This window comes from Eublepharis macularius, chromosome 16 (genome assembly GCF_028583425.1).
Source record: "Eublepharis macularius isolate TG4126 chromosome 16, MPM_Emac_v1.0, whole genome shotgun sequence".
NCBI classification, from domain to species: Eukaryota; Metazoa; Chordata; class Lepidosauria; order Squamata; family Eublepharidae; genus Eublepharis; species Eublepharis macularius.
This window is the reverse complement of record NC_072805.1, coordinates 33,838,012-33,910,100: the sequence shown is the minus strand read 5'-3', so window position 1 is coordinate 33,910,100 and position 72,089 is coordinate 33,838,012. Positions and strand designations below refer to the sequence as shown.

The 72,089-nt window shown below is 43.5% G+C and overlaps 1 protein-coding gene across 1 annotated transcript; it reads left to right on the top strand.

Moving 5' to 3' along the window:
• The first annotated feature begins 28,030 nt into the window (after positions 1-28,030).
• LOC129343884 (uncharacterized) lies at positions 28,031-33,014 on the top strand. Its single transcript, XM_055000267.1, has 2 exons — positions 28,031-28,448; positions 31,990-33,014. Exons 1-2 carry the CDS (start codon positions 28,031-28,033, stop codon positions 32,568-32,570), a joined length of 999 nt encoding a protein of 332 aa, XP_054856242.1. The 3' UTR covers positions 32,571-33,014.
• The last annotated feature ends 39,075 nt before the right edge of the window (positions 33,015-72,089 follow it).

Sequence of the window (72,089 nt, the reverse complement as noted above, 5' to 3'; positions counted from 1 at the left end):
TAATTGTAAATACATCTTTTATATTTGGATCTCTTGCAGTACTTCTTTGGGGTTTTTACCATGCATCTATATCGATATCAATAGAGCCAGTTTGGTGTAGTGGTTAAGAGCAGTGGGACTCTAATCTGGAGAGCCGGGTTTGATTCCCCACTCCTCCACTTGAAGCCAGCTGGGTGACCTTGGGCTAGTCATGGCTCTCTCAGAGCTCTCTCAGCCCCACTCACCTCACAGAGTGATTGCTGTGGGGATAAATAATAACACACTTTGTTAACCACTCTGAGTGGACATTAAGTTGTCCTGAAGGGTGGTATATAAATCAACTGTTGTTGTTGTTGTTAGTAGCAGGGCTCATTTCGAGGGGGAATGCACAGGAATGCAGTTCCGGCAGTTCCCCAAAGATGTCACATGTCAGGTGGCCCCGCCTACCTGACTCTCAGCCATTTTGGGCCCGTTTCAGCCTGGATTGGGGCCGAAACAGCCCGGATCGGGCTTCTGATGGGTGGTGGATCACTCTCCCACTCAGCAGTGGCCTGATCCTGACCATTTTGGGCCCCTTTGGGGCCATTTTCAGCCCCCTTTTGCCATTTTGGGCCCAATTTCGGCCCTGAATGGCTAGGATTGGGTCCAAAGCAGCCAAGATAGGTGATGCCAGGGGGCGTGGCATATGCAAATCAGTTACGCTAATAACACATTTCTGGTGATGGCAAGGGGCGTGGCATATACTAATGGGTTATGCTAATGAGTTATGCTGATGAGTTCCTCCAGCTCTTTTTCTACAAAATGTCCCCTGATTAGTAGTAGTAGTATATATTGAACAGAGAAAATGCTTACAGACATAAAAGGATTGGCCTAGAGTAGTTTCCCTTTTTCTCACCAGGTGGCTAATTTTGGACTGCTTTTATGATCTGAGAGTGCATTGGAGGACTCGGAATACAACGCAAGACATCTTGAAAGACACATTTTCATACCAGCAACTGCATGGTTTACACCAGGACTAAATCCAACACTCAGAATCAGTATGCAAAATATGAGGAATGAGATACGAAGACGGCTGCATCCAGGAAAGTGGAGCTTCCTTGTTCCCCATCCCTCCATAATGCAAACACACAGGCACATATGCATGTAGGCTGAAGCCATGCACATATCTCCTATATACGCATATAACGTCCTACCATGAAAGTTGTTCATGCTAGTATGCCCTGTCGAACTGCGTTGAGTGGGGGCGCTTTACTACCTACCCTTGACTGGATAAAAGTATTCACTGATCAAAACGCACAGCAGTAGAATTTGATTGCCAAATGTGGCAACACACACACATACACACACATATTAATTTGAAATGTGGTGCTTGAGGAGAGTTCTGCGGATACCATGGACAGCCAAAGAGACAAACAAGTGGGTTCTAGATCAAATCAAGCCTGAATTCTCCCTGGAAGCTAAAATGGCAAAACTGAGGCTGTTGTACTTCAGTCACATCATAAGAAGACAAGACTCTCTTGGAAAAGTCAATAAGGCTAGGAAAAGTGAAAGGCAGTAGGAAAAGAGGAAGACCCAAAATGAGATGGCTGGACTCAATAAAAGAAGCCACGTCCTCCAGTTTGCAGGATCTGAGCAAGTCTGTTAATGATAGGACGTTTTGGAGGTCTTTCATACATAGAGTTGCCTACATATGAGCCAGGGCTTGAAAAGCAGTATTTTATCATCGCCATCTGAAGAGCAGCTGTATTGTATAAAGTTGTTTTAATGTTTTTTGTATATCTGTTTTTAACTGTATTTATGCAATTTGAAATGTTTTACTCTGCCCTGAGCCCGCCTGGCAGGGAGGGCGGACTAAAAATCTAATATAATAAATAAATAAATAAATAAATAAATAAATAAATAAATAAATCGGTTGGAGGCGACTTGACAGCACATAACACACACACACACACACACACACACACACAAACAAACCCCATACACATACATACATACATACATACATACATACATACATACATACATACATACATACATGTGCACACACACACACTTTAAAATATTTAAAACAAATAAATACAGAGGCACAGAGTATAGCCCTATGAAGAATTACTCCAGTCTAAACCCATTGACTTAGACTGAAATAACTCTGCATAAGATTGCACTGATAGACACACAGACAGGGAAGATGGCCAATAAAAGATTTTAAATGCTAAATTTATTTTTCTTTGTCCTTTACATTTTTACGCTGGATTTAACTATTCTATTGATTGTTAAGGATGTATTGTCATTGTAATGGTGTCTGACCGCAAATAAATTCCTTCATTCATAAGAGTTAGTGAGTGCCAAACAAAACAAAAAAGTCTTCACCCAGTTGAAGAAGACAGCAATACAGGGGGACAGAAGATTATCCCTGGGAAGGAAGTTGCAAAGTTTTGATGCTATAACCATGGAGGCCCTTTCTCAATTGGCCATTCATTTGCTGATTCCGCACACGTTGGATAATGCACTTCCAATCCTCTTTAGAGAACATTTGGAACTGAATTTTTCGTGTGTGAAACAAAAAATCCACTTCCAAATGATTGCTAAAGTGCATTGAAAGTGCATTATGTAACGTGTGCAGAATCCATCATATAGTCTCAGATGGTTAAAGCACCACAGGACCTCTAAAGATGACCAAAGTGATTGGTTGGTTCATGTGGGAGTAGGTGGTTCTTTGAGCTACACCTTTTTAAACATTAAAGAATGGATTTAGAAGGGTAAAAGTCTGCTTGGGATGGCACTGTAATTTTGTGATTAGCTTCGTTCACTGGTTTTATGGTTTGGGATGAAACTGCAGTTGCCTGTTGTTTCCAAGCATATGAACAAAATTGAATATTGCTGGTAAAACTGACACCTGTTTTTCTATCTGTTGAGTATAAAATGCTGTCTAATGTAAGAATAGCATAAAGAAACAAAAATGGGATGTTTGGCCAAAAAAAAAAATAATGTGGACATTTGTATATTCCTATTCCACACACATTTGTTATCCATTCATTATTATTCAAATCATTTGTATCTTGTACATATCCATATCAATTGTTAATATGATTAAAAACAGAATAAAATAAACATGCAAACATACAAATACCCTAAACAGGAAGTGATGTCCAGGCATCTGTTGACACAGTTTCTTCCCCATTCCCTCCCATCAAGTGAGGGCAGGGGACAAGGATAATCTCTGTGAGGTCCAGTGCCAGAACCAGCTAAGGGGCACCTGTAGCAACAGGTTCAGGACAGATAAAAGGAAATACTTTGTTCAACAAATAATTAAATTGTGGAATCCACAGCTAATGGTTATAGTGATAGCCACAAGCATAGACGGCTGTCAGAGGAATTAGACAGATTCACGGAGGAGAGATCCACCAATGGCTACTAGCCATGGTGAGTATAGGGAACTGCCATATATAAAGGCACCAACCCTATGAATACCGGTGCTAGGAGGAACTACCAAGGGAAAACATTGGACTCTATGCCCTGTTTGTTGACCTTCCAAGGTAACTGGTTGGCCGTTGGATGCAATAGGATGGGTCATTGATCTGATCCAGCAGGGCTCTTCTCATGTTCTTATGTCCATACTGAGAGGTTATAAAAATTTAAATGGCCAGATACAGGTCCAGTAGCACCTTTGTAGATACCATGAACAGCCAAGAAGACTAGGTGGGTACTAGATCAAATCAAGCCTGAATTCTCCCTAGAAACTAAAATGACAAGACTAAGGCTATCGTACTTTGGTCACATCACGAGAAGACAAAATTCTCTGGCAAAGTCAATAATGCTAGGAAAAGTGGAAAACAGTAGGAGAAGAGGAAGACCCAAAATGAGATGGCTTGACTCAATAAAAGAAGACATGTCCTTTAGTCTGCAGGATCTGAGCAAGTCTGTTAATGATTAAGGACATTTTGGAGGTCTTTCATTCATAGGGTCTCCATAGGTTGTAGGCGACTTGATGGCACATGACATACAACTCAGCACTTTAAAGACTGGACCAAAATCTTGTTCTTTCGCAACAGACCTGCACAGGTACCCACCTGAAATTATGGGCTTGCTGCAGTTATTATGAGATATTAAAACCTAAATTGAACATAACAGTGCCTTTAATTCTGGCAATTTAACTTTGAATAGATCTAAGAGTACCCTCTCCTCTCCCCAGTTAGGATAGCCAATTATATTTGGGGACAGAGTCCCGGGTTTGGAGCTCATTCTCATGGTTGCAGATAGCAGGTTTCAATCTCAAGTTCAGCAGAATCCACTTAATGGATTCTTCAGCTTATGGTAACTCCGGCACTTTTAAATTGGAGATGGGAGGCAATAACTGGCACTAACACCTCAACTACATTCCACTATTAGGACATAATTACTTTCCTTGGTTATTTCAAAAATCATGTGTGATGAACACTCCATATCTTTCTAGACATATGATTGTGATTCACAGATGCCATGTAATATAGTTGCTAGTAAAATTAGAAATACAGGCAAGTAGCATTGCTATGGATGTGACATCACAAAGTCCCACTCTATGACATCACACACGCATGCCCATGTCTCTCAAGGTTTGGAATGCCTATGAGATCATTTCCAACCGCCTCTCAGAAACAAGGCCATTTTTCCCCCAGTCCCAAGCAATATATAGTTATCTATTTGGGAATGTTTGACTAAGAGTTAGCAGTCTGGCCCCTATATTAAGCAAACATAGTCATTTTACATTATGTTAAAAATAAATTTCTCTCCTCGTAACTGTCTCAGTAATATTTCATAGCAGAAGTCCTCTGATAGCATCGGGAAATGCTACCAGATTTTTAAAAAGCAGAAATAAAACAGTGTCCATATATTTAGAAATAAAACAAATATAAATTATGCATTTTCCAATTTAATTTAAAATGCATTATGCACAGCTATGTTCTCTGGAATTAGTATTATTAGGGAGACAGACCTGTATGGATTAATTTTGAGTCATTTTATTCACTCTTTTGTAATTCAGTGGCAGGGAAAATGTCCCCAGGTGTCAAATTAATTTTTTAAAAAACTGTAAAAACCACACAATATGGACCTATTTGTAGTGGATTATTTCCATCCACTGTTTGTTTACAAATTATACTCTTGGCCTCTCAGAAAGTAAACAAAAACATTGTCAAAGTTTTCCAAGTTGTCTAAAGAAGGTCCTTTCCCTAAGCATTGCCTAAGTAAACTGGAACCTATTTCTTCAGGTTCTTATGTGGCATTTAATATTGCATCATGTAGTCTCACATCCCAATTCTTAGAATCTACTCACACTTTTCTTCCTAATATTTTGGATATATTTAAGAGTCCTTTGCTTTGAGAGCAAGGGAAAAAAACGCATATTTAATAATCATTTAAACTTCCTGTTTTAGGGAAATCATTCTTTGGAACGTAGCAGTTTTAAATCTTTCTCCCCTGCCTTATACTGGGTGAGAAAATAGAGTCTGCATTCTTAATTAGTCTTCCTTAAACAAAATATCCTTTCATATGCGCTAATAAAGACAGAGGATCATTTCTCTCTGGTTTAAATAACTGCTAGCTGTTGTATAAAATTGTAAGAGACATGATGCAGATCAAGATGCCGGCTTGAAGTGGGGAAGAGGAACAAGCAGTGCCATAATAAGCAGATTTTAATGATTTACTATAAATCAGCATTTTTGCCCTGTCAGGGAGATTGAAGAGGCAGACAGCTCTTCACATGTCTGCCGAGCAAATGCCTTCCTGATGAATCATGTGCTTTGAATCACTGATCACAACATTCAAACAGCACATCCAAATAATGAGGAAAACATTTCTGCAGCATCCGTGCGGCTGGCCTCAAATGCCAGGAATATGTGTTTTTAGTGGCACGGTCGTTAAACTCTTGCACGGATTCCATGTCTCTTTGAAGGAGGGTAATAATAGGTACATCCTTTCCAAGTGAACGCCAAAGAACAATCCTGCATCTCCCCCCCCCCCTGATTATTCTGGAGCTCTCTTGTTGACTACAATGAGACTAGTTTGTAGGAAAGATATTGCAGCTATTTAAGTGATTAAATAGCCACAGTAGTCTATGCTCTGGTAAGATCCAGGCTTGATGGCTGTAATGTGCTGTATGTGTGTCTATCTCAGAAGACGTCAGAATATGGCAACCAGACTATTATTTATTGGAGACGTATTTCCATGTATTAAAACATATTAAAAAGATCTTCATTTTGTTTCTGGACACAATTCAAAAAGTCGATATGGATCCATAAAGCGCTAAACAGAGATATCTTAAAGGATACTTGTTCTTACGTGAACTTGTACATTAATTAAAATCCTGATCAAAGTCCCTGAGATCCTCCTCGGTCTTCCAAAATCATGGGCAAGTCACCAGAAAGTCTTCTCTGTAACAGCTATCCAGCTTTGGAATTTCTTCTGTAGTCAATTTCATCAAACATTTAGGCACTGTACAAAAACACTGAAAACTAAATACTTCCTGTACACTTAGGAGTTTCAGTTATATTTGGGGCAATTGCTATGTTGCTCTCAGTTGCCTGAATCCAGTTAGCAAAGCCAGTGGTGGTTGGTGAATCTTCTCAATTAATGTATTTCCAGTTTTACAAGGAATCTTTAGACTGAAACCATGAAGTGCAGGGTTTGAACCTGTGCATGTGGTTATAGGAATTGACTAGGCTCATGTTAGTTACAGAATCTTAGCTTCTTTCCCCCCTAGCTGTCAGTGCCCTGGCTCTCTAAATATAGCTGTTATTATTCTCACCTTTAGCACAAAAGGATTCTACTCTATTCCCTGATTATCCCTGTAAATCCCATTTTTAGGGATTCAATACTTAATCTTGGTCAATGGACTAGAAATCTTCTGATAAGTTAAAAAGGTGTCTCAAACAGCAGATTCCCCCCTCCCCTGGCTGCCAAATTATCTTTAATGTTATTTAGGTGGCAGATGTCTTCTTAGAAGAGTCATTCCTCCTTCTCTTTCACACCATTTTCTGGGAGGGTACCTGCTGTTATATATGCATGCATCATCTGAAAACACAGAAAGAATGTTTCGTTCTTTGGAACTTCGGCTGAAAATAGGAAACATTTACTCACCCCTAGATTATTCAAATTGCCAGTGGGAAGAAATATGTGCATTTGTATATATATATAGATAGATAGATACATATACTAGCTTGATACCCGTGCTTCGCTATGGTATTTAACTACTTTAAATCCAGTTATAATACTTATGGGTATGTAACATTTTTTAGTTTGTGTGTGTGTGGGGGGGGGGGGTGAGTTGGTTTTGTAGTATAATAGCAAAGTACCTAGCTTCACAAAGGTGTTTGTATAAAGTGAAGTGTGTTTATGCTGAAAACCAATGAAGTGAATTTCGAAATGTAACATTTATTGAAGAGATTTTAAGAGGAAAAGATTGTAGTTCAATAAGAAAAGTAAAAAATACGTACAACCAGGGTTTCTTTCTACTGAAGGACCTCTTTGTAGACCACATTGGTGGTTTTCCCCTCAGGTGCTGGGATCACCAGCCCGCTGGGCGAGCTCACTCTGCAGCAGGCCACATAGAACTGCCCAGGTGAGAAGCAGTCCTCCCTCAAGTCAATTCCTGCCACCTTCAGTGTCTGACCCTGAGACTTGTTGATTGTCATAGCAAAGCAGACCTTGAGGGGGAATTGCAGTCTCTTGAACTCAAAGAGGTTCTCTGATGGTATAAGTGGTATGTGTGGTATGAACATCGACTCCTCCAAGCACTACTGGTGGTGAACAATGTGGCCTTGATGACATTCCTGTGAAGGGCTTTCACTCGCAGTCTGGTGCCATTGAAGAGTTTGGGTGGGTTGAGATTTTGGAGCAGCATCACTGGAGCCCCAACTTTGAGGAGAAGCTTGTGGGCTGGGAAGCCAGGATGGTTGAGCGTGTTGAAGAATTCCAGGGGTTAGTGGACTGCGTCATCCATTTGCTCCACTGAGTCCACAGATCTGTGCTCCATTTCTTCCCCTTCAAGGGAATTAAGTTGTGTTTCAAAAATGATGGCAGCCTTGTCATTCTTGGGGGTCAGAATGGCATGCTTGCACAGCCAGTCCATTGACTTCTCCGTGATAGTGGCAATATCAGGGTATATTGTGGCTGTTAGGTCTGCTAGGGTTGTCACTACTGTGTCCAGGCCTGCAGGGATGGTCACCTTTCCCTTGGACTCAGGATACTCTTAGTATTTAGTAGGAGTTCAGAGAATTCCCCAGCAGACCCCTCGCTTCTCAAGTGGGCCCTCGTGTTCTTTCTTAGTGAGAGTTTCCTGATGAGGGGCCACAGATATGATGCCTTGACACACATGGTAACCTCATCAGCTCAAGTTCCCCTTGGGACTACTGGCAGAGTCTGCCGGAAGTCTCCAGCCAGCAGCACAGTGACTCCCCCCCATCTCTCTCTCATTGCCCCTGACATCTTTTAAGGTTATGCTCAGTGCCTCAAAACACCCCTTGTGGGCCATGGTGCTCTCATTACAAACAATGAGCTTTCAGTTCTGCAGCGCTTGGGCCATGTTGCTTTGTTTTGAGATGCTGAACAGGGACGTTTCTGCATGGATGAGGATAAGAGGCAGCTTGAAGGTAGCAAAGGATCATAGGCCATGCCTGAATGAGCCTTGACCTTCCATGGAAGTAAGCACCTCTCTACTCTGCCACTCTGTGCACCTCGGGGTGATCTTGCTGGTACTTGGCCACTGCTGCTCAGTGCACCATAGGAGTATGATGTGCATATTTCTTTGCTGCATCTCTAAGTTGCTTCCTCCTTTTAGCATCGGTGTATCTTGCTTGAAGTCTGTCAGGAGGCTTCTTGGGAGCAGTAAGAAGTGATAGCTGTGAGAGGTGTGAGGTGGAGTTGGACTGAGGGAGGGGTGGACTGGTGGGCACTTTGGCAGGTTCGTGTGAGAGGTTCACATTGAAATGACCCCTAGAAAGGTCATACACCGTCTCCCCATGAACTTTTAAAAACTCAGTTGCCATACTGACTTTTATATAAAATCCCTATTCAGGAGTCTTGTACTGTCTTTCTTCATCTGTCTGCAGTTTCCTTGACCTGATTTTTACCTCAGAACACAGAATTCTACAGCTGACCAATCAGAGAGAGGGCAGGCCTTACAGTTGCCTGGACCAGGTTGGGAAATTCCTAGAGATTTGGGGAGTGGAGCTTGGATAGAGTGGGGTTTGGGGAGAGGAGGGGCCTCAGAATGGTATAATACCATAGAGTCCACTCTCCAAAGCAGCCATTTTCTCCAGGGGAACTGATCTCTGTCACCTGGAGATCAGTTGTAATTCCGGGAGATCTCCAGGCCCCACCTGGAGGCTGGCAATCCTACACCACAGGGAGATTGGCAACCCTAGTGAACTTTTAGGGGAAGATTTGGAGGTGCATTTTACCTAAGGACACATTCCATGACTCTCTTAGCAACTGCATACTGTTTAGAATGTTAGGCTGAGGCCCAATCAGGCCACATTTGCAAATGACCTTGAAAGCTAGCCCAATCAGGGAAGAGCGGCCAAGTTGGCAGTTTGGGGCAGGGGGAGCAGGCAACTGGCTGCCAGCCACACAGGGAAGCTATATCCCTATGGGAAAACACATTTTACCACTTTTTACCCCCTTAGGAGCCGAATTTCTTAAAATCCCTTCTTAGTGAGCCTCTACATCACAAAAGGAACATTCTCCCCAAATTTCACATTTCTAGGTCCAGGGGTTTGGGCTGGGCATTGACGAGTCAATCAGGACACGTCTTTATATATATAGATTTATGAAAGCTATCTAAGATTAACAAAACTGTTCGTAACCAGTTTGTTACCTGTAACAGGTAACTAGATTACCTGTTTGCAAGGTAACAATCTCTTCATCATGCATCTGACTAAAAGAACTGTGGTTCTCGAAAGATTATGCTACAGTAAAGTTGGTTAGTCTTAAAGGTGCTACTGGACTCTTTACTAGTTTCAACAATAACATCCTAACAGATTAAACATTAAAAAAAATCAAAACGATCATCCAAAACATATTTGCTATATGTAACAACAACAAACAACAATAACAACTTTTGATTTATATACCACCTTTCAGGACAACTTAACACCCACTCAGAGCAGCTTACAAAGCGTGTTATTGTTATTATCCTCACGACAATCACTCTGTGAGATGGGGGAGGCTGAGGGAGCTCTGAGAGAGCTGTGACTAACCCAAGATCACCCAGCTGGCTTCAAGCAAAGAAGTGGGTAATCAAACCTGGTTCTCCAGATTAGAGTCCTGCCGCTCTTAACCACTACACCAAACTGGCTTTATATGTGGACACTATATGTATACACTTGGGGTTTTTTGCAATAAATTAATTATGTGGGTCGTTTGTTATTCCATTCATTATTTGTTTCTTAACTTAGTAAACAAGTATGTCTTTTATTTTCTGTAATTGGTTGATCCCTCACAGTGTGTTCGCCTCATGACCAGTTGCTACAATCTTATATTTAATAGTAGTACTGTACCTTGGACATAATTTGAAAGATGAGAAGCACAAAAGCTGCAAGTGGTGAATTTCTTCTTCTGTACAAGGGAAACTCTCAGGATCTTGACATGGAAAGCTTAAAAGGCAGATAGAACCAAGAGGCAGCCAGCAGGAGACAAACATTTCACCTAATGATATGAACCAACTAGCACAATCCATTATGGAGGCAGGAACTCAAGGCAAATCTTTGGCCAGGTTGGCCCTTACCAACCTTGCTGCTGGGCTGGACTGGTGTGAACGGTTCCATTTCACTTTACTTCTTGCTCCTTCTAGCTTCAACATTTTTAACCTTTTAAAAGCTTAGCAACACTGCAGAGGGAGGCTACCAAAGAGAAGAGAATCATGGTCAGCCTAGGCCTCAATCCTTCCCCCCCCCCCCAATCTGGGAACTTTGACCTCTAATGCATGCAATCACATGTGATGAGGTCTGCTGTGAGTTCTGGGTTTGGTTGGCCTGTAGCTAACCCATCTGAATGACATTTCACAGGCTTTCTTACACAGATATTAAAGTAACAACTGGAATTAGGGTTGCCAACACTGGGTTGGGGAATTCTTGGAGATTGTGGGGGTGGAGCCTGGGGAGGGGAGGGAGCTCAGCAGGATATAATACCATACAGTCCACCCTCCAGGGCAGCCATTTTTTCCAGGGTAACTGATCTCTGTCATCTGCAGATTATTCCTCCACCTGGAGCCCTAAACTGATTGGGACCAGCATACCTGAGGGACCTCCCTGTATGTGCCCTAGAGAGCATTGATATCGGCAAATAAGAATCTACTGGTGGTCCCTGGCCCCAAGGAGGGCCAGCTGGCCTGGACCAGGGTCAGGACCTTTTCAGTTCTGTCCCCAAGTTGGTGGGACTCTCTGTCGGAGGACACCTGGGCCCACCATGATCTTATATTCTTTTGGTGGGTCTGTAAGACAGAGATGTTCAGCCAGGCATATGGTTGAGGCAAGTCTTAGTTTGCTTGGAAGCCTTCCTACTGGTTACCCACCAGAGGGGCTGTAAAACCACCTGGCCCCCCATACATGCAAAGTCACAGAAATGATATTAACCATGCCCCCCTTTGTTTATATTGTGGCTGGGCAGAAAGGAGGGGGCTGCCATCTTGAGACTCTGACTGTATATGCACTGTTGTTTTGTTTTTAAATATTTTTAAATGTTTTAATCTTTGTATTAATTACATTATTGTAACCTGCCCTGAGCCTACTTGCAGGGAGGGCAGGCTAAAAATTGAATAAATAAATAAATAAATAAATAGGCTAGCAACCTTAACTGGAATACTGGATACATTCAAAGAAAGCATGATGAAAAGTTGACACTGAGGCATAAATTAAACCTGCTGCTAGTCCTATCCCTCTCAAACTGCTATCCCCAGAAGGCCAAGATGACTAGGGACGTGTCTAACAATGTGCAAGTCAATACAATGTAGTGATTAGAGTGTCAGACCAGGTTCAAATCCATGCTCAGCTAGAACACTTACTGGGGGTCAATTTTTCAGCCTAACATACCTCAGGAGGTTGTTAAAACAGAGGGATAACACAGAGGGATTGGACATGTATGCTACCATGCTCTCCTTGGAGGAAAAGTCAGATTTTTTTTTGAGGTTCAAAATATAATTGAAGGTTTATTTACAAAAGGTTAAAATCAAAAGGCAGGTAGGCAGGTGTTTGAACTCAAGAAAGAAAAGTTTTTGTACAGGAACTTCACTGGTGTGAGGCAGAAAACACTAGGTTTAACACTAGGTTGCTGGCTTCTTTCAGAGGTTGACACTGCTTCACAGATGTTACACTTTATATACTCAAACACAAACACAACACGACTTTCCCTCCTCTCCAGACTTTAAGGGTGCTCCACTGAGACAAACCCTTCCTAGATACTGGGCAGGCATTGTAGTTATGAGCTATAACCCTGTTCCTGGCACTGAAGGGGAAACTCCTCTCTACCCACTTCCTTGGCCCTCTATAATTCCCAGATCTCTTGAGTCTAAGCAGGAGTTAGTGCTGGTTTTCCCCTCTTTAGTCCTAGGACTAAAAGTGTTTCACAAACATTATTTCCTCACACAGAGGATTCTCTGGCTGACACTCTCTGGTCTAAAGCCAGGCTCCAGCTCCCTTTCACTCTCTTGTTTTCTCTCCCACTCCCGCTGACAGCTTCCCCAACATTCCACCCCCAACTGCCATTTCAGGCTAGCCCCATGTGGGGGAGGGGGCATGTCAACCATAGCTCACTGACTGGAAAGTCAGATTTTAAAAAAAAATCCCCCCAAGAAAGGTCACTAATCCTTGCCAATGTTAAACCTAAGTGGAGTCTTCCAAGTTTACCCTGACTCGAATCAAAATTTGATGGCAGCAGCTAGTAATTTATTTATTTTTATGATTATCATTTATTTAAAGTACTTTTATGTTGCCTTTCCACTCGCTTAGGGCTCCCAAGTTGGCAAACAATCAAGAACATTAACTGAACAAAACTCATAAACAGGAATGAGGGTCAGTGAGGAAACTGAAAAGTCTTTCACCCGTTGAACAATACGGGGGGGCAGACAAATCTCCCCGTGGAGGGAATTTCATCACCTTTCTCTTCAAGTTGTTGTTATTCTCGTTCTCATTATTACTATTATTATTATTTGAGAATCTTACATAAATTTTTTTACCTTTCCCTGAAACTATTTCTCTAGACAATTCTGCTGGGGCACTGCTAATTCACCTTGAGGGTTTTTTTTTGCGGGGGGGGGGGGCATGTAAGATAGCTATTTTATGGCAACTTCATGATTTCAGGCAAGTTGTGGGGAAACACAGGAGTTTTCCCCATTCAGCCATGCTCAAAAAACAAGATGCATCTGTTTTCCTCAAAGAAAACCTTCTGGAAGGATTCAGAAGAAGTGACCACCTCCAGGTCATCATCAGCCTTCTGTCTATTGCCTCAGAACAGATTCATTTGCATGCCAGTAGCACCTAATAGAATTACACTGGGCAGTTTATGTTGGTTGGAGCTGGGTTTAAGGCAAAGGCAGATTCCAGGTCAAGGGCTAAGGCCGTTTGCAGACCAGGGCTAGAGGAACTCATTTTGCAATAAGAGGGACTTAGGCATTTAGAGACAAAATGGGGAGTTTATCTTCCAGGACTCTTTGTCCTTTAACCTTTGATTAGCTCTAGCATTCATTCAGAAAATAAACTGCCGTGTGCATTAGCAAGCATCCTATTTTTTCAGGGGTTATTGCATGTGGAGGCAGTGATAGAAAGTGATGATAGAAAGACGGTTGCTTGCAGTTTCCAGTTTTTGCATTTGCCGCTAATTTTTCTGGCTTGCTAGACAACCAGCAGTGCATATATTTTGCTTTGAATTAGTCCGTGTCGTCCAATTTATGGGTATGAAGGAAAAGGAGTTCATGAAGAAACAGAGTAGAGAGCTCTGGATTTGGCAGGGATGTCCACCCACAAAGACGGAGCTGTCTTTGCTTCAGCAAGATACTGGCAGACGTAATGGGAGGAAATCTGATACAGTATAATTAATCAGGGTGTTTTTCTCACCCGAGAGCAAAACACACCCACCCACCCACCCACACACACACACACACAATGGTATACTAATCCACTCCCCCCGCCCCAGCAATGGCAATATTTTTCAAACAGAGTCCAATCCAAAAATAAATTTTCCAAAGCAGATCCATTTATTTTATTTTAATAAGAAAATAATTTCATGGTCATCTGGTTAAAGCTGTTATATTTTATTAATGTGTTACTGAGTCAACAGCAGTGGTCAGTTTACCAAAATATAACCTAGTGCCTTGAAAGAAAGAAAGAAAGAAAGAAAGGAAAACCGTCACCAAACACAAATTGAAGGGTGGAAGAGAAGGGGGGGGGGAACCTGTGCTGTTCTTGACTTCACAAGGATAAAGCTCATCTTTGTGTTTATGTTTTTTCCCTTCGATATTTTTTTTTTAACCTTTGCTGATTTCTGAAGGGAAAAAACTGAAAATGAACTGTTCTATTAGCAAGGATGTACAAAAGTCTTTAGAATCTCTTTCTCTTCAAAAGCATAATTAGGTATTTATTTCAGACATACTAACATCTTTGCAGTAGCTAATAAGATGCAGCCCATTTGAATATTAATATAATAAATGATTAAATTAAACAGCAAGATTCAGACTCAGAAATAGCCTTTATGGGTCCCAGGGGGTCAGTAAAACTGTATTCCATTTCTTCCTACAGTTAACATAGTGCAAGGGACATGAATGCGTAAAGCAATATTTATCTTATGAAACATGGAGTTTTATATTGCGCTATTCAGTTTTATGACTCCACAGTTTGAATCGGAGGCCTGGGATGGTGTCACCATGCTGGGACCCTACAGCGGTGCTTCCTTTTCCAGTGGGTTTTTGGCATCTAAGTGATCCATTGCTGCTTTGGCAAAGATGCGGATCTGTGGCAGGGAATGCCGAAATAGGTTAACAATGTTGGCACATGATAAACTAATAACAGAGGAAGTTGCCGTAAAGTAAACGGCCTCGGAATTTGTCGTCTGGATATTACAATGTATTTATTATTAATAATATGTACCAAATGATGTGCAGAATTAATATCTACAGCACAATCGGTTGGACTTATTTTCTTTTCTCTCGCCCCCGCCCTCTCCGTGCCAGATGAAAGAAAAATAGACAAAGCCGGCAATTATAATTGGCTATTATTCCAACAAAGGTGTTTCCGTTCTCAAATCAGTCCATGAGAACTGCACACAAACCAAATCCCCTGAACCTAAGAGGTGTTAATAAACATCTGGTTGTGGACTTTTTGCTGAGTGCTTAATTAGCATTATTTCATTTGGACCAAATTGGTTGATTTAAAGCACAACACACATGTGCAGGCACGGGCGCACGCGCGCGCACACACACAAAGTTATGAGGGCTTTTGTCCTTTTTATGGGTTTTTTGTTTCTTTTTCAGAGGGAGAGCAATCCTGTATGCAGTTAGCTCAAGAGTGAGATTGAAATTAATAGGATTTGAACCACCTAAGTGAATTCAGGATTGCTACCAGAAAGAGAGAATTATATACATTTTACCATTAGAGCCCAAGCGTGTTTGTTGAAACAATTTTAGTTTTCTGATCTATCTTTTGTCAACAGAACAACATTTGAGGAAAAAAACAAATCTATTTCTATTGCTGGTTTCTAGCAAGCAGATATCATGTCGCTTCCAAGGTGAATTGGAAACTCTGTCTGCTTTAATTGACAATGTCCCAAACAACAGAAATTGCATAAGGCCCATACAAAAAGCTTTAGTCTCCTACAGGTCACCAGGAAAAAAAAAATCTTTTGAATGTCCATAGACTATTTTATTATTCCTAGCAACCAAAATCTTGCACTCCAATCTCTCTAAGGAACAATGTTGGCAGGAAGGTAATGGATAAACATGCAACCGGGTTTGCAAGACTATACTGTCTAAATTCGATAAAAGAAAAGTAAGGCGAAAACTCAAAGATAAGTGGTACAAAGTAAATCAAAACAAATCATCTTACCAAACTTTATTCACATCTGATACCATTTTTAGAAATTAAGGTCAGTTTTGTGGAACTAATAGGGAGTTATACCTATATATCTTGGACACCATGACAATGCTAGAGAGGAAGATTTATACACCATGGTTGCAGATGCAGACGAAAGATACGAGAGATCAAATGGAAGTCCATGATAACAAATGAAATATGGTCCCAGCAGCCCATAAATTAATTGAGAAAAGAAGGTTGTCATTATTTGAACATGCTTTAAAATAAGGTATGGGGTCCAGATGGCAGAGAATAGATAGGCCAACAAAGTTTGAGTAATTGATGACTTAAAAATAAAACAAGATCTTAAAGAAATGAATCACGTTGGGAGAAATGAATCACGTTGGGAGAGTTAGAGAAGGAATATTAGATAGAGGGAGGAAAAAAGGATCTCCCCCCCCCAACAACAACTTTACAGCACAATCAAAGTAGAGGGAAGTGAACACTTCCCCCTCCCCCAAACACCCTTATAGTATCTAAATAAATATCAGCTATAAAATATCCCAGCTGGCAATTTTCTCTCCATTAGGGCCGTGTTTCAATTGTAATTTCATTAACCTCTTCAGTGTTGACTTTACAGTTTTTGGCAGTCGAAAGGATTGTAAAGAACGTACTCTGAGAAATTAGCAAAGAGCTCCACCATAAAAATCACAATTAGTGCTTTGTTAACCTTTCAGGCCATTCCAAAAGGCTGTAATCTGGGAGTCATCTGTAAAACCTCCATGTTTTATTGTTGGAGGGAATGGTGTCATATTTATTCCAGGAAAGCATCTTATTGTCTTACTGCTAAAGTCCTTCCTTCACTATGTTTACCACCTAGAAGGCAGGGGACCAGGGGGAGGGCTACTGCAGAAAAGACAAAAATGGGTTGCTTCCTCTAGGAAGGGGACAAATTGGCCCCAAATAAGAAATGATCCAAGGTAGTATCCAGCAAACCTCAGACATACTGTACTCTCTTTGTGTATGTATGTGCTGTCAAGTTGTAATTGACTTATGCCAACCCATAAAGCGGTTTTTAAGGTAAGTGAGAAGCAGAGGGGATTGGCCTTCCTCTGCAGAGTCTTCCTTGGTGGTTGCCCATCCAAGTACCAACCCTGCTTAGCTTTTGAGATCTGACAAGATTGGGCCATACCATGTTGCCTTTCCTCCCATGTCCCCATTTAGGACATGGGAAAATAACCAATTGAGAAAGTTCACTGGGCAGGAGCAACCAGTTTTTCCACTGATGAAAGAAGGAAGAAACACAGTTTCATCCAGTTCACCTCCTCTCTGTGGCCCTTATCCTGCTAGCATTTGACCAATGTGGGAGCCCAAGCATTCTCTTTTGGGGGTTCCATCCTCCGTCTTGCACCAATGGAAAAGCTGGTGGGACCCCACTCATCTGTCTTAATCATGCCCTTGCACCAACCTTCGACATTCAAGGTCACTTGATTTAGATTCAAGGCCTTACCCAGTGAGTAGAGTTGAATGGATTTTCTCTTCTCCGTTCCTTTGCTGCAGAATTTCTTCCTATGCAGCCAAAATAAATAATAATTTTGTGGGCACTTGAAAGACTAATAATGTTTTATTTTAGCAGAAGTTTTCATGGATGAGGGGCCACTTCATCAGATGCACTGAGTGGATCCTTGATTTGATGGCCTTTTATGTAGTATGAAATAAAAACCCATCAGGGTCAAGAATTGCTGGAAGTACAGGGTGATGTAATTATGTATTTATTTTACCCTACCTTTCTCCCCAGTAAGGATCCAGAGCATCTTACGCCATTCTCTCCTCCTCCATTTTATCCTCACAACAACTCCATTGGGTAGGTTAAGGTGAGAGAGTATGAGTAGCCTGAGGTCATTCAGTGAGCTTCTATGGCACAGTAAGCATTTGAACCTGGGTCTACCGGATCCTAGTCCAGCAGTCTAGCCACTACATCAGTGTGAACACTGACTCTATGTACTTATATAAAACTGAAACCGAATCAAGAAAAAATATAGAGACTATCCACCAGTTAAGCTGATCTTGTTAACACCAGTAAAGGGCAAAGTATCCCAGGTTTTACTAAGTTGGCCAATACCTATAGTGAAATAAAAGGCCCAATGCAACCCACCCTAACCTGGATATCCCAAGCAAGCCTGATCTTGACAGATCTTGGAAGCTAAGCAGAGTTGGCCTTGGTTAGTAATTGGATGGGAGACCTCCAAAGAAGACCAGGGTTGCAGAGGTAGGCAATGGCAAACTTCCTCTGTTAGTTCCCTGCTATGAAAACCCCATGGGGGGGGGGCTCATCATAAGTCAGTTATAACTTGATGGCACTTTCCACCACCACCAGTTCAACCCACATGGGGAGGAGGTGACAACATAGTGAGGATATCTTTGTTGATTCAGAAGTAAGATCAGGATCACCAATGCTTTTGCTGGCACTCAATTTTATTAAAGGTGCCAGAAGCTATACCCCCCGCCCCCCAGTCCATTGAAAAATCTGATGACATCTGAAGTTACCAATGCAAAAACACAGGAAAAATCAATGTACCATGTATAGGCCTAGAGAGAGAAAAAAATGCCTTCTGACTGTAGGAAGCTTCAGAAGTATGCTCAATCATGCCACTTAAATATTCGCTCAATTAGAGGGAATTTTTCACTTTATTTTCCTCAAAGCCACTTACTCTGCTGATCCACTCTTGGAGCATAATATGAATATTCAGACAGAAAACAGAGCACTGTGTAATGATGGCATGCACAGAAGGAGCCTTGAAATGCATTCAGCTTTTTATTTACATTGTTACAGGAGATGTCACGTTATCAAAGAATAGCAACTATCTCTCACACTAGGCTTCTCAGAAACTTATTGCTGCTGACTAACTTAAAAAAAATCATATAATGAGAGAGGATGCAAAGGCTCAGTGGAATTTCTGAGGCACTCTGTTTAAGCTCTTGAGGAAATGCATAAGCATCGCAGGAAGAACCTCCACTGAAAAAACAACCAAATCATTGCAATGGATAGAAAAGCAGCAACAGGAAAAATACTACAACAATAAAAAGCAGGACAACAAAAAGCAAGATAATAAAAAGCAGGACTAAAAAAGGGGAGGACCGTTCTCAATATACTATATGAAAGAGGAAAATGTAAGAACTAGTATATGCTTCAGCGATCAAAAGCAGTCAATCATATCATCAATCTAAGTAAGGAAATAATAATCATTACATTCGATTTATATACCGCCCTTCAGGATGACTTAACACCCACTAAGAGCAGTTTACTAAGCTTGTTTTTATTATCCCACAACAACAATCACCCTGTGAGGTAGTTGGGGCTGAGAGAGCTCCTAGAAGCTGTGACTGACCCAAGGTCACCCAGCTGGCTTCAAGTGAAGAAGTAGGGAATCAAACCCGGTTCTCCAGATTACAGTCTTGCGGTCTTAACCACTACACCAAACTGGGAATGGGAAACATCCTGGGAGTGGAGGAAACCCACATTTTATGGGGTAACCTTGGCAAGACCATGGGCTAGTCTCCTCAGCTGCTATATACAAACTGTGGAACTCCCTTACAGGAGAGGTATAATTAGAGCCAATGCTTGCTCATTCTAAAAATAAAACTGCGGACTAGTACCCGGATAAACCCACAGTATATGTGGGGTCTAAATCTCACGTTCAGCTGTGCATGTGTAGAATGTAACCTGAGAATTCCGCAAAATGTATTTTAAAAATTAAGTTTATATCTGTTCATGGATAGTATGTTTGTGCATACAGGTCATAAAGAGACAACTGACTTAAGGTGACCCCTGCAAGTTATGTAGCACTGTTCACAACTTTTGGTTGCATGTGCATGTGTACTCATATTTGTAAGGAAGAGTCAACACGGATTCACTTTACAAATGAAACCAGGGACTACTTCCTGAATAGATGTGCAGTTTAAATCATACATTCTGCTGTACATGTGTTGAGTTAAGATGAAAGTTACTTTATGCATGTATGAAGAAAAATCAAGTGTGCACTATTCACAGATTTTACAAGTGTTCACTGTAACTTGTGAACAGGGAAAATAATGGCTTTCCCCATCATAGTGTACACCATTATCATTCACTTATAGAAATTTGAAGAAGATTAAGTGCAGGAGAACTGAATGGTGACTCAGAGCTTAACTATGAGCAGAACCACAAGTGACAAAAGGCACAGATTGGACACTTGTCTGCTTCCCTCAAGTTTTGATGGGAAATGTAGGCATCCTGGTCTCGCAGCTTCGCTCTCTGACTGCTGTCCAATGGACTTTTCAACTGTCACTTGTCCAACATTCCGCCAAGCTGCCTACATTTCCCATCAAAACTTGAGGGAAGCTGACAAGTGTCCAATCTGTGCCTTTTGTCACTTGTGGTTCTGCTCTACAAGAGACGAATTACACGAGGATGTTCACGTGAAGGGAGTCACAATGTTCACCAGGAAGCTGAGTTTTAAAAGAGATCGGAAGACTGTCAATTTCTCCTCTCTACAGAGCCAGCAAAGATCGCTCCTCAGAGAGTTTGCTGATTTCCTCTTCACCTCCTAGAAGGGGAGGTGAAATTGACAGAGCCTTCCAGAGGCAAAAAAGAAATTAGCAAACACTCTGAGGCGTGATCTTTAATGGTTCTGTAGAGAGGGGAAATTGACAGAGCCTTCTGATCTCTTTTAAAATTCAGCTTCCTGGCGAACATTGCAAATCCCTTCACGTGCGCATCCTCGTGTAATTTGTCTCTTGTAGCTTGGCTCTCATACAAGAAAAACAATGTCCTGGAGCAGTGTTTCCCAGCCTTTTCAGTATGGTGACCCACAAATTCAAATTTATTTTGTCTGGTGAGTGACCCATCCAAGGCTGGCCCAAGAGATTGAGAAGGCATAGGGTGGGGGGACTGTGTTGAAGGGATGAGAGAAGATGCCAGAAGTTGGCAAAGAGGTGGGTGGCAAGTACCTTAGTGAAGTTCATCTCCTCCAACAAGTAGAAGGCAGTGAGGCACTTCAGGGGGCTAGTCAAGAGGTTGAGCTGCTGAAGGAGCACCACCAAGATAGAGCCGAACACACACATACACCTTTTTCTCATATCCTCTTGCTTTTTCATGCGTTGAACAGCTCCCATCCAGCCGCCCACTTTTAGAGGCTTCACAACTCACTTCCGGGTTACAAGTTGAGAAACATTGTCCAAGAGAACAAAATATTCAGGCAACAAACATTTCAAGAGAACTATAGTTGTCTTCAGGATTTATCTGATTACTCAGATTAGAGATTTTTTTAAAAAAATCATGCTTCTGGTAAAAAAAAAAATGAACAGGGAATTTCCCCTCCTCGACCAGATGGTGGAAAAGATGGGCTAAGAATCTGGTTCCCTGGCTAGCAATGGCTGCCCTTTCAGAAATACTACATATGAAGACAGGATATTAGATGGACAAAATCAAACACTTTATAAGGAGATTTTTTAAAAAAAAATAGTTAAGCCATCCTTTGCATATGTGTAGCCGGAAAGAGCAATTCTGTTAAGAGCAAGGGGTCTGCCAAGATTGCTTTAAGCAGTTCCTTCTCTTCTCAAATTCCAACCAATTCAAATGAAAGGCTTGGTTTTTGTTTTGAGCTAAAAATGACACTTCTCAATTTCTGCAGTACGCACTGCGAACCAGTGACAAACGTGAACTCTGTATCCCATCACCTGCATCCCGTTACATAGGGCTAAAATTGGGGAAGATCCTATAAATTTGGTCCCTTACACATGACCCAGACCATTCCCTCCCATCATTAAGAACACTTTACATTATTTATTCAGAGTAGGGTCCACTTCTAGCTGCAGTTCAGTCTATTTGTTATTTAACATGTGTTTAATGTTTTCTGTCCCGCTGTGCACAGCTGCAAGCTGCTATTTTTTGGCAGTTTTTGTGACAACGGGCTGATTTGTGCCTTTGCATGTCACCTTTCTATTCTATGGCCTGCTGTTTTGATTCTCTCTCCCTACCACAAATTTAAAATATACACATATATATGTTTCGCTTCCTGATGATGACCTTTATTTCATTTTGTTGAAGGAAACATGGAGACTGAAAGAGCCAGGGCGCTCATAGTTAAAGGACCGCTACGGAGACTCACACACATGCCTCTGATTTAAGTTGCCAAATGTGGAGGCATCATTCAAATAAGTTTGTTTTCTTCCTATGTAGAATGGAACAAAAAAATTGACAATGGAAATGCCACAAATGCTGGGGTGGGGGGTGGAGTGGGGTTGTCCAGATCACCAGCAAATGTGTCATTTGTTGATTACCACCACAAATTTGACACTTCCATGCATTGTCTCTGTATACTATCAGATGCCTGAGGGCAGCAGTAGGAAATAGCCTTCATGTCCTACTTGTGGACATTTCAGGAGTATTTGGGTGTCTGCTGTGCAAAACAGGATGCTCAACACTCTGTGTGAGTGTGGTGTGGGGGCATAGCCAACTTATGGCGACCCCTGGTGAGGTTTTCATGGCAAGAGACTAACAGAGGTAGTTTTCCATTGCCTGCCTCTGCAACCCTGGTCTTCATTAGAAGAATCCCATCCAATTACTAACCAAGGCTGACCCTGCTTAGCTTCTGAGGTCTGATGAGATCAGGCTCACCTGGGCCACCCGGGTCAGGGTGCTCAACACCCTAAGCGTGGCCAATCTTAATGCTAAGCAGGGTTGGACTTGGTTAGAATTGGGATGACAGACTACCCATGAACAGTGGGTATTTTAGTCTTTAAAAGATGCCAACCCTTTCAGATACTCTGAAGCTATGCTTCTAATTTCTGTTGTAAGATGAATTTTCCAGGCAAACAATAGTGAGTGAGTACGGGTGAGAGAAGGTCTAGGGCAATCAGAGGAGCTTTACCATCATGATTTTGTTCTTTGTGAGCTTTGATCGTAAGAGTGGCTGCGTGTTGGCTGGACGTCACAGGAGTTATTTACTGACTGCCTCTGACTATGGTAACATGCTTTATTATTTGGTGTAGTGGTTAAGAGTGTGAGACTCTAATCTGGAGAACCAAGTTTGATTCCCCACTGCTCCACTTGAAGCCAGCTGGGTCCGTCACAGCTCTCTCAGAGCTCTCTCAGCTCCACCAACTTCACAAGGTGATTATTGTCATAGGGAAAATAATAACATACTTTGTAAACCACTCTGAGTGGGCATTAAGTTGTCCTGAAAGGTGGTATATAAATCGAATGTTATTATGATTATTATGATTCCAGAGAGCTGCCATTATACTCTTAAACACTCTCTTGGAGTATGTTTAGCTTGTCTCATTTCAATCCAGTTTCGAACCCAGGTTTGGTCATTCCAATGGACAACTTACTGCAGGAGAAAGACAGAGGGAATGTGTCTTCTAGATTCTAGATTCTCTTGTCTCTCAGCAGCCTTCAATATCATTGACTATGGCAGGGATAGGCAATCTTCTTTGGCCAAAGTGCTGAAAAAATGCAACTGTGAAGATGTTGATGTGCCAGCAAACAACTGGGGTGGCATCAAGAGTTATACTTGGTCAGACACATGGAGCAAATTAAGCCCCAGAGGTACTATCAGCATTTCAGAGATTCACCGTGGATTTGGCTGGTGGCTATGCATGTTGGGAGGTGATGAAATGCATAATTCATGCCAGTTGCCTCTTCTCACATGGCTGGCCCCAGCAGTGCTGCCAGTACCTGAGCTGCTTGACAAGAGATCAGTTCTGGAGTAGAGATGGGCATGAATTGGAATATGAACCAAAGTTCATGATGAACCAGGCCAGTTTGTGGTTCACGAACTGGTGGTTCATCAGCGCCCATTTCTGACAAACCACCACAAACTTTATGCTGGTTTGTTTGGTTCATTTTTTGGTTCATGACTGCAGACAGCCTGGTGCCAATCAATCAGTTTCCTAGGCAACAGGGGATGGACTTCCTGCAGACCTTCTGCTGACCCAGAAATGGCCTTCTGCTGACACAAAAGTGACAATTTGCTGACCTGGATGTGACATTTTCAGTAACCAAACGAACCGGTTTGCAAACTGGGGCAGGTTCGTGAAAGTTCGTGGTTCGTGAAATGCGATGAACCATGAACCCCATGGTTTGTGTTTTTTATAGTTTGTGCCCATCTCTAGTCTGGAGGGCTGCTGTCGACACACATGCCAGGGGGTTAGCAATCCCTAGACTGTGGTATTTTTCTAGGCAGTCTGCATGGACGTGGGGATCAGAGAATGCTGCTCCACTGGCTGCTCTCCTATACATCATAATGATACAATAAGGTTGTGCAGGCAGGGGACTATCTGAACAAGGCACCTCACCTCCCAATTCCGGGCACTTATCATGGCCAGTCTGGCAATCAGGCAGGTGGGACACGTTCCCTTTTGTTTTGCGAGACTGAAAGCTCTTCCATTCCCAAAGGCCAGGCTTTCCAATCTAAGTTTCATTTCTGGGGTGTACCCATGCTCAAATCATGAATTCCAGACACAGCTTAAATAAAAGATAAGTTTTTTTTAATTAATGAGTTTGCAAAACATGAAGCATTCTTACATAGGGTCTCTCTGCACAAGACATCTTACACAGGGACGTTCAAGTGACTTACTTTCTGTGTGGTCTTATATTCAAGTGTAGTCTGTCACCCCAGCGGTGCATGTGTATCCGCAATGGGAGAACAAGTGTAAGATCTTTCATTTGATCCTACTCATGTAAGATGTCTTGTGTAGAGAGACTCACAGGCAACAAGCATTAAAATAGGAAAACCTTACTGTTGCTAGATAATAAAACTGTATTCACTGTTGCATATCTCACCTGTCCATTAGAATGCAAGCCTTCTCTCATGCCTAGACCATCTGAACAAGCCCATAGTACTTTGGATTTGGGGTCAGTACCGCTTTATCCCCCATGCCCTTCCATATATTTATATAAAACTGCTGGATTACTTTACATGGGAATTTAGAGTGAAATGCCACCAATATGCAGATGACACTCAGCACTCACCTCTCCCATTCATCTCATTCAGAGCAGGAGGAAAATAATCTGAACTATTGTCTGGAGAGTAGATTTCTGGTATGTGCTTCTTATGGGGCTGTCTTTGGAGTTAGTTCAGAAGTTTCACATGGGACACAATAGTCATGTTGTTAATTCGTACCTCCTCTATGGAGAATATTTGTTGAACCAACTTTATTGCTTCCCTTCTGGGCCCAGTTCAAAGTACTGGTTATTATTTCAAAGCCTTAAATAGCTTTGTACCAGGGTATTTAAAGACCACTTATTTGAGTTTCCATCGACACATCAATTATTATTACAGTCCTCTTTTCCTAAATTAGATTGGTCAAAATTAGGAGCTGGGCCTTCTCAATATTAGGCCCCCATGTTTAGAACATTATCACCTTGAGCAAACCATTTTGCAGTTTCAGTAGCAGGTGAAATATTTATTTTCACAGAGCATAAAGTCACCTTACTCCCTCTTCTCTTTCTCTCTGTTTGTATTTACTCACAGATTTCATTTTATTTTTAAACTGTTTTAATTATGTGTGTGTTTTACTTGAGTTACTGGTTCTAATTTTAAAAGTTTTTACTTCTTCAGCAGATATCCCACTGGATGCCAATAATTTTTATTGATAATATTTGTTTGTTTGATGTATTACTGTGTTTTGGGATTGATTTTAATTGTAAGCTACTCCAAGAACTTGGAACTTGAAGGGCAGGGTACAAATGTTCCAAAGGAAGGAAGGAAGGAAGGAAGGAAGGAAGGAAGGAAGGAAGGAAGGAAGGAAGGAAGGAAGGAAGGAAGGAAGGAAGACTCAAAAAGCTGCCATAGGCCATTTCCACACACGTTGAATAATGCACTTTCAATGCACTTTAGCAATCCTTTGGAAGTGGGTTTTTTGTTTCACACATGGGCTGCTTCCACAAACGTTGGATAATCCACTTTCAATACTCTTTAGTGAACATTTGGAACTGCTTTTCCATGGCCATTTCCATATACGTTGAGTAATGCACTTTCAATGCACTTTAGCAATCCTTTGGAAGTGGATTTTTTGTTCCACACATGGGCCATTTCCACACACATTGAATAATGCACTTTCAATGCACTTTCGCAATCCTTTTGAAGTGGATTTTTTGTTCCACACATGGAAAATCAGTTTCAAATGTTCACTAAAGAGTATTGAAAGTGGATTATCCAAAGTGTGTGGAAGCAGCCATGGAAAAGCAGTTACACATGTTCACTAAAGAGTATTGAAAGTGGATTATCCAATGTGTGTGGAAGCAGCCATATAGTCTCTCAATTCCTTCAATTGTCCTTCCCTTCAAAGTTATAGCAGACATTTGCTCCCCTTTGCAGATAAACTACAAGATTTTCACATGGTTACTACATACAGTGGCCGAAATCCATGAGCCCCAATACACATTTTTTTTTACTTTGTTCAAAACTGTCCTGCAGGAAACACACACTCACACACCAATCAGAGAGAGAAGATAGGAAGAGTATCTGAAATACAATTTGTCTCTTTGGTAGAGGGTGTGTCCATTTAATGGAAATATTTTTTTTAAAAAAGGAGCAGAATGGGCATTGGCCACTGAAAAAGAAGAATCCACCATTTATCTGTATATCATTTTTCAGGTGTGGTATTTGAATTTGCCAGATACACTCTTTGCCCAAATGATAACAAGAGCAATCTGTAGAACTGCCTGTGGTAGACCTGTATCCATCTTTTTAAAAAATCCGTCCGTAACCTCTTGGTATGGCAACCAAGGGGTAAAATTTAATCTGTGCGCAACCCTACAGAGCTATAATGCCCAGAGGCAACTATGCAATCATTGTCGTCAAGTTTTACAGCTCGTAGTAATATCACAGCACAAACATTTTTTGGTACTGCAATTGGCTTTCGGAACAGGCAGCAATGCCAAGGGAGGTGGGGGAAAAATATATTAAGGTCTCTCTTAAGAAATGGACTTGCAAACCTACCAGTAGTTTGAGGTAAAGAAAGTTTGCCATGGACCAGTTTACTTCCTTTCTAATCACAATATTCATTCAGAATCTCTGCAGAAGTCATGTACTGCAGATATGACTCCATGCATATGTATGCTGCGGCTGCTCGAAGAATTCTCACCATTCGTCAACAAGCAAGAGACTGTCACAAGAAGATTATGAAGTCCACAAGTGTGCAGGTTGAAAGAAAAATAACCTCTTGACTCCAATAAAGAGCTGGAGCCACTCTGAATCCCGCACCTTTTCGACCCTACCTCCGTGCAGCGTTCGCGGTGGAGGAGGGGGTCGCTTATTGCTCTCCTGGAAGGAGGGAGAGCAGACGCTTTCCCGGGCATCCGGGTAAGCGGTGCGGTGGGCGGAGCCTAGGAGCCGTTTGCTGCGGCTCTGCCCACGCACCTCCAGTTGCGTTTTTGTGCTCGGAGGAGACAGACGTGTTTCCTCCGAGCTGTAGGCGACGGCGGCGGCGGTAGCAGCGAGGGTTGGAGGACCCTGAGGCGGCTGGGTGCTGCTGCTGCCTTAGTGCTAGGCAGCGGGGAAGCAGCGGCGGCGGCGGCAGCGCATCGGGCGGCTCGGGAGCGGCTGGCGCGGCCTGCAGAGCGCCCCTGTGTGAGGCGGCGTTGCGGCCGGCATCGGCTGGCTACGGGGCCGCGTTTTTTCACCGGCAGTTGGAGGCCGGTGCTCAGGGGCACCGAGTCCAGGCCTGTAGGGGGGTGTGGGCATTGTTGGTGTCTCTGGGGGAGGCGGTGGTTGGCTCATTGGGCGCCTTTCTCATTACTTGAGGAGGGTGGGGGGGTAGGTGTTAACGCACAGACCCGGTATTACGTTGCACCAGGGGGATATTGATTGCAGATAACCCCCCCCATTCTATATCGGGTGGTGGTAGTTGTGGGGGAAGGAGCCGTTGGGCCTGGTTTTCCTAGCCTGATAGGCAGTGGCCATTTTGTGGTTTATTAGCAGGTTTAGTGGCGGCCATCTTAGGTGCAGGAGGGTGGCTGTTGTAGCCTTGAGATGCCTTCGAAAAAAGGGAGTGGCCCTTCAAAGGGCAAAAAGCCTGCGGCTAAGGCCCCGGCTAAAAGGCCTGTGCCTGCTGGGTCTTCTTCCGATGAGGACTCCGAGGCTGTTAGCCAGCAAGAGATACTGAGAAGGCTGGCTGCTCTAGAGAAGGGTACTGGGGCCTCTGCTGGGGTTGTAGGTGGTGGAGAGCGATCTAGACCAGTTCGAGGGGCAGCTAGGGATGCTGTTAATAAGGAGATCCTTAGACGCCTTTCTGCATTGGAAAGTTCTGCAGGTACTGCTGCCAAGGAATCCGGTGGAGCCAGTGGGTCGGCAAGCCTGAGTGACGCTGGTACAACGCAGACAGTTGATTTGGAGCAGGAGGCTATGGTGGATCCGACGCCGGTTGCTTTGGCAGTGGAGCCCGGGGAAGGTAATGCCAAACAGGTTGCACCACACAACACTTTCCCTTGGCCTTGGGGACAGGTGGATGCCTTTGGGAATCAAAGGTTGGCTGCCAGTTACCCACAGTGGCCTGCGGCATGGGCGGCGGGTTCACAGTGTCCATGGGTAGGAACAGGGTTTGGAGCGTCAGGTTCCCAGCAGAATATTCCTGTTCAGTCTGCCTGGGGTGGTGTTGATCCTGCGGGGGGACAGCATCAGGCCGGGGCGTGGCCCGGGTTTCAAGGAAGCCCTTGGGGTTTTTATCCGTACGCCCCGTTGGCATATGGAAATGTCCCGTTTAATGCTCTTCCCTTCGGGGATGCGGCTCTGCCGCTGGGTGACCATTTAACTCAGGCAACCCGCGACAAGATAGTTAAGGGAGAATATGTTGACGTCTTTTCTCTTCTTTTCCGGGAGTTGGAAAAGAAGGACAAGGAGGACTTGGATGACAGGGATAAGGAGAGGCTGAAGAGGAGGCGCGTTGATAGGAATTGGCATAATTGGCTCCCAGGTTTCTTGATTTATGCCGGGGTGTTGGTGAGGGCTCAGCCGCACAGGGCGGTGGCGCTTTTTCAGTACTTGGACATAATATATAAGGGTTATACCGGCTTCTCAGGTGCTGCTTGGATGCAGTACGATGAGGAGTTCAGGATGAGGGCGGCCCTTAACCCCAGCATACCTTGGGACAGGATCCACCAGCAGCTGTGGCTGTCGGTAATGTCTCCATCTAAGCCCAACGTTGGGGATCGCTCGGATAGTGGGCATGTTGTGCAGCGGTCAGCATCCGTGGTGTCATCCAATACCCGCTTGGCAGCGGGGCAGCCGGTTCAACCCCGGCTGTTATGTTGGGAATTTGCCTTTAAAGGGGCCTGTTCTCGTAAGCCGTGCAGGTTCAGGCATGAGTGCCCCTCCTGTGCCGGTTCCCACCCCTACAATTCCTGCCCTAAGGCGCGACAGGGTGGTGCAGGCAGGGGACCTGGAGGTGGCGGAGCCAGTAAGCAGCAAGCTCCTGGTAAAGGGGCCCAGCCCAATAAGGCTGAAGGTCCTTAGGCAGCTTTTGCTGGCTTACCCACGTAGGCATGACGCGTTATTTTTGTTGCAAGGTTTTTCTGTTGGGTTTAGGATACCTGTTCAAGGGAGACGTTCTCCTTATATGTGTGCAAATTTACGTTCTGTTGTGGGGATGGAGGATGTTGTTCGTAATAAGATAGCGAAGGAGTGCGCTGAGGGCCGGGTGTTGGGCCCCTTTGACACCCCTCCAGTTCCCAATTTGAGGGTTTCCCCATTAGGTGTGGTGCCTAAAAAGGCGGTAGGTGAGTTCCGCCTGATTCATCACCTCTCTTTTCCCAGGGGTGAGTCTGTGAACGATGCTATCCCGGAGCAGTTATGCTCGGTTCGTTACACATCTTTTGATCAGGCGGTTAAGGTGGTGCGCCGCTGTGGCCTGGGGGCGGAGTTAGCGAAATGCGACATTAAGTCAGCCTTTCGCCTTCTTCCAGTGCACCCCGATGATTTTGAGCTGCTGGGTTTTCATTTTGAGGGAAAGTATTATATGGATCGTGCCCTGCCCATGGGCTGTTCCATTTCATGCGCGACGTTTGAATGTTTTAGTTCCTTTTTGGAGTGGGAATTGCAGCGCCGAGCAGGTAACAACAATTCCTGTCATTATTTGGATGATTTTATGTTTTCTGGTGAGGCTGGGACCGGGCAGTGTGCCCGGTCGCTCAGCATTTTCGTGAAGCTAGCGGAAGAGCTAGGTGTTCCACTAGCGGGGGAGAAAACGGAGGGTCCCTCTTCAGTTTTGACATTTTTGGGCATCGAGATAGATACCCTGCAGCAGTGTTTTCGGCTTCCTCTGGACAAGGTGTTAGACCTCAAGAATAGGCTTCGGGAATTTAAGGGGCAGCGTAAGGTGTCCCTGGTAGAGCTCCAGCAGCTTGTGGGTCACCTGAATTTCGCGTGCAAGGCCGTGGCGCCGGGTCGGGCCTTTTTGCGGCGGTTTTGCGATGCCATGTCGGCTCTGCGAGCCCCACATCATCGCATCAGGATTTCTAAGGGGATGCGGGATGATTTGGACGTTTGGTCCGACTTCCTGGAGGGCTATAATGGGGTTACTTTCTGGAGGGAGGATTTGCTCCTGGAGGCGGACCTTCAGGTCATGTCTGATGCATCTGGGTCTACGGGTTTTGGGGTGTATTTCCGCAGACATTGGTGTGCGGAGCGATGGCCCCCTGAGTGGCATGATGTGGGTCTTGACAAAGACCTCACCTTTCTGGAGTTTTTCCCCCTTTTGGTGGCAGTGCGTCTGTGGGGAGCGGAGTTAGCCAACAGTGTCGTACATTTTTGGTGTGACAACATGGCGGTGGTTCAGGTGGTCAATTCCTTGACCTCTAGATCTGAGCGGGTAATGAGGTTGGTCCGGGCATTTACGTTACTGTGTTTGCAAAGGAACATTTGGTTTAGAGCCAAGCATGTTCCTGGTGTTAGCAACGGTGTGGCAGACGCTTTGTCTCGCCAACAGATGGGGCAGTTTTGGCAGCTTGCCCCGGAGGCGGATCTCATACCGGCGCAGATGCCATCGGACTTATGGCTCCTTGGGAGGCCGAAGCCTTCAGGGCCATGAGACTGGCGTTGGCTCCCAGTACGCGGCGCAACTACGACCGAGCGGTAGGGCAATTTGATGCATTTCGGGCTAGCGAGGGTCTGCAGCAGAGTTGGCCCATCCCCACTGAGCATCTGATGCGCTTTTGTGTCCATCAGAAGGGGCGTGGGCTGGCGGTTCGATCCATCAGGGGCCAGCTCGCCGGGTTGGCGTTTGTTAGCAAGGCTCGGGGGTTCTCTGAGGCCACGGGGGACTTCCGAGTTAGGAAGATGCTCGAGGGATGGTCGCGCGAAGCGGGTCCTCGGGTGGATGCTAGGGAACCTATATCGCCCATGGTTTTGAAAGGATTGATTACTACCTGGGCTTCGATTTGTAGCTCACGGTACGAAGTTAGGTTATTTCATGCTGCGGCCCTCACGGCGTTTTTTGGGGCGCTGCGCGTCAGCGAGTTGGTGATCCAGTCCAAGGTGGACAGGTCTGGCCGGGCTCTTATGGCTGGGGATGTGGAGTTCCGGGGAGAGGGTGTTTCCCTGGTGATTAGAAAATCCAAAACTGACCAAAGGCAGAAAGGGGTGACTGTTGATTTGGGTATTTGTGCTGACCGGGACTTATGCCCAGTGCGCGCCCTGCGGAGGTACCTGCGGGTTAGAGGGGATGACACGGGGGTGTTATTTTGCCATGAGGATGGTTCCCCTCTTACACGTTACCAATTTTGGGCAGTGACTGAGAGGGCGCTGGTGAAATTGGGGCTAGCGGGGGTGAAATTTGGAACCCATTCTTTTAGAATTGGGGCAGCATCCACTGCCGCAGCTATGGGGTATTCGGCCCAGGCCATTCAGGGGGTAGGCAGGTGGAAGTCATCTGCTTATCGGTCCTATGTTCGTTCTTTTAAGAGTTTGTGAGAGTTTACTAATTGATGTTTTCCTAGGTGCTGTGTCCTGCCGTGAGAAACGAAGAATTTTGATCTGCGGGCACAGTATGGTGTTTTGGGCGGCTCATCAGGCCAGGCGGTCAGCTGTCGGGTCGCAGCTGGGCCTGAGCGAGTGGGCTGCAGTGGAGTGGCAGGGCCGGCGGGGCCTGCGTTGGCCTGGTTTGTTGCCACTGTTGTTTGGGCGTAGTGGGCCTGTCCCGCACATCTTGGTTATTCATTTAGGGGGGAATGATTTGGGGTTCCTTCATGGGAGGGCCTTGTCACTGCAGGCCAAGTGGGACTTGCGGGAGATTCTGCGGAGGTGGCCCGATGTCCTTATAATGTGGTCCGCTATGTTGCCTCGCAGGGTCTGGCGGGAGGCGAGGGACCGGCGAGCTATCGAAAGGGCTAGAATGAAGGCCAATCGGGCTATTCAGAAAGCCCTCGGGGAAGGTTTAGGGGTTTATTTGCCCCATCCCAGGATCAGGGCCGAGGTTGCCGGCCTCTATCGTAAGGATGGGGTTCACCTGTCTGAGGCCGGCAACCAAATTTTCCTCAATGACTTGCGGCAAGGTCTTCGGTTAGCCCTGGGCCAGTAGTGGGGCGCTAGGGCCTAAGCAGAGGCTTGGCCCTGGCGTTGGCGGGATAGAGTTGGGCTTTAGTCAGCGGGCCGGTGAGCACCCTTGGCGCTTCCCTAGGTGTGGGGAAGAGGGGTCTGCTAGGAGCGGCTGGTACTGCTTGTGACGGCTGCCAGCGCGCGTGGGCAGGCTGCCTAGGTAACCCCAAGTGCAAGTCCAGCCTCACTGCTGTACGGCTGAGGATTGGGAGCTTGGAAGGGGGAACCAATTTGCCAGGCTGTCCGGGTATCCTAGTCATCTTTTGGATGGTTAGCACCCGGGGCTTCGGGGCTCGCCCAGGCAGGTCAAGGCGGGGGTCTTTGGATTGACCACGTGGCTTGACCTGTACCGCTTTAACCTTGCCGCAGTTTGTTGAAAGTTAATGTTGAGGTTAATTTAATAAAGTGGCCCTTAGATCCAACACTGTTGTCTGTCTCTTCATTCCCACTAGGGGAGCAATTCGACCCTACCTCCGTGCAGCGTTCGCGGTGGAGGAGGGGGTCGCTTATTGCTCTCCTGGAAGGAGGGAGAGCAGACGCTTTCCCGGGCATCCGGGTAAGCGGTGCGGTGGGCGGAGCCTAGGAGCCGTTTGCTGCGGCTCTGCCCACGCACCTCCAGTTGCGTTTTTGTGCTCGGCCCACCCTCCTCACCCTGTTTTTGGTGTAGGTTTAACCGGTTGCCATTTGGAGCCAGGTAGGAATTTTTTCCTCTCATCCTGATTGGCCCTGGATGGGGGGTTTTTCGCCTACCTTACACCAGGGCTTGTGTGTGGGAATTGGCTTAGGGTGGTGCTTGTTAGACCGTCCTGGCGGGATAGAGTTGGGCTTTAGTCAGCGGGCCGGTGAGCACCCTTGGCGCTTCCCTAGGTGTGGGGAAGAGGGGTCTGCTAGGAGCGGCTGGTACTGCTTGTGACGGCTGCCAGCGCGCGTGGGCAGGCTGCCTAGGTAACCCCAAGTGCAAGTCCAGCCTCACTGCTGTACGGCTGAGGATTGGGAGCTTGGAAGGGGGAACCAATTTGCCAGGCTGTCCGGGTATCCTAGTCATCTTTTGGATGGTTAGCACCCGGGGCTTCGGGGCTCGCCCAGGCAGGTCAAGGCGGGGGTCTTTGGATTGACCACGTGGCTTGACCTGTACCGCTTTAACCTTGCCGCAGTTTGTTGAAAGTTAATGTTGAGGTTAATTTAATAAAGTGGCCCTTAGATCCAACACTGTTGTCTGTCTCTTCATTCCCACTAGGGGAGCAATGCTAGATTGGATCCTTCTGAAGCGTTGGTTCGGACCTGCTTTCTGCTTTTGTGTGTGTCTAGGATAAGAAAAATCAAAGAGGGTCAGTGTCAGAGCATGAGCCACAGTGGATCCTGAACTTCTTGCAAGAACTTAGGAGCCTTGCCTCTGGTAGATGCTCCCCTCTGAGATGGGGGATTTCCTCTAATGGTTCTTTGGCAGATTACTTTTCTTGTTTGGCTTTAATGTTCTTCCTTCTGCAGTACTGCATAGGAGGTTTAAGAAAATTCCTTACTCCACAAGGTATTATGCCTGTGGCTTGAGGGATATAGAAAGTACTGAATATGTTCTCCTTTGTGATATTCGCGCCATTTATCTAGAACCTTTGCTTCAAAATCATGAAGGTCAATCGGATGACAGTAAGACACGCCTTTTACTATCCCACACATAACCCTGGGATCATTGAATCTGTGGCTAAATTTCTTTGTTCTGCATCAAAGAGGAGAGGAATGGTTTAAGTGATGGGGCAAGGGATGTTTCTTTTTGTCTCCTTGCTGACTGTGCATATATATGTCCTGTTATGCCAATAAAGGTATTCGATTCAGATCCTGAACTTGGGAAACATCAGGCAGGGATTTGGCCTAAATTAAGCAGGGAAATGCAAAGGGTCAGTCGCATCAATGAAGAAATTCTTAACATCAGTAGGCCCAGAGTAGTAATGAATGAAAGCTATGGAATTCGTTTTTGTGGATGAAAGCTATGGAATGAATGAATGAAAGCTATGGATTTTCGTCTTCTTGTTTGTTTATATCATTGTCAGTGATTTTGGCTCTCCGGAGTCGGTGGGCAGCAGGGCAAACCTGCTTGTGTCCACTCCTCCTCTTCATGCATTGATTTCGGCACAGAAACATTATCCGCAGAGGACTACAACCATGCCTTATTGCTTCTTCCCAACCGTATCTCATAATCTGAGGTTAACTACCTCTGTTTCTTGAAATTTCATTTTTAAGTATCACGGTGATTACAGTGTACAGAGACTCCTACGCCATGAATTGGCCTACTCTTTTCTTAAAAGCCGTCAAAGCTCAAGACTATTTCCATTTGGGGTGTGGAGGGGAATACATTCAGAAAGTGGAGTATATATGATGCACAAATAAATATTTAATCCTGGTCAACTCTGAGAGCCTGTTGATCTAGTATGCAAGATGCTGCTGGATTCTACGGTTTGGAGATAACTATTGGTTTCTATTTTAACACTTTCCAACACAATCATGACCCCATATATTTCTTTCATATTTTCTCCTCTCCTACCTGTTCTCCCCAGTCATTTAGTTATGTAACAAGTTGCAGAAATCTCACGACTACCAAACCAGAAGAGGTGGACAGGCCATGAAAACAGCTGCTGCAATAAATCTGTTTGCCTTTAAGATGACACAAGAGTCTTAGTTGTTTTGAAAAGCAAGAAATGTACCTGTGTAGGTTTTAAATGCTGTGACTCTTTATGAATGATGATAAAATAATATTTGTAGAGTGAATTCATTCTCTTTCAGTTATTTCTCTGGAAAATTTCCTTTGCGTTTCCAATTGCTGCTCTAATCCTTTGGAGAGTACTTAAAATCTATAAGGGAAAAAAACAAATATAGTTTTGTAGCGAAGTTGTCTGTCTGATTGGATCTATCTACCAGTTAAGTGGCAAAGTTTGTAACTTCATTTATCTGATTTCTATGAACGTGGAAAATACATTGTGAAATTATTTAACTGGAAAAAATATAAAATATATAGGTTATTACTCTGTGATCTATGCCTCCCTTTCCTTTTGCAAAATCTCTCAGAAAAAAATCCTACATTGGAATAGTTTAATGCAATGCATTTAACTTATCTAAAGTGCTTTCGCTGACTGCTCAGGGAAAATTGAATCTCTTCCTCACCATCTTACTGACATGAAAAATATATAATACAGTAAATGATTAATGCAGTTATAAACTATACCTGAGATAAGATTTAAGTATTCATATTTCTATCATGTTAATACAACACGATAAACCCACAAAGCAAACTTGACCACGGCATTTGTTATTCTGTCCGGTGTTCAATTATTCTTTGTCCAAATACAATTTAGGGGTTGTGGAGAATACGTTTGCCTGGTGCGAAACATTATGTGCTACAGTCAGATAATCAACAGCAGTGGTCAGTAATTGTCAATCTCCGTCCATGTACACAGGGTTGTGGAATAAAACAGAACTCTCCAGTTATGTTACACACAGAGGTTGTTTTTTTTTGATGATTGTAACAGTGTCCAAAAGGCATCAGTATTACCTGGACTCCCCTCCCCCCTTTGGAAACAGATGCTTTTGCTTAGATGACTGTAAAAAGGGATTTGACAGATTTATGAGAGAATGCAGTGGAACGGAGTTCCAGAACCTCTTGAAAATGGTCACATGGCTGCTGCTGAGTGGAGGGCAATCTAAACTCCCTTCTGTCTGGAGATCAGGGGGCGGGGCCACCAGCCATGTGACCATTTTCTCCAAGGGCAACCCACTGAGGGCCAAGCTACACATGACAAAAGACACTTGCCTGGCAAGTGGATTGAGTGGAGGGCAAGTGAACAGGGAGAAATACACTTGCCATTCAAGTGTCATTTGTCACTTGTAGCTTGGCCCTGAGTTCCACCACCTCTTTTCCCAGAAAAAAAGCCCTGGAAAGGTCTATCAATGGCTACTAGCTGTGGTAAGTAAAGGGAACCTCCATAGCACAGAGGTGGCAAACCTCAAATAGCAGTGCTTGGAGGCAACATCAGGGAAAGGTCTTAATGCTCCAGGACTGGCTGGCCACTGTGTGAAAGCCTGTGTGGCCCCTTTCATAATAAAAAGAGGAAAAAGATTTCTGATTCAGAGGGTTATCGGTGGTTTATGATTCAAGAACACCTAAAATAAATGTGCCACACAAAAGGAAAAGGCAGTAGATAAGGAAGAGAAAAAACAGGCATTTCAGGCAGTAGAGTTTCTGAGCCCAGCATGGAAACAAATGGGGGAACTGGGTAAGGCAGGAACAGCCGTTGACAATAGTGTGATATCACTTCAGAAAAGCCTGGAAGTGACATCACACCTCTCTAGGAAGCACCAGGAATGGTTTTTGCCAATTCCAGAGGACTGATAGCACTTTTGAATTTTCCCAGAAGTGATGCCTGTCCTCTCTAGCAAATGGTTTTACCAAAGAGTTTCCTGCAATTCCTAGAAACGTGAAGTTTTGACTGCTATTCTTGCACTTTGACCAAGCCTATACATAAATATTTCAACTTTGATAAACTATGGCTGTGGTTGATGTTTCATGAGATCATTTGACATTTCTTAAAATCCTTGCAAACTTGCCCAGAACAACCAAATTTTTCAAAAAATGCAAAATGATTGAGCAAATATTTTCTGGCATCACTGCTTTCACAAATTTCTGTGGAGTGATTGACAATGTTCATATGATCGTTATGACACCTGCAGTTTAATGAGATATCTCTAAGCACGAAAATACCGCAGCAGGTGCCTGCCAGGAATATTACGATCCCGAAAATTTTCACGTAAAGCTTTCCAAATCTGCACAATGCCTCTAAATCTTGTAAACATCATAACATTTCCAGATGTTGGCAAGAGTGAGAGAAAATTCAAATTACACCATAACAAATAAATTTCAATATGATATTTGTCCGTGGGATCATTCTTGTTTCTCATCTATGCTTTTCAATGTGGAAGTTCCATTTCAATGGCAGGTGCTGTAAACTTTGAGTCAAACACATTCAGCAGATTGATATACCATTTTTGACCATGATCACTTCTGAGCTTAGCTTCAGATCTCCTCAGTCTTAACAACTACCAAACATACAGTTGCCAAATGTAGTTTGGGAAATTCCTGGAGATTTGGAGGTGGAGCCTGGGGAGGGGTGGATTTGTAGAGAGGAGGGACCTCAGTGAGGTATAATACTATAGAGTCCACCCTCCAAAGCAGCCATTTTCTCCAGGCTCTAGTAGTAATTCTGGGAGATCTTCAGGCCCCATCTGGAGATTAGCAATGCTAGCCAAACAGCTGTGTAGCTGCACAGTAGCTGTGATGGTGAAGTTTCATTTTCTTTCCGCCTTGAGGCACTTTCTTCATCTGCACAGTAGGTAAAATATATTACTCAGAATGGTCAGAGATGGTTGGATCTGTTGGGGGGGCACACACATAGTACATGTGTGTGTGTGTGTGTGTGTGTGTGTATGCTAAGTGTGTGATTATCTCCCTTCCCAGAGAGAGGGGGAGAGATCCTGGGGTTCTTTCTCGACATCCATCTCCATGAAACCAATTTCAAATCAATTTATGACTTCTAAGGTCCATAAGCCCTTGTTGCACACTCCAGGTAAGTGTTCACTGTATAATGAAACCTGAATCATGTAGCTGATGCTGTGGCTTTGCCTACGGATAGTTGGGACAAGTGAGGAACTCCTTCTGTACATGCTTAGTGGAGAGGAAAGGTTGGCCCAGGTCTGCAACTTTTAGAAGTAACTGGCTTGTATGCAGGGGTGGCAACCAGGGTACCTGCCCCAGGCCCCATGGAGGGGGGCACAGAGGGCCCCCAACCACCCTGCTGCTACTACTGCCATACTTTCGGGAGTCATAGTAGAAAGTGACGGATATTTTAGGGAAGCTGTTGAGACAATAAACCCTTGCACCCAATCAAGGGGAGACGGGCAGGCAAAACTGGTCCTGCAAGGGGCTCCGCTACTTGGCCTGTCCATGACCCTCCCTTCAATGAAGGGGGGAAGAGGAAAGCAGGCAGGGGTGGGTAGCTTTGTGTCATCTCACCATACTATAGGTGAATGCTCCATCATCTACTCACAGGTGGGACACACTGTCCCTTGCTTGGAGCAATGGTAGCTCCAGTGGAGGGTGAGGGAAGAATGAGTCTGGGGCCCCAGCCTATATTTTTCCTCAGGGCCCCATAACCACTAAGATTTCCCCTTCTTTCTATGTTAGGTCATCTACTAAATCAGGAGATGTCAAGATTGTGAAGCAGAGATCAGTGGAGCTGGTGGCGAAAAGGCCAAACCGAACTTTTTCAGATTCCCCCAGGCTGGCTGGTGGAGGGACTACTTTTCACTGGCTTCATGATGTCACTAAAGGAGGGTGTTAAAAATTATTTAGGCATGGTCTTTGACTAGTTAGGCCATTACTAGCTGGCAGGAATAGGTAGGGATAATTGGCAAACACCCTGAAGTATCAGGCATGATGGAGGATATATCCAGGAGAGGTCTTCACAGGCCAGTTTGGTGTAGTGGTTAAGAGCAGCAGGACTCCAATCTGGAGAACCAGGTTTGATTCCACATTTCTCCACTTGAAAGCAGCTGGGTGACCTTGGATCAGTCACAGCTCTCTCAGAACTCTCTCAGCCCTACCTCCCTCACAGGGATAATAATGACTTTGTAAACTGCTCTGAGTGTGGTGCTAATTTGTCCTGAAGAGCAGTATATAAGCACAAGGTTATTATTACGCACAGTACATTGGGAATGAGTATCTTAGTACTGAGCAGTATCATTTCAAACCTGGTGGGATCTTATGGAATATTGGGGAAGGGGAATGGGGCCTGGCACTTCTCAGCACATCGTGCATGTGTAGGTGAGGATAAACAAGGCTGACCAAGTTTGGAGCCAGGGAGAACCTGTCCAACAAAGGCAGCCATTGGCAGACTGCCTAGTGCAGCCCGCCCTTAAAACACAGTAGCATATTTTAATAAAAAATGACATGGATCGAAGGCAGATACAAAAAAATCCCCTACCTAGAAAGGTTGTGCTCATATCCCCTAGAAGAGGTCAAGTCTGTGGAGCACATGTTCTTTGGTCATCCGTTTTATAGAGAGATTCGTCTCAGATTCATTACCCCATTACTTGATATGATCCCCAGTCATATAACTACCAATAATGCAAGGCTCCACTGGTTTTTATCTGATAAAAATTTTAGGATTATACTTCAAGTCGCTAAATTTTGTGCATTAATTCTTAAATTACCGGAATTGTATCTTAAAAGTTCTTAAAGTCGATCTTTTTTCCTTTTAATTGTATCCATGCTTGACTCATTTGTATGCTGGTCTTAGGACCATAATAAGCGAATAAATGAATGAATGACATGGATCAACCATTTAAATAAACTAATTAAACCCACGCTATTGTCTCATGTCCTTATTTGGTGTGTGTGGAGGGGTGCCTGGGCAAGCAGTGAGAACAATTGAGTTGCATTGCTTGTTGCTCGTGGTTTTCTATCATGACCACAGAAGAATTTTGCCTCTCTTGATAGGGAGATACAGCACCTGTCTTCCCATAGTCCTTTTCTCTGTTGGGGCGATCAAAATAGTCCCCTGTGGATCTTGACCTTTGAGAAAAGGAAGAACAGTCGTATGATTCTTCCCTTCATCATCACATCCAAAGTGGCTCTGTTGTAATGCCATGGAGTGGGATCTTTCCACAACCAAGCCAATATCGGCAGGGTGTCCTAAAGTTCTCAGTAAATTCCCATTTATCTTCAAAACTCTTGGTAGCCAAGGCACCAGCATCCTCTGGGTAATCTGTATGGAAGAATGATACGTATAACTTGAGGGACTGTATTCCCCACATGATATGGGAAAAAGCAGCCAGACAATTGCAGGTTGGAGTAAATGCTGCCTGCTGGAAGTGTGCGTATTATTCCAGATTGGTACAGTATTATGAAAATAATAAATTCTACTGTACTTTTACAACAGGTCCTGATAGAGTTCTGACTGTTGCATTGGTGGTCCTTGGGTTCTTTCAAAAACAAGTTGGACTTTTCTATGCTGCACAAAACCCCAAAATAAATTCTTTTAAAGAACTTTGTACAAGATATGTGGTGGTGTAATTACTTCCTTTTCAATCAAACCGGGTACACATAAACTTTCAAACATTCAATAAACATTAAACTGGGTATAAAAGTCATAGATCCTATTTGTTTTTCATATCTTCCAGTGTCATATTTGTGCTAACAAAACAAAAAATATTGAATGGGATCAGATACAAGATCCTTTATAACCATACAACACTGAGAATTAGGAATGATTTCAAGTTTCTCATTTCAATGGCTTCGTACTGAAGGTTTCCCTTTTTATTTCACCCTTCTCCTTCCCTAATTAAGTCTACGTGGTTTTTTTTTTAATTCATACATTTTTGGATCCTTGCACCAATTTCCTTCTGGACATTTTGTTAATTATTTGTACATCAGAAGCTCAGCACTATACTTGTACTATACACATATTACTAATGCATGCCCATGAATACTAAGGAACCATGCAATACTGCCATTTCATCTACTGGCTTTAAAACTGATGGAAGACAGGTGTTCACTGAACAAGCAGGGAGGAAGAGCTGGCATGAGCAGGAATATACTGGCCCCACTCTCTGGCCTTCATGTGATCACTCAGAGCCAAGCTACAAGAGACGAATCACACCAGGATGCTCACGTGAAGGGAGTCACAATGTTAGTCAGGAAGCTGAGTTTTAAAAGGCAGATCGGAAGGCTCTGTCAATTTCCCCTCTCTACAGAGCAGCAAAAATTGTTCCTCAGAGGGTTTGTTTATTTCCTCTTCTCCTCCTAGAAGGGGAGCTGAAACTGGCAGAGCCTTCAGGAGGCAAGGAGGAAATTAACAAACCCTGTTGCTGGCTCTGTAGAGAGGGGAAATTGACAAATCCTCCTGATCTGTCTTTTAAAACTCGGCTTCCCACCTAACATTATGACTCCCTTCACGTGAGTGTCTTCGTGTCATTCGTCTCTTGTAGTTTAGCTCCCAGTCATCTATAGTGTACAGCCAGAGATAGGAAATGGTCACATGTACACTTCCTCCACATGGTTGCCCCTGCACATGACCAGGTGATCTCACAGATGCAAGGTGTAGGGTGTTCAGTGACCATGTGGGGCTGTGGCATCTAGGTGGTTTCAGTGTAAATAAATACATCATATAGAAAACAGCCGAGAACCATTAGCACTGTGTAACAGTGGCAGTAAGAGGATGGGACTAGAGACTCTTGGGATGAGAATTATTGGTAATGGGAGTGTACCCTTACTTTTCCATGTGAAATGCTGGACAATATAACTGATGCATGCAAGGTCTAGAATGAATCAGATGTGGACAGAGAAGACACAGGGAAAGGTTGTAACAGCAAGACTGGGCTTTTTAGTAAAATACTCTCCAGAAATGCAGCACCAATTATTGAGTTCATGATTGAGTGCTGTGGATTTTATATACTGTCTAAAGAAGATTTCAAATCTCAGCTATTTTAATCTGAAAATCCTTGTTTTGATTTTGCTTCTCCCTTGTGCAAACCAAAGCTATGATCCCCCCCCCCTTTTTGCAGAGAGCCAGTTTGGTGTAGTGGTTAAGAGTGCAGGACTCTAATCTGGAGAACCGAGTTTGATTCCTCACTCCTCCACTTGAAGCCAGCTGGGTGACCGTGGGCTAGTCACAGCTTCTAGCTCTCTCAGCCCCACCCACCTTACAGGGTGTTTTGTAATAACATACTTTGTAAACCACTCTGAGTGGGTGTTAAGTCATCCTGAAGGGCGGTATATAAATCAAATATATTTTGTTGTTGTTGTTGTTGTTGTTGTTGTTCCTTGTACCAATTCGTTCCTCTTAAATGGAAGCATTTTTTATCTAGATCCCACTTTTAGATTGCAAGTGTCTTCATTTAGAGCATATCTTTCTCTCTTTGTATTATTCTGTAACACTCCATGGAAAGGAAGGAAGGAAGGAAGGAAGGAAGGAAGGAAGGAAGGAAGGAAGAGAAAGAAAGAAAGAAAGAAAGAAAGAAAGAAAGAAAGAAAGAAAGAAAGAAAGAAAGAAAGAAAGAAAGAAAGAAAGAAAGAAAGAAAGAAAGAAAGAAAGAAACGGCAAACGTCTGAAAAGACATTGCTTTGGAGCCACATATCTAAACTGGTGCCAGAAAAAAAATGAAACACTGAATATTCGGCACAACTCTGATTACAGTGACTCAGAGGTGCAAAAGTTATACATCTTCTTCGTCTCTTCTTCTTCTTCTGCATGGCTTAGCATGCATGCCCCAGAAATTCCTCCTGCAGGGTACTAATGCAGCCACAAGATGGGACAGGCGGCGAGAGACAGCACAGGGCAGCTGCAAACAAAAATCACCCTAGGGAGGGTTCCAACTGGATAAAGTTTTCGACAATAAGATTCCGGAGACTGCTGACTGGAGGAAAAGCTCAATATTTTAGTCTCAGTACAAATTTGCTTCAATCTTATACAACTCCCATGCAGCAGCAGCCACAGCTGTACGCTGTAAACAACAAACAAATCTATTTCCATCAGCCCTGCTGATGCTATGAGAAAAGTGCCTGAGCATAAGACATGCACAGATGTAGAGTCTCACCTGAGTCTACTGATGCCCTCCATTTGGCCCCTCTAACTTAATATCGTTGTTACAAAGCTATTGGTCTCCTGGTACAGAGCTGGCTCAATGCAAAGCCTCTTCTTCCAGCTAATCTGACAACTCCGATCCAAGAAGCATCAAGGGCCCAATTAAGAAGACACATCTTATCAAGGAGCTTATTTTGCATAACAGAATACAAATGACGAATAAAAATTTAATGTTTAATAACTTAGTACAAAGAGGGCTGTTGATATAGAATGGCTGGAATTTTTATGGCGGCTGTCAGACTTGTGATAAAACTGTTATATAGGAACACTTGGCAAAAAACAGCGTAGAATTTTTCAGTAATGGTGCGCGCATGATATTGCATTAATTCTTGATAGGAAAGTAACTGTAAACATGGGAATTGGCCAGTTTCTGAGTTTCAGTTTAAGATGTGTTCTCGTCCTCATTTCCCCCTCCTCTCTTGCCCCTCTTTCATTACTGAGGGACATCTAAATACATTTTAATGAACAGAGAGTCACAAGGACACTCGGTACTTCATAAAGGCTTTGTGTGTGTGTGTGTGTGTGTGGTAGTTCACTTAACTCCCAAATCAGCACAATCTTTCTGGGTTCAAAAATAACAGGCAGCGACAGGCCTGTGGTTTAAGAACCATCGCTAATGGGGGAGAAAGGGCCAAATTTAAAAGGAAGCAAAGTTTATCGGGAAGTATTTGGCCTCTGCTAGAGATGGGCATTTCTTCGCATTTACTTAACTCATGTTGGAAGGCTGAATACAGATACTGTTAAAACCCCTTTAAGGTCACAGACTTTATTAAAAGTTGGCGACTGATCCAACAGCACAACCTCTAGCAATGTTCAGATTCAAAACCTGCAACCTGTTCAGTAACTCTGAAACTAGTTAAGCTTAAACACTAAGAGCCAAGCTACAAGAGATGCCTGACACAGGTTGGACACTAGTCAGCTTCCCTCAAGTTTTGATGGGAAATGTAGGCGTCCTGGTTTTACAGCTTGGCTCTCCATTACCGCTGCAAGACCAGGATGCCTACATTTCCCATCAAAAATTGAGGGAAGCTGATAAGTGTCCAACCTGTGTCAGGCGTCTCTTGTAGCTTGGCTCTAAGATGCGTAACAGCACCACCTCTTTGTTGGAGGTGTTGCTTATATAATGCAGCCCCTCCAGCTTGCAGCTTAAGCTGCTCAGGACGAAGGCTGGGATTGCAGCCCCAGATGAAGGAGGCAGCTGCTCCTTTCCTGGGCATCCAGAGCTTTCCCTGGGGGGGGGGGGGGGTGGAGCATAGGGCATATAAGCCTGCTCCACCTCCCAGGTCCATAGCCTTCTTTGCTGTTCAGCCCACCCGCCCTCCCCATTGCAGTGCAGGATTAGCCGGTCGCTGTTTATCAGGGCCAGGTAGGAATTTTTTGCTCCTATCCTTATTGGCACCACTGTCTGGGAGTTTTTTCACCTACCTTGCATTGTTGGGGGTTAATTAATCATATGGTGGTGCTGTAAATAGTTGATCACTGGCAGGATAGGATGGGATTTGAGCGGGACAGTGACCCCCTTGGCACATTCCCTTAGGGGAATTGGGGGTCTGTCAGGAGCAGCTTCACGGCAGCCAATTGCAAGGGCAGACTGCCCGTAGGTATCCTGGACAAGTCCACTCCTATGGGCTTCATGGCAGTAGGAGTTGGAGGTTTACAGGGGAACCACTTGCCTGGCTGCTGGGTACCAGCCATCCTTAGGAGGGCTCACCCCCGGGGCAGTGGGGGATCACCCAGGCAGGTCAGGGCAGAGGTCCTGTGAGACCACAGAGCTTGACCTGTACCACTAGCTAGATCCCTTGCCGATTCCAAGTTTATGTTATGTTAATAAAGTGGCCCATATATTATACCCAAGCAACTTGTCTGCCTCTTATTTTGACTGGGGGGGGGGCAAATGACCATTAAATATATTACGAAACCTTAGGGAACTTCACAAGTCTACATGCCGTTCAAAGGCCTATTTTCTTTCTTTATAATTGTGTAACTCTGATGCTGGTTATTCTCTTCAGAAATAAAATTGTATTATGGGATACATCAGGTTTATAGAAGGTGCGGCCTTGTGTGAAATGATGGTGGGCAATCTAATTTTTAAGATTTAAAGTGTATTCTGATTTTATTTAGTACTACATGAAACATCAAACATCACCCCCTTTACGTGCATGCATGCACACATGTATGCACACATAAACTTGCCTCCTTCTGCTTTCCCTGAATGATAATCTATCGGATCATATTTGTTTTCTACCCAGGAGCTTAGAGAAGTATTTAGGGATTATTTCCACTGGACCATCCCAACAACACTATGGGGTAGGTGTGGGGCCCTAGGTCCACACCAAAAGGCTGAGCAGGGATATGAACCCACATCTCCTTATTTCAAGTCATCGCTGTTGTATAGGCTTACACTGTTTCTCCACATACAAGCCCACGAGATCTTACTCCTCTAAACAAGTCATAACACTCGTACAAGGGACATGGTTCTAAGAGGAGAGAAGCATTTGATAACCACTCCTGTTTCCATGTTTGCCAGGTGAACAAAAAGAGGGGGAATGAGAGGTCTTGAAGCTGGCCTGACTTGAGTCTGGTCTGAGGAAACAGAGACAATTGCTTGGTTGAAAAATAAACACACCGCAGAAGATATGGAAAGGGGGATGGAGAGTAGAAGTTGGTTAAGTACACAAAAGGTATCATCAGTATAACCCACTTGCTTTTCACTGTCTTCTCTTTAGGGGACCCCCTTGGAAGTGTGGTTGAAGTTCCAGCTTCCAGTTTCCCTACATCAGAGAAAGTTTGCCCTGAACATGTCCACACTGTACACATCTCTGAGTAAAAATGCAATGAAGTCCCCTCTCACTATAGCCTATAATTCCCACCAGAATGCTGTTCCTGAGGGACAGACACAGATACCCCAACTCTATGTGGCATAAGGATGGGATTGAAGGTCTGCAGTGGGAGGAGGGAATGCTTGACAATGGGTCTCTTTCTGTCAACAGAAATTCTCCATTTTATAAAAAAGATTCAATGAGGATCAATATTTTGTTGGAAGCCACCTTGAGCCTGCTTGTGGGAAGGGTGGGGTATAAGTTTGTAAAATTGTGTTTATTTACCCTATGGCATTGTTTATGGAAATGTCCTTGAAATTGACTATACGAATCTCACACTGTAATCCACCTTGAGTTTCAATGAGAAAGGTGGACAATAAATCACATAGATAGATAGATAGATAGATAGATAGATAGATAGATAGATAGATAGATAGATAGATAGATAGATAGATAGATAGATAGATAGATAGATAGATAGATAGATAGATAGATAGATAGATAGATAGATAGATAACGGATACTTCCATTTCCCCAGAGTCTACTGCTATGTTTCCTTCACATATGGTGACCTTGGTCTCTTCGTTCTTCCCTAACCTTTCATTCACTTCCCCTCCCTCTATGGTAGCTGCTCCTGAGCTTCTCCTCGCTTAGGTTGCTCCTCACTTTTCAGAGGCCAGTATTTCTGTTCCTATTGTATCCTCACTGCTAAGGTACAACTCTCACAGATCTATGGGCACAATTTTGGTCTCCTTTTTCAATAGCACTCACTTAAGTGAACTTTCCAGAAGTCAGTGTACCACCTACTGTCCTGGGGCAGAATAGAGTTTCCTCCTCATCAGGCAAAAAGACTGAAGTCTCAGAGGAGGAGGCAGCTGGGGCAGAAGGAGGAAGAGTTTTTAGGAGAGGTAGACTCTTCTGGGAGCCTCCTTTGATATGCAGGAGGAGCCCCAAGACCAGAGCTTTCCTTTTGATGGTTCTCACCAGTACTGAATACCTTTTTCGGGAGCTGTCCCAAGTCCTGAGGGGGAAATTATGGAAATGGGCACAAATTTATATTTGAGTACTGGCACTTTAGGATAAAAATGAAAAAAAAGCACTGTTCAAGACTCTGAGTCAGCCTGCTCATCCTGGGATACAGACCTGCCTTCTAATTCCTACTTGGACCCTGGAGTCTTCACCAGAGAGCCTACTGCAGAACCAGAAGTCTCTCCTCCATCAACTCCTCAAGCCTCTCCAAGCCCCAAACCACCACAACCCTATCATGGTACTCATCACCGTAATTCAGTGTGGTACCTTTAAGTACCTGTAGCCTGCTCATGAAGGGGAGGGGCTTCTATCTCCACTTCCTTGAAAGAGTAGGTAGGGCCTCATTTCACTTTCAGCCTTTTTGGGAACAACATTCATGATATACTGTTGGCTCCAGCTTTAGTAATGTCTTGATTCCTGGACCTCTGCCTTGAGCGCAGCACCTAGCTCAGTTTGGATCCTAAACTGATGTTACATAGCACTCTTACTACTACTGCCACCAATACAACTACTAGTACTACAAAGTGAAGATGCACTGCTAGCAGTGATCAACTAGTGCTTCCACATATATTTGGGGAAATAAGCTTCAGGCCATGAAAGCCAACAATCTATTTACTTTTGAGGTACTGAAGAATCCCTTGTTATTTTGACTGATAGTAACCACGCTGGAGCATGCAAGATCTGAGCAGGGCTGTTAATGATAGGATGTTTTGGAGGTTGTTAATTCATAGGGTTGCCATAAGTCGGAAGCAACTTGATGGCACATGACACACATACACACACAACCATGCCCATGCTGGTTAGTACTGTACACATTGTGTGGAGTCAGCCTTACTACAGCCTGTACACATTGTGTGGAGTCAGCCTTACTTACTATGCTGTCGCTGCTCGAAGTACCAGTACTACTACAGGTAGCAGCTGCATCACAGAGCACTTTGTAGTAGCAGTGGTTACATATGCTTTATTTCCAGCTGTGTTTTTCATATTGCTTACTATAGGTTCCCCCCCAAACCCAATTACTAGCTGGTTATTTTAGAACTCTGTTCCTAAGCAATTATCATAATCTCCATGGCAAGACATTTCTGTGCAAACAGCATAAGTGATCGATTGGGTAAAAGTTTTCAAATTTCCCTCTGATCGCATCTTCAAGACTGCCTCTAACTGACTAAGTTTGAAGCCCGTGCTTTATATTCTGATGAGACGGGCAGCTCTTTTGAAGCTTCTTTCATAAAATCTAAATATCTAAGGGTAGAAATTGAGTCATCTGTACCAGTAACACTTTATTTTAAGTGCCCATTAAGTAAGGCTAAAAAACTAATGCTGAATTAGAGTGGAACTCTCTTCGAGGAACTTATCACATCCGTATGAATACTAAATGAATTTCTTATTCATTCAATTCTATTGTATTAGTGTTATTGCAATGAATACTAAATGAATTCCTAACGATTGGACACTTAAAATAAAGTGTTACCCCTTTACACTAGTCATCGAACTTTAAGGACACATTGAGCTGCTTCTCTCTCTCTCTCTCTCTTTTTTTAGTAAAAAGATGGACTGGATGGCAAAACTGTGTATTTCAAGCGATTCAAAGACATAATTTACTTGACAATGCTAATATACAGAAGCAGGTTTTATATTAGAATTGATGCTACAGGAGGGGACCCTTATATGGAGGATTTGTTACAGAAATAAAATCTATCGGTAACACTTTCATTGTTCCATCATTATGAACTCATTTGGTATTCACTGTAATAGCACTGATCATAATGAATTTGTTTGATATTCAAGTGCTTCACACGCACATTTACATAGGCTTTCTGCTGTATTTCAACATCCAATAAGCATTAGTTAATGCAGACTTTTTGATTAGAAATGGGCCGGCATTGTGCCACTAAGAGTTTCCATTTAACCTACAAACAGTGAAAGGGGGCTTTGTTCTTCACAGCCCTGCCAGATTGATTCTTTGGAATTTCTGGAAGATGTTGCACTGTTTTTTTTTTTACTGTTCAGGGAATAGGGAATGGGAGATTTGGGTGTGGGAGATCTGAGTTCAAATCTCAGCACATGCCTGGAATGCCTTGGAAATGATCTTTTCCCTCCCCTAAATGACTGTTAATCTGCACAAAACTCTGCATACAGGTTCCAGAATTGCACACAAAGCCTCCGGAACTAGCAAGTGTCCCCAATTCAGTTTCTTTTTATATTTGTTTCTCTATTTTCCAACAGTTTTGGTTCTCTGCATTTTTCACTGTCAGTTTTGTAGATTTCATTTGGGGCATGCACTTTGTGGAGTTTTTATACACTGTGTACACTGTATTTGCATGCACCGTGCACACAATTTAGACGCATAATACCATGTGTAATGCTGATGTATCGAAGCACAAATCATGCAGGAAAATGTAAATGAATTATGAGAAAAATCCAGTGTGAGGAAACATAAAATGGTGCGAAATGCAAGAATCACAGGTTCGTACATGGGGGAAAGGAAATTGAAATGGCAGGTATGAGAAATTCAAAATAACCGGTAGTTAAGCTTGGGTGTTTTTTTTTTTTCATCTGTAGAATTCTAATGATAGTAATAACTCAAAGGGGAGGGTGCGAAAGGAGAAAACAAGGACTTTAAAGAACTTTACACCCTTTCCTGTTGTGTCACATAGCTGTGACTTGCACACAGATAGCTTGAGGTGGCAGAAGGCTTTTGTGCACAGTCAGCTGAATATTTGTTGTATGTGTGGGATTGTAACAACCAGCTGAACCTCTGACCTATGCATACCCAATAAAGGTTGGACTTGATCGTACGCATGTAAAAACCGGATGCCTCCCTTCCTCCAGCATTCAGCATGCACATATTAAATGCCTATAAAGGATTAGAAATTCAAGAGTGGAAAAGTCATATTTACAGAATCGGTTCTGGGGGAAGTGAGGATCGCTTTCCGGGGCTCCAAGGAGAACTAGAAGGGAAAAGATGAGAAAGGAAGATTGAGAAGGGATTTAAGCTGGATGTGTGGCTGAAAAGGAAGGTCCACAGCAAGATAGAGGCCAAGTAGAAACCTGGACCCAACAGAACTTGAACCCAACTGTTCAAGATAAGTTGATACAATGATCAGAGCAAGGACAGCTGACCGACCAATCAGTTGGCTTACAACTTCTTGTTGAGATGGTTCTTTTTTGAAATGGTGTGCAGGGAATCTTGAAATGGTAGATCCAACAGGAAAATTAGTTCTAGCTATACCTTGTTTCCTACATCCAACATCGAGCACGCTTGCAGAAATAGTGAGGCAAGAGGCAGCTATATATATAATAACTGGGCCACAACTTTGTTCAGTTTCAAGAAACTTTTTGATTAACTAGATTAGTGCCCCACCTCCACCAATGTGGCTATAATATACCTGGTTTAAGGTGATGGAGATATACTCTGCCTATGTAATCTTTCTATATGAGCAATCAAGCCTTCTCTGAGTTTCAGGTGGGCTGCAGAATTGCTCCTGGTTCATCAGGTATGGTTTGTTTATTTATTTAAAATCTTTACACTCCATCTTTCCCCAAAAGGGACCTGAGAACTTTTACGATGCAAAGTATGCCTAACTGTGCCTTTCCAAGTCCCGGTACCTTGAGCCCTACACAGGGGTCAGTTAGTGAAGCGCCATGATGGTGCTTGTCCCAGATTACATCAGATTGATCCATTTACCCCTTTAGAAATGCATTTCGTTAATCTTGGCTCAGTGGTACTTCAAGTTACTCATCAGGATAACTGATCTCTGATTTCTCCCCTTTTACTTTCGCTGTCTCTGCCAGTTTAATTTCTAGTGTATCTAGCAGAATTTCTAAAATTAATTCCAGAGTTGGGCCATGTGCAATATGTTCTACCTTTCCTACTCTTCATTTGCATTTCTTTCCCCACCTGCATTACTAGAGCACAACATTTGAGCATTGAGATACACATCCCAAAGCTACCTGTACACAATTCTACACATGTTGGCATTAGTATTCCTCCTTTGCTGCATTGTGCAGATCAGAAAAAATATTACATACACACCAAAAAAACCTGGAGAAAACATTACACACAAAAGAATCTTGGAGAATACTACACTCACAAGAATCTTGATACAGCTGTATATATGATGACATCATTCATGATCACTGTTTTGTAATGTTTTATCAATGTGTGAACACTGTTTGCATTATGTTCTATATGTGACCTCATTAGTGCAGAATTTATTTCCCCACCGCCCAGAGCCCCTGAGGATGGGTGGTTTATAAATCAAAATAATAAATAAATAAATAAAACTCACAGCAACCAAGCCACCAGGATAAGCTCGTCTCTTAAGAAACAGAAAATAAAAACTAAAAGAGGAATTTTGAAAAAATAAGCCTGTTACACTGTCTAACTTTGGGAAACAAAATATGGAAAAAGGGAGGATTCCTAATGTGTCAGTTGCACTCCAGACACAAGACTAGAACATTTGGAACTCCAAAGTCTGAGGAACAGTTTGGAAATGAATAATATAGAAGTATCCCTAAATTGTACTTTTTGGTATTCCTCCTTTGCTGCTGCTAATCCTTCGTTCAGCATGCTATAACCAACAGTCTGTTCACGTCACAGTTTGGAATAAAAGTTCAGTGTACTCCTTTTATTTTCTCCGTGAAAAAGGTGCTGGGTGCTTCTCTACCTGGCCTATCAGGAGCTCCTAATGAAAATGAATGCTCGTCCCCCCTTCCTTTAAAAGTGTCTCTAGCTAAATGATACTGACGCTTTCAATTTTTAACATCATAATCAATAAAGGCTGCTTATGCATACTTTGCAAAACCATCGGTTTAGAAGTTTGAAAAAAAAATATGCATATGGCTGCAGCTTGCTGACTGGAAGCACTAGCACTAAATCTTCCGAGTTAAAGTTTTACTGGTGTGTTATGAGTAAAAATGCCTCGTCAGCCATCTGCCAGTTTTTCTCCTAACATCCATATTTTCAACCCTCGCTAAACACTGGGAGCACTTGGCCACAAGAGGCCGGCTCTACAATTAAACAGCCGCATTCTGCAGCAGAAGCAAGGGCACGTCAAAATAGAACTGTCTGTTATTAATTTTAAAAGTCCATAAAGGAAAGGTACGACCCTGTCAAGGTGATGGACTGGCAGTTAAACGTATTATAAACTGTTAACTCTCAGTGACACAAAGGAAACAAGAAGGAAAAAAGAGTGGGCCAGGACAAGAAAGAGAGGCCCTGCCCTAAACCAACAACACACTGGTGAGCTAGAAGCATCCGTGAATCCTAATCACGGCAGGCTAATTAGATTCCCGTGCAACTGATTTCAAAAGGTTAGTCATTATGCTCAGTGAATTCTTCTTCTTCTGCCCCTTTGCATTCAGGTTTGCCATCCATCGGCATCTTTTCCAAATGTTTGTGATGCATCCAGTCCATTAGTTCTTTAGCATAAAGTGAGACCACGAAAACCTTGGCTTGCATCTAAGCTTGGTCTTAATGCTAACAGCTTTCCAACCACCGTCGCTGTTCAATAGAGAGCCCAAGTAGCATTTGGCACATAAAAAAAATCAAGGTATGATCAGGGACTATCGTACTTTGGTCACATCATGAGAAGTCAAGATTCTCTGGAAAAGTCAATAATGCTAGGAAAAGCAGAAGGCAGTAGGAAAAGACGAAAACCTAAAACAAGATGGCTTGGCTCAATAAAAGAAGCTACACCCTCCAGTTTGCAGATCTGAGCAAGTCTGTTAATGATAGGATGTTTTGGAGGTCTTTCATTCGTAGGGTCGCCATAGGTCGGAGGCAACTTGACGGCACATAACACACACAACACACATGATTAGGGGAAGTCTCAGTTCTTCTGGGGCCCTGGCAAAAGTCCAGAATAAAGCTCTAGAACCACTGCCACCACCCCTGCTATCACCAATACATTGGGGCTAAACAGCCTCTCTAGTTCTTAAAGCAACCAGAATGACTAAAAACAAAATTTGGCTCCAGTAGCACCTTAAAGACCAACTAGAATCCCAGAGCATGAGTTTTTGACTCTCGAAAGCTCATACCCTGGAAATCTAATTGGTCTTTAAGGACCTAGGGTTGCCTGCCTCCAGGTGGTGGCTGGAGATCTCCCAGAATTACAACTGATCTCCAAGCCACAGAGAACAGTTCTCCTGAAGAAAATAGCTGCTTTGGAAGGTGGGCACTATGGCATTATACCTTGTTGAAGTACCTCCCTTCCTCTAAACCCCACCTTCTTAACCCCAGCCCCAAATCTCCAGGAATTTCCCAACCTGGAGCTGGCAATCCTACTGGATCTGAATCTTGCTCTTCTTCTACAGACCAACACAGTTACCAACTGTGATTAAGTGATTGGGGCATCTTTACTCTGGGGAACGGCTAAAGATCTGGGGTCTTTTCAGTTTATAGAAAGGGGAAACATGACTGAGATATATAAAATTATGCATGGAGTGGAGAAAATGGACAGAGAGAGGTTTTTTTCCCTCTTCCTGATGAAGTTGATGGGCGATAGATTCAGGACAAAAGAAAGTAATTATTAAAAGAATAACTACATTTTGGGATTCACTGCCAGTGGATGTAGTAATGTCCACAATCATGGCTGGGTCTAAAGGGGGATTAGACAGATTCATGGATGATAGGCCGATCAATTGCCTACCTCAATGACTAAAGGGGATCCTTACATTCAGAGTCAGTAAATCTCTGAAGGAAAGGCAAGATGAGGGGAAGGCCTTGGCTTCTATGCTCTGTTTGTTGGCCCTTTGGGGTGACTGCTTAGCCACTGTGTGATACAGGTTGCTGCATTAGAGGAACATTGGTCTGAACCAGCAGGGCTCATCTCATTCCCTTATGTGGTAGAGAGTGCCCTCAAGTCATAGCTGACTTATGGTGATCCCTGGCACGGTATCCATGGCAAGAGACTAACAGGGGTGGTTGGCTGTTGCCTGCCTCTGCAGCCCTGGTCTTCGTTGGAAGTCTCCCATTCAATTACTAACTAAGGCCAACCCTGCTTAGCTTCTGAGAGCCAAGCTACAAGACACAAATTACACGAGGAGGAGCTCATGAAGGGAGTAGCAATGTTAGCCAGGAAGCCGAGACCAGAGGGTTTTGTCAATTTCCCCTCTCTACAGAGCCAGGAAGATGGCTGCTCAGAGGGTTGGTTAATTTCCTCTTTGTGCTTGCCTGCTCACGATCCAGGTGAAAGATCCCTAAATTACATGTTTTGCTCCCCCAATTTGCTAGTGAGTCAATTTTCCAAGCTAGTCAGGCTGTGGAAGTTGGAAGAGGTTTCCCCGACACAGAGTTTAATTCCCCCAAATTGGTTGTGGTTCTGGGTGAGTGTCCCAAACCCAAGTTAGAGAGTTCACACATGTCTAAGGAAACATGTGAAAGGGAACACATGTGGTAACAAAACTGCAAAGTGTTCCAAAAGGATATCACAACAGAGAAGGAGTTTGCCTATCCTCAGTCTGCTGAGCTGGGTAACATGCGTTGTCTGTCTGGATGGTCCAGAGATGGAGAAAGGAGAGCACGAAACAGGGCTTCTGAAGGTCCCAAGGAAAAGGTTGGCTGGTTCCAGGAAAGAAGAGTGGAGTGGGCAGTCTCTGAGCCTGCAGAGGGGATTAGGTTGCCAGCCTTTGGCCAGCCAAACAGCAATAGTTAAAGGAACTTGCACAGAAGAATATCAAAGAAATAATCATAATGCCCAGGAATTCAGGGTGAGCCCTGGGTGTGAATCTGTGTGTTTCCTGAATTTGAATGAGCTAGGAAGGAAGTTTCCCCAAAAGGTAACAAAAAGGTGATTGCCTCTAGGCAGAGCAAAAAAAAACCCCAAAACACTGGCAGGATGCAAAAAGGGTTGGAAGGATGGGGGTTTCACCCGTGCCTGTAGGCAGGTTGAGAGGCAACATTCAGAGAGGGCCAGTACAAGTAATCAAGCCAATCTGGGAACTTGATAATAATCAGATTTTATGCTCAGGAAGACTTGTCCTTGCAGATGAGATTACATTAATAACTCTAGGTGGGTGTAAGCTCCTGTGGTAATGGGTAGGCATGCAAATGTCCCATCAGTGAATCAGTCTCCTGACCAAAGTTATGGCCACTCACTAGCATAACCTGAGGAGATCCTTGTCCTTAACTTCTCCAGACTATGGCATCACTAGGTCCTAAAATGGCTGCCACAATAAATTTGGCCAAGACAGACTCAGAGCGGAAGACACAGGATTCCTGGTAACAGTTTGCAATGTGCCTAAGAAGTTGGAGGGTGACACTATAATCTGGTTAGTTCCAGGTAGTCTGCAGTCAAAGAGTAAGATCTAAGTCCAATAGCACCTTAAAGACTAACTAGATTTCCAAGGTATGAGTTTTTGAGAGCCAAATATCCCTTCATCAAATAATCTGGGAGCTCCAAGTTCAAATAGCTACTCTGCCAATAAGACGGTCAAACTCTGGCAGCAAGGATGAGTGGAAATGGTGTCAGTGCAGTGTCACTGGAAGTGATGCAGTGATACTCTAGGAATCCCCTGGATCTCTATGGTTTGACCATAGAGACCCAGGAGATTCTCGTCCATCATAGTCACTTCTGGTTTGTTGGCCAGAAATGACATTAAGGTGTTGTGTGACGCCATTTTCCCCTCCCCATTTTCCCCTGTTACTCATTCTCTAGAAGTAGATAAGAGGCACTGCTGTCTGCCAGTTTGCTGGTTGACCATGGACCAGTTGTTCTCTCTCTGTACAACACAGAATTGTTCTTACAATAAAATGGAGATGATAGAACCACATATGCTGCCTGAGCTTCTTGGAAGAAGGGTCAGATAAAACGAGACAGATGGATATATCTTGACTGTTTTGATCCTATGCACGTTGACTGAAATGGACCTGCATTTGGCTGTTTACATGCAATGGGTTCATGGAAATGCTGTCCATATTTCATCCCATCCCTAACTGTATTTCCTATTTTTACTACAGTGTTAAGCTTTGTGTCCTTGGGAAGCTCCCCACAGTTGTTAGGCATCAAGTTGAGTTTAGAAACTTGGAAATCCTTATGTTCCTCTCTGCTGAATTCTTTAAAATATTATTTAAGCAGAGGCAGGCAACCTTAAAACAAATCCGTGGTCTTGTGAACAACATGATACCCAACGGGAATAAAGATTTGTTTAGAAATGCAGGGCGATTGCTGTAACAAATGAGAAAAAGGCTACATCTATTATAAGAGAAGAGAAGTCTCATTCTAATTAGATGCCTTCTTTCATGTTATCTTTTCAAGGAATACAGCTTAATGCCACCAGCATTAAGCTAAAAGTAACTTCAGTTGTTTGAAATCTCTATGTGGGCTAGAAGTGGCCCTAGCATAGCACCAGGGCCAGTATCAGCATTCCCCAAGGTGGGGCAACTGCCAGAACCCAGAGCTTTCAGCGGTGTTCATTGCTGCCAATGAACCCTCTGCCAGAATGTCCCCACCATTCCTGCACCCTTCCGCCCACCCTCTGGCAAGCTCTCCTGCCCCCTCATGCTCTCCATTGCAGATGGTGCCCAGCATAAGAACACACAGGGCTCATTTTGAGGGGGAACGTGGAGGAACACAGTTCTGGCAGTTCCCCAAAGAGGTTACATGTCAGGTGGTCCCGCCCACCTGACTCTCGGCCATTTTGGACCCATTTCAGCCTGGATTGGGGCCGGAATGGCCCAGATCGGGCCGCTGACAGGTGGTGGATCACTCTCCCACTCAGCAGAGGCCCAATCCTGACCATTTTGGGCCCCTTTTGGACATTTTCAGCCCCTTTTTGCCATTTTGGGCCCAATTTCGGCCCTGGATGGCCAGGATTGGGTCCAAAACAGCCAGGATAGGTGATGTCAGTGGGTGTGGCACATGCAAATCAGTTATGCTAATGACACACTTCCGGCAATGGCAAGGGGTGTGACATATGCTAATGAGTTATGCTAATGAGTTATGCTAATGAGTTCCTCCAGCTCTTTTTCTATGGAATGACCCCCTGAGAAGACATATGCAGTGCGTGTGGGTGGGAGGACTTGCAAGTGAGTGAGACGGTGGGGAAAGATACACAGGTAGCTAGTAGCAGAGAGGCATGTGGCTGAACAGGAAGAGGGGCTAAAATGGAGCACAGCTGTGGGCAAGGAAGGGGACCTAAGCATGTTCTAGCTGGATCCTCGACAATTTCTTCCGAGGGCTCCCTAAAACCTGCCCCCTTTCATACCACTAATTTGTTGTTAGGCAAAAAGGACTGTTCCATCAACCAAAGAAACTTTGGTTGATGAGGCCCTTTTCAGTGGCAGTTCCATGACTGGGGAACAATTTCCCTAAGGAAGTTTACTTGGACCCCTCACTCTCTAGCTCCAGGAGGCAGCTGAAGACTGCTTTATGCAGGCCACTTTTAAAATGTATTTTAAGTGTGTTTTCACTCTGTTATTAACTGTTCTTTTTAATATATTTATGTGGTTTCTGTTCTACATTGTAAGCTGCTTTGAACACCTTTGAGAAAAGGTGGCTAATAAATGTTTGGAAGAAAGGAAGGAAGGAAGGAAGGATAACATTTGATTTATATACCGCCCTGCAGGACAACTCAAAACTCTCTCAGAGCAGTTTACAAAGTGTGTTATTATTATCCTCATGACAATCACCCTGTGAGGTGGGTGGGGCAGAGAGAGCTCTGAGAGAGGTGACTGACCCAAGGTCACTCAGCTGGCTTCAAGCAAAGGAGTGGGGAATTAGACCCGGTTCTCCAGATTAGAGTCCCACTGACTTAACCACACCAAGCAAGCAGGCAAGCAAGCTCAGGTTTGCACAGATAATGCCATGTAAGAGAACAGTCTGGCCTAGTCAGCCAAAAGACAAATCACACCAAAGAGAAGCATTTCATCAAAAGTGGTTTGGAAAATCAGGGAGGAAAAATGGAGAACACAGAGAAGGAAAATTGATTAGACAGCTTGTGCAAGAAGGATATCCCCTACCCCAGTTGCATGTGGGCAGCAAAACCCAGGCAAAAAGCCTGTTTGAAGGCTCCCTAAGGCAGCATGAAGTGCACTGTCTACAATTTGACAGACTATAGCTGCCAAGGTATAGTTTGAACCGTGAATAGCATATTGTCAGAGCACTATTTGTGTCTAACATAACAAATGCCATCTTGAATTTAAATGGTGGGTAGGCCACCACAAAGCCCCTCTTCCTGTTCAGCCACATGCCCCTGGCTCCTACCACAAACCATTTAAATAACCACCCGAGTAGAACCTTCTGCAGTATACGGCGAGGTGGAATAAGCAGTGAACTTTGGAATGAAAATTTTCAATATTTCAGTATTGGTGGGGGCACTGCTGGTCAATTATGATCTTCCTCAGTCCGCTTCCTCTGGAAGTGAAGTGAATTGTGCAGCAACAAGAGGCAGGGATATTTTAGTGGTGTCACCTTATTTATGGATAGGGTCGCCAGGTCCAGGTTGGGAAATTCCAGGAGATTGGGGGGAGGGGGGGGAGCCTAGAGAGAGGGGTTTGGAGAAGGGAGAGGCTTCAGAATGATATAATGCCATAGAGTCCACCCTCCAAAGCAGCCATTTTCTCCAGGGGAACTAATCTCTGTCACCTGGAGATCAGTTGTAATTCTGGGAGATCTCCAGCTACCCCCTGGAGGCTGGCAACATTTGTCCCCTTGATGTCTTCCTGCTGCCAGGTAAAAGACAATTGTATTTGGACAATTTCTCCTGACCAGTTGTCACTCAATATGTTTTTATTGTTTTTGATTTGGCTAGCTCCGTTTCTTGTGGAATGGTAAGCTGCTATTTTGTTTTATTTTTATAATATTTCAAGTTGCTATTTATGATTGTTTCAACATGTCCTTTTTTAATTTGTAAAAAAAAAATGTTTTTATTCTTCTAATACTTTCAGTTGGTCGCAAGCCCCTTCAATTTTTAGGAGAGGCGGTAAAGAAAGAACTTAAATATAAATAGATTAGTAAAAACGGTTACAACCATTATGGAATATCCTCTCTAGAGAGGTTGGCCGAAGCTCATCCCTTTCTAATTTTTTTTCTCCAGGAAGCAAATGAAAACTGAATTGTTTAGGAGAGTTTTTAAAAATACTGATTTAAACCATTAGAATTCTGTAACAAGCTGATGGGCTGAGATTGCTGCAGCCGTTTATTTATCCTTGGAAATAGATATTGCTAAATTTACTGTACGGATTAAAATTTGTTTTACAGTGTAAGTAACTTTGTGCCTCCTGTCTAGATGGGAAATACAGAGTGCAGCAGGATTCCTAATACTACTAATAAAAAAGGAATACGTTATGCAAATTAGAATCATTTCCATACGCTTGCATCATCAGTACAGATTGCGGAATCCAATTTGACTTGGCGCAGAATTTCGAATATATGTTTGTCCTCTTCGGTGCTTGATGGCAGAATGTATACCCGGCATGGCTGGCAGTGTTGTCCCTCCAGAGCTGCCTCCTTGAAGGTATGTCACCAACACTCCTGGAGGGTCTGCTGTCAGAAAGGCAATCCCTTCTAACCAATTAGCAGCTTGGGCTGCATTGTAAATCTGTCACTGCTGGCTTTTGCTCCACACAGCTGCTTAGACTAAAGGAAGGACCGTATGAAACTCTATTAAAAACCACAGGCAGGTCTGTGTGTGAAGAAAGGTTCTCTCTCTCTCTCTCTTTTTTAACCCTCCTCCCTTGTTCTCTTTTTACCCCCCTCCCCTCCCTGCAAATAATTAATGCTGCATTAGCCATTTTCTCTGCCAGGCTACAGCCAAGAAGCAGTTAAAATTATTAGGTCGGGAATTCCGTCGAGCTATTTAATGTCCTGCAATTCATCTGTGGCTGGGGCCTGTTTGCAGTCCCCCCCCCTTGAAGTGCTGCTCTGTTTTTTAAAGCGGCTTTGAAGGAATGCTCTCTAGTGGACTGCAGGCTGTCACTGTTCCCCATCATGTGTCCGATAATTAAAATCTGACTGATTTATGGACTGGCATCAACCATCACAGCTCAAGAGTTAGATGATGTTCATCCTTCCCAAGGCTAAATTTACTCGGTGAAAAGGGGCCGCTGGATTCCAGGCTAAGCTGTCATTCAGCTGCCGTGGAAACCATAAAGATAGCTAACAGAGCCCCAGCCAGCAGCTCTTAAGTTTATTTTATTCTAATATTTATTGCCACCCAGAAAATGAACATAATACAGACAAGTTAGTGAGCACACTGCACCAGTGATTTGTGAGGCTGCGAGAACGGCAAGAGCCCAATAAGACTGGCGGTATTAAAATAAAATAGAACACTGGTTTTTTTCCTCTCCCCCCACCCCCGCTCTCTCACACACAAAAAGTATAGTTCAAGGGGGTCTGTGCGAAAAGGCCTCTTAAGGCTAATGGGGAATGGGCTTATGTTTTAAGCAGACTGAGGAAGAAAGTTGGGGGGGGGGGCAAGAATGGGAGGGGAGAGAACATATTGAAAATGGCAGCTAGGAATTCCTCAGGGTCACAGCATCAGTAGCGGTGATGGAACAGACTGTTTACAAATGATTTAAACTGCGGCGAACAAGACTCTGAGCTTAGTGGATCACTCTTGCGTAGCCTTGAGGGAGATATCTGGCCTGCACGTCTCTCCCCACCCCCGGCCTTTAAATTAGGGTGTGTGGAAATCACTCACCTTCTCACACATCAAGCCACCACTAGAGGTCTTTGCCCACTAATTTCTCCACAGCGTTAATAAGGTCATTCTTTCTTTATTTTCTTTATAAAGGCATTCCTTGTAGATGTCCAAAACTGACCTGGGAGATATCTTTATAAAAGTTAGTTTGGTTTATTTCAGATGCACCCTCCATACAGGAACCTCCAAATTCATCTCGAATTGCAATGTTGGGTGGATTTTAGTGGCAACTTAGGGCTGTGTGAAACCCTACGTGTGAAATTTCTTACATGTCTCTTTTAGCTTCCCTCCAGATGCTCAAGAGGAATGGGGCTTCCAAATGTTACTTTAAATTTTCTGTCTGTGAAATTCAGCAGACCTCTGTGTCCTGTCTTATATTTCCCTTAAATATAAGGGAAATTCCCTAAAAGTCTTTCATCTCAAGATGCATAAATAAAGCCAAACCTTAAGTATATCTGGCCTGGTAAGACCTTCAAAAAGTTTTTTTCCCCCCTAGCATGGATGTGATTAGACACATACAATACTTAGTAATTCTGAACAAAAACAATTAAAACCATGTATATACCCTGGTTATCCAAATAGGCAGTGTCCTAATTAGTTGGGGAGAATTACCTTAAAGGAGACAAAGCAAGAGGGGGTAACAGATTCTCCACCAATGTTTATGAGGACTTTTCCCTTAAGACAACTCTTGAAATAAATCGGCAAGATGTTCAACCAGAAAGGTTTTTTTATTAAAAGAGAAATAAGAGGGCAAGCATACAAATACACACAGCACACATACAAGGCTAACTACGAGAAAATCAGGGAGGAAAGGGGAGAAAGGAATTTTGGGGAGGGCTATAATTATCAGTCTACTACAGTCTCAAAGATGGAGGTCTACAGGATTTCCTCACTCTACAGGACAAGTCGTATGCTCTCTTTTGCCCCTCCTTTTTATTTTTCCTTATAAACAAGTTGTTGTTAGGGAAAAGTTTCTGGATGGCTGCTTTGCAATCTCTCTCTTTCTCTCTCTTTTCTTGTAACAGTTGTTTAATTTGGTTTATGTTATCTCAATAAAAACACTTTTCATTTCAAGAGCGCTTATTCCTCCCTTGTCATTTTGGATGTTCTGCCGGATCTTGCCCTTGATATACAGAGATTAAAGATCCCCTTGTTTGCTTCTTGCCAGCAAGAGAATGCCCTTGCTTATTGGGGGCCTCCATGTGTATAGCAATTTGGGTAACAATGTTGGGAGCTTTTGGACTGGCTCCTGCTGTAGTGTCTGGGCACCAATGTTAGGCTGGCCTGGTGGATCCAGGGGACAAACCAAGCATACCAGAGGGAAACCGATTGGTCCACCTGGCTCCTTCATAGGCAGACTTGCTGAGGTCAGTCTGCTCTGGCTTCCTGATGATGGTAGCCCATGTGTGCAGGACATTCCTGCAAGGTTCCTGGTGATATGCACTGTCACAACTTTTGGTGGGTGGCTTGGGACACTGGGCCAAATCCATTGGGCTGAGGGGGTACCTGTGTGCCATCTCAACCCCATTTTGTAGGTCCTCTTGAGGATATATCCAGCTTGGGACGTGTTGTCTGGTGTCATCCCCAGGTGACAGGGAACTCACAAAGTGCCTTATGTCCAGTTGGGATCATATCCTCTGCCATTCCATGATGGTATGCCAGCAGGTGGGCTGGGAAGGGTGTCATCAGATGACAGGTGGGTCACCTGATGCTGGGATCCATGCTCTATCCTGAGTAAGAGCTAAGCTACAAGAGACAAATTGCACAAGGAGGAGTACGCAAAGGGAGTTGCAGTGTTAGCCGGGAAGCTGAGTTTTAAAAGAGATCAGAAGGCTTTGTCAATTTCCCCTCTCTACAGAGCCCATGCTCCTCAGAGGGTTTGTTAATTTCATCTTCACCTCATAGAACAGGAGGTGAAACTGACAGAGCCTTTGGGAAGCAAAGAGGAAATTAACAAACCTTCTGAGGAGCAATCTTCCTTGACTCTGTAGAGAGGGGAAATTGACAAAGCCTTCCAATCTCTTTTAAAACTCAGCTTCCCGGCTAACATTGCGACTCTCTTCACGTGCATGGCCTTGTGTAAATCATCTCTTGAAGCTTGGCTCTCAATGTTCTGATGGCTATAATCAATGAAGTTGTGACTAGAGATGGTCACGAACCAAAAAAAACCCCCTGAACCATGCGGTTCATGGTTTGTCAAATTTCACGAACCACGAACTTTCACGAACCTGCCCCTGGTTTGCGAACTGGTTTGTTTGGTTCATGAAAACATCACACCCGGGTCAGAAAATCATTTCCGGCTCAGCAGAAGGTCATTTTCGGCTCAGCAGAAGGTCATTTTCAGCTCAGCAGAAGGTCTGTGTCATGGCCCAGTCTGAGAGTGAGGTCTCCTCCGGAGGAGAAGAGCCTTGTGTAGCCAGCCAGGTCTCCTCAGGAGAAGAAGAGTTCTGTGTAGCCAGTCCTAGCCCTGACTCAGCAGAAGCCAGCAATCAGGAGTAGCAGCTGCTGGCTGATCAAAGCCCACAGCCAGCAGCAAAGACACCAGCACCCTGTAGCCCCAATACCACAGGAGAAGCTCAGCCAGGAACTTCCACAGGGGAAGCTCAGTCAGGGACTGCCAGCACCACAAGGGAAGCCTAGCCACCCCCCCCCCCATGTTCACCTATGCCTAGAGAGTGCCGCAGACAGCGCCAGAGACTGGAACTGCAGGAGAGACGGCGCAGTGCTCATCTCCTGAGCTGACGCCAGCTGCTGGAGAGCAATGATGAGTAGCATCAGGATGGAGCCCCAGCAGCTGGCTGAAAACCACGCATGGCTATAAAAGCCAGTCAGGAGCGACTGCCAGGCGTGGAAGCAATGTGTCTACTGCCTGCAACCACTCTGTGTTCTGTGGACCTTGCCCGTGCCTGCTTTTGGACCTGATGCTATCGGTAACTGACCTTGGACTGTGCCTGACCTTGCTCTTGGACTCTGGACTCACTCCTGGTGTTATCTCATGCTCTGACCACCGGTTTGACTTGGCTTTTGCTCTTGGAACTCCCCTTAGACTTTGGCATTAAGGCTTGGACTTGAGCCACCCTGCTTGGGCTGGCCCCGCCCATGACAGACTGCAGGAAGTCCATCCCCTGTTGCCTAGAAAACTGATTGACTGGCACCAGGCTGTCTGCAGTCACGAACTAAAAAATGAACCAAACGAACCAGCCTAAAGTTCATGGCGGTTCATCAGAAATGGGATCTGATGAACCATGGTTCACAAACCACGAACTGGCCTGGTTCGTGCTTAATTTTGGTTTGTTTTTCGGTTTGTGCCCATCTCTAGTTGTGACCATGTTTCACCACAGCCTTATGTGGTAGTTGCTTTTGTTCTCCTTTGCCTCTTGCCTCCCCCTTTGACCCTGAGATCACAAACCACTTTGAATCTAGTTTATCCCAATCAAATGCTGTCATTTCCTTGGAGGGTTCCTTGGGTCCTCCCAAAGAAGCCGATGGAAATGCTTCCATCTGGTGACATCTCCATTTCATTCAGATTTAACATAGGGATTACAATATATGCTTGGCAACTGGGCAAAAAATCAATCTTATCCATGGAATCTAAAATGGTACAGCAACAGTCCATTGTCACCAAAGTGATCTGCCACCTCATTATCATTTCAATATGCATTTCTAGGCTAGGCTTCTCTTTCAAACGATGTTACATATCAATCAAAAGATCTCCAGGAGAGCATTTTTATAAAGGGAACAGGACTGTAGAAAAATATAATTGTTCAGGAGGTCACTTCTAATAATGGAATAAGACTGGGGTTGTTGCACTCTTTTTTGTGCGAATTACCTTATTTTTACTGCATTGTTTTCTGATTTGTGTAATCACGTTTTTATGGTATGTCACACCATGTTTGCATTTTTAAAATTTGCGGCCCGGACTTATTGTTTGTTGCATGTCTTTTTCTGTTTTCCTTGCTTTGTTTTTATATTTTGTAATCCGCCTCAGTTCTCGGTGAGGTGGAGTATAAATAAAGGAAATAAATACATTGATTGAAAACAGTACAAGAAATTCAGGTGGAACAAGGGTCTTGGCTTATCCCTTGCTGTGGAGAGTGAACAGAGAGACATTGGGGGACATGATATCAAAGCTGGTCCCCCAACTCTCTAGTATTCCTACCTTTATTCTTGCTGTCTTTATGGGGCCCACAGTGAAATAGCCCTGCATTGGTTTTGAATCTTGCTGCATTGCATCTATTTGTTATTGGTGCTAATAACGCCACCCTTTTATTCCAACTTGCTGTGTATATTTTCCCATCATTTCCATTTGCAAAGCAAGCAGCATTCATATCTCTTCCTTTGGTCTAAATTTAACTGTCATTAATCTTCTAAGTGACAAGTTGATGGCTTATTAGCAGATGACAAGGAGGACAGAAGGAACATATCAAGTCTCAGTACATTTGTGGTGGTCTTGAAATAAGTTCTTTCTTCCTCTTCTCCTTTGCAACTGCTTTCGCCCCCTTCAACAAGTCACAAGTACAAAACAAATATTAAAAATATCTTTCATGAATTTAGACCAAAGTCTGCCTAGGTCAGCAGTGGCCAATCTGATGTCCTAGAAAGTTCACAAGCCAGCCACAGAAGTGATAGAGACTTCATATTAATCAGTCATATACTGCCATTTAATATGGACATTCCCGGTCGCTACCATAGCTAAATTCCATGGATAGGTCTATGCACTACGGAGGGGGAAAAAAAGGATTTGCTTTAAAATACAATCATGGATATCAATGCTGTAATTACATTCAGGCTTTATCAGCACAATGGACTCTTTGTAGGGATTCTTTTGAAGACTGTTCCTGAAACCTCAATGCTGCTCCAAGGCTGTTAGCTAGAGATGTGCACTTCACATTTTTAACCTGAATTGGGCCCGATTTGGAAAGATTTGGGATTCCCAATTCAGCCTCAGCATTTCTGAGCTGCTTTGGGAATCACAAAGTAAAACTTTCTGAAGCAATTCGTATCACTTTGGGAAGGTTTGGGCAAAGCAGCTGCCGCTGCACCCGCAACACTTTTCTACCTGTTTGCATTACAAACCCAAAGTGGGAAACCCAAATCTTTTTTGGGTGCACACCCCTATTGTTAACAGTTAAGCTACTTTTGCACAATAATGTATCTTTCTATTTTGGAGGCTTTCATTGATTGCTGATCTATTTCCAAACACAATTCAAAGAGGTTAACTTTTTGAATAGATACTGGAATCTTACTACGTAACCTAAGAAGAAGGTGTCCCAATGGTGGCTCATAGAAATGAGTCACCAAGTTATGAATATTTTGTTCTAATTATACCAAGGCTTGGGATGTAACCTTAGATATCTGGGAGTGTCTGTGGCCCCTGTTCCACATAGCTTTTGGCATGCAGGTCTCAGGATCCCCAGAATAGACTTCTGGTGGTCAAAGCCCCACCACACTTTTTCACCTGCAGAGAAGCTAGTTGGATCCAACCCCTTGTGTCATAGTGCTGTGAGCTTTATGATGAAAAAGTTTACCACTAAGTCTAGGAGATATGACAGAAAAAAGTTAATGTCTTTGCAGAGCTGAGGATTCCTCAACAGGACCTAACTGTTTGGCAGTGGTCTCTTTATAGAACTTGAATGAGAGCCGGTGAAGATGACTCTTCCCATCAGAGGGAGCAGGCATGTGAGCATGTGCAAGAAAATAGATTTGGGTAGCATTAAAAGAAATTCTCTTTAAATCCTCTTCATCCAGCTTCTCCCTGAAACCCAACATTCTGTTCCCTTTTCTCTTTTTAGGAATTTAGAATCTGTTTCTAATCAATTCCATTTTGACCAGAAAGAAATTCAAAGAGAAGAGAGGCAGGATGGATTTCAGAATGTCAGTTTGCAAGTGTTCATAGGCAGACCATGGCTGATTCCACACACATTGGATAATGCACTTCCAATCCCCTTAGAGATCATTTGGAACTGAAACGAAAAATCCATTTCCAAATGATAGCTAAAGTGCATTGAAAGTGCATTATCCAATGTGTGCAGAATCAGCCCTTGTCTTGCAAAATCTTCCTGCCCTCCTGCTAGAGCACCACCCTGTAGTGTGTAATGTAAAACAACTACAACTGTCCTTCAAAGAGAAATGAAAGAGAAATTCCTCTTTTAAAAAGGGGGGGGAGGGAATAAGAGTGATCAATGACTAAAAAAAGTGGATGGGGGGATTCCCTTCCCCACAATAATGCTAATTTGAAGGAAAGAAAGAAAGAAAGAAAGAAAGAAAGAAAGAAAGAAAGAAAGAAAGAAAGAAAGAAAGAAAGAAAGAAAGAAAGAAAGAAAGAAAGAAGAAAGAAAGAAAGAAAGAAAAAGTAAGCAAGCAAGCAAGCAAGAAAAAGAAAGAACGAAAGAAAGAACAAAAAAAACAAAGAAAGAATGAAAGCTGTAAGTTGCCTGAAAGAGAATGACTTTAGGGAGCAAGAACTTGCTGGTGGTTTGTCATGGATTAGTACATCTGGTGCCTTTTGAATGTATCCCTTGTATCCCCTTCTGCTGTACTTATATATTTGAAAATAAAACTAATATTACAAAGGCACCATAATTCTCATCCAAAGGAAGTCAAGCCTGGTATAAGATGCCCCAGATCTCTCACCATTTGGAATACAGGAGAAAGCACGTAACAATATTTATACCCAACTGTGGTGACATGTACAAGCAAAATACGGAAATAAATGACCAAACCAGATTGTGGCCAATATAGTTCTCAGGAACAAAGTTTCCTATCACTGCTTACTGAAATACATCTACTTTTTGGGTGGACTATGGCAGATGCTGATCAGTTTTCCCTGGGGCTAAAAGAATAAGCAGAGGACACAAACGACGGCATCAGAATGAAATTATGAATGTCAAGAGTAAAATTTACAAAACAGGCAAAGAATGCAAAAAAGAAAAACCACTCTTTTCGTGCAAAATAAATCAGTTTGTTAATCAAGCTGGGATTTTGCAGCTGGGAGTTGAGGAGGGCAAAGGGAGAGCCGCAAAAGAAGGATGTGCCACTTTAAAATACAGCTCTTCTTTCTTTAACGCTGCTTTGATGTAGCAAGAGAGCAGGCATCTCTTGAAGTACTTCAATGTCATCGCTCAAACGGGCAGATACTGAAGTAACAGGATCTAAATTAAGCTAATTAAACACTCAACATTTTTTGTGTGTGCAGGAGTATTTGCTTGCCAAGCAGATTTTCCATGCTTTGATGGCGGAGATAATTATCTACACTTTTGGAATCATCTATCTATCAATCTATTGTAGTATAAAAGTTCTAGCTTGATCTAGAAGAAGATGCCATTATGGGGCTTCATGTTGATAGGTGCAGGCTTGATTTTCACTGCTGAGAGCCACCAGAATCAAAGACCCAAAATAACTACAGAGTGAAAGGAAAGGAAAAGGGAACTCCTACACCGGGTAACACAGTCGCATTGTGCACAATATTTGATCCGCATTCAAAACACCGGCCTGGCCGACTTCCGGTTTGGGATTCATGGAGGTCTAACGCAGCTCCATTTGCGGAGCTGACCGGACTGCCGTTTTAACCGGCCGGAGGGGTGAAAATAACCCGCGGCCGACTGCTCTCAGGCGGGGAGCAGGCAAAGAACGCTCAAGACCCTAGGGTGAGCTAGATCTCGGACGAGGGGGGGCTCTACTCAAGGAGTCTCCCCCCCGATCCTTGAGGTCCCACCTTGCGACGGGTCGGCTATAATCTCTGCGGCAGTTTTGGGGCCAATTCGGCTGGCATAAGACCTACATACCCAAGCTTCGATCGGGGAGGGAAGTCGAGAGGAGAATTTAAGATCGAAACAGCGATTACAACCCGAGAAAGTTGAAGAGAAGGTAAAGATCGCTATCTCTTGAAACGGGACAGATTGATAAAAACAGAGAGGAAAGAAAGTAGATTTTTAAACTGCAACAGACTAGTGAAAAGGAGGTGAAGACTCGGCAGGAGTTGTATTTTAAAAGAGACTAAATTTAAAGAAGTTATTGCAAGAATCGGACTATTGTTTTGAATACCTGTGGTTTTGGAGCTGTGGGAAAAAGACACCATCGCGAGACCTGCTGTGGGAAGACGGGAGACAGGAAGTGCGTAACAACAATAGAGTGGCTGGAGGGAAGCGGCCCTTGCCGACGGACAGGAAGTAGGGAATCGCCATTTTTGAAAGGGGAAGGGTCGCGGCTTCAGCGGAAGAGGAAGTAGGCCATCTTGGATTACAATAACATAGAGAAACCATAGAGAAAAGACGCCCGACATTTTGGATACAAAAAAATTAATTTTGGCAAAGATTGGGACATTTGAAAAAAAGGAAAACGTTTAAATATACGCCACGGAGCTAAGGAAGAGAGCAGATTCGTGGGAGCGAGCTAAAGCAAGCCCCACGATGTCGAAAAAAGAGTGGCAATCGGCAATAGAAAATTTGGACAAAAAACTTATAGACATGATGAAAGAACTTAAGGACACGAAATTGGAGCTTATTAAAGAGGTCAAAGAAGTTACACAGACAGTAAAGTCGGAGCTGTCAGAAGTGAAAAAAGGCGTGGAAACGATTAGTAGTGAATTACAAGGAACGCAGCAGAGAGTTAAAACAGTAGAAGACGCGATGGAGAATTTAATAGACACGCAACAAACAGAGATGAGACTGGTGAAGGGGAGGATGTCAGTTGCAGAAACTAAACACATGGAGAAGCAGCTTCGTTTTCGTGGTCTGCCAGAGGTGGAAGGGAAGTCAGCGCAAGAACAGATGACTGAGGTGTTGGCTGATTACCTGGGGAAGGAGGAGGAGGAAATTGTGGCTATCCTAGATGTGGCGTACCGTGTGAACTCGAGAATTGCAACCCAGAGGAAACTGCCAAGGGATGTGATTGTGCAGTTTACAACTAGAAACATGAAAGAGAGGATTGTGACAAAACAATTTCAAGATCCATTGGAGATTGATGGCAAGACGATTATCATAATGAAGGAACTGCCCAGATCAGTGTTACTGGACAGGAAAAAATATAGAGTGCTAATTCAGACTTTGAAGGACATGAATATTAGATACAGATGGGAGTTACCGGAAGGAGTGTCCTTTGAGTTTGGAGGGGCAAAAAAACGCATCAGATCTGAGCGGGAGATGGAGAGATTTATCAAGGACAATGAAAAAGACTTACCAACAAAACCATGAATATGGAGTGTAAAGTATTATCTTGGAATGTAAATGGACTAAACTCACCGAATAAGAGGAAAAATATTTTTCATTGGCTACTAAAACAAAAATGTGATATTGTTTGTTTGCAGGAGACCCATATTAGAAAACAGGATGTAAAATATTTAAAATCTGGAAAATTGGGCAAAGAATTTGTAGCGGCCTCAAACACGAAAAAAAGAGGAGTGGTGTTGTACATAAAAGAGGAGCTGCAGCCAAAATTTGTTATGAGAGATGTTGAAGCTAGATTTGTAGCAGTGGAATGTAATTGGAACTTAAAGAGAGTGTTGGTAGTCGGACTTTATGCACCTAACGGTGCAAAGGAAAGCTTCTTTGAGGATTTAAGGAAGCACTTAGACGATCTTGGATATGACCAGATAATTCTTGCTGGAGACTTCAATGGAGTGACAGATTTGGAACTAGACAAAAAGACTACAACAGCACAAAAGAAAAGAGGACTATTGCCAAAGCTTTTTTTTGAGTTGATTCAACAAGAGACTCTCGAAGACGTATGGAGGAGAGAATATCCTAAAACCAAACAGTTTACTTTTTATTCTGCAAGGCATCTTACATTATCAAGAATTGATATGATCTGGGCCTCAAAGGACTTAGCGTTATGGACTAAGGAGGTAGAAATAATGCCGATGGTAGGCTCAGATCACAATCCAATTATGTGGAAATTTGGAAAAAGGAGAAAAAGGAAAGCCTGGAGAATAAATGAGGACTTGTTACAGGAAAGTGAGAATATGGAAATACTGAGAAGAGAGACAAAGTTTTTTATACAATACAACGTGAATAAAGAAGTACCAACCAGTAAAGTTTGGGACGCGTACAAGGCGGTTGTAAGGGGCATACTAATGGACTTAAATGGCAGAGCAAGGAAAAAGAAAGAGGAGAAAAGACAAGAGATTGAGGAGAAAATAAAGGCCAAAGAAGCACAGTTAAAAAAGAGACCAGGGAAAAAGAAAATACATCAGGAAATCAAAATTCTTCAAGAACAGTTAACAGCAATGAGTAATAAAGAATTGGAGTGGAACCTTAAAAGACTGAATCAAAAAGCTTTTGAGGGTGCTAATAAACCTGGGAAATATTTGGCATGGCAATTGAAGAAGAAAAGGGAAAAGAAAATAATAAATAAAATCTGTGAAGAAAATAAAACGTACCTGGAGCAGACTACCATTAGTAGAGCCTTTTATAAATTCTATGCTAAGTTGTATAATAAAAAAGAAGTAACCAAAGAATCAATAGCATCATATTTGGAGAAAACCAAACTCCCAGAGATTTCGGAAGCTTGGAGAAATAAGTTGAACAGTGAAGTAACTGATGAGGAAATAAGTAAGGCAATACAATCCGCAAATCTAGGAAAGGCGCCAGGGCCAGATGGACTTACGGCCAAATTTTATAAGACAATGGCCAACGAACTGGCACCATTCCTAAAAGAGGTGATGAACGGAGTTTTCAGGGATCAAAGAATTCCAGACACTTGGAGCGAAGCGAATATATCATTGATCCCAAAAGAGGGCCAAGATCTGACTAACGTGAAAAATTACAGGCCTATATCATTACTTAACAATGATTATAAAATTTTTGCGAAGATATTGGCGGAGAGACTGAAGGGGTGGCTCTCGGAAGTCATAGAGGAAGAACAAGCAGGCTTTTTGCCGGACAGACAAATAAGAGACAATTTAAGGACAGTGATCAATGCTATTGAATACTATGATAAGCGTTGTGATAAAGAGGTTGGTTTCTTCTTTGTAGACGCTGAAAAAGCGTTTGACAATTTAAACTGGGATTTTTTGTTTGCCACTATGGAAAAGCTACAACTGGGAGAAAGATTCATCAGAGCAATTAAAGAAATTTATAGAGACCAGACTGCAGCAATTGTAGTGAATGATGAACTGACCAAGAAATTGACGATTAGTAAAGGAACAAGACAAGGTTGCCCGTTATCTCCATTGTTGTTCATTTTAGTATTGGAGATTCTGATGATACAAATACGACAAGATGAGGAAATACGAGGAATAAAAATAAAGGACTATTCATACAAGGTTAGAGCATTTGCAGATGACATAATGTTAATTGTAGAAGATCCATTGGAGAACATGCCAAAAGT

What these genes read in the sequence shown, in the direction of transcription:
- LOC129343884 (XM_055000267.1), top strand. Translation starts at nt 28,031, where the DNA reads ATGCCTTCGAAAAAAGGGAGTGGCCCTTCAAAGGGCAAAAAGCCTGCG. An exon ending in GGCAGTGGAGCCCGGGGAAG is followed by an intron (nt 28,449 to 31,989) that starts GTAATGCCAAAC and finishes ATGTTTTCCTAG; the next exon opens with GTGCTGTGTCCTGCCGTGAG.